The 72,089-nt window shown below is 45.7% G+C and overlaps 2 protein-coding genes across 2 annotated transcripts; one reads left to right on the top strand and one right to left on the bottom strand.

Moving 5' to 3' along the window:
- Positions 1 to 31,531: 31,531 nt before the first annotated feature.
- On the top strand, positions 31,532 to 35,095 carry LOC127307267 (uncharacterized). Its single transcript, XM_051337993.2, has 3 exons — positions 31,532 to 31,746; positions 31,934 to 32,767; positions 33,537 to 35,095. The coding sequence occupies exons 2-3, from the start codon at positions 32,042 to 32,044 to the stop codon at positions 34,950 to 34,952; spliced, it is 2,142 nt and encodes a 713-aa protein (XP_051193953.1). The 5' UTR covers positions 31,532 to 31,746; positions 31,934 to 32,041; the 3' UTR covers positions 34,953 to 35,095.
- A 374-nt stretch (positions 35,096 to 35,469) lies between these two features.
- On the bottom strand, positions 35,470 to 40,524 carry LOC127307266 (transcription factor GTE11). The gene is made up of 10 exons (XM_051337992.2): positions 40,156 to 40,524; positions 38,579 to 39,860; positions 38,359 to 38,496; positions 37,690 to 37,757; positions 37,254 to 37,335; positions 37,108 to 37,167; positions 36,895 to 37,007; positions 36,765 to 36,813; positions 36,560 to 36,681; positions 35,470 to 36,477 (listed from the first exon to the last, which is right to left on the bottom strand). The coding sequence occupies exons 2-10, from the start codon at positions 39,828 to 39,830 to the stop codon at positions 36,058 to 36,060; spliced, it is 2,304 nt and encodes a 767-aa protein (XP_051193952.1). The 5' UTR covers positions 39,831 to 39,860; positions 40,156 to 40,524; the 3' UTR covers positions 35,470 to 36,057.
- Between the last annotated feature and the right edge of the window lie 31,565 nt (positions 40,525 to 72,089).

A 72,089-nucleotide genomic window follows, 5' to 3' on the forward strand; every position in this document is an offset into this window, starting at 1 on the left:
CCGACCTCAAGAGCTACCTTCTATGAGTACCGGGGAAGGACCAAGTTCCACCCAAGTGGAGCCATCTACACCACAAGGCCAAGCTTCTTCCGTTGATCTTACAAGTGCAAGCCAACCTGTACAACAACCTCAAGTTCAACCTCAACAACTACAACAACAATCAAGTACAAGCTCACCTCAACAAGCTCAAGAACAACATCTACCGCAAGCTCATCTACCATAACAACCAACATCAAGTGACCAAGGCCAAGCTTCAAGTTCTTCTCCGAATGGCTCGGGGATGATCTTTATGGACAATCCCATTCCTAGTACCCCCGAGTCATCCGGCTCTCATGATGATGATGCACCTTTCAACAACAATGGAGGTCAAGGCGAGGACCTAAACCATGATGAAGGCCAAGAGGACCTACAAGAGTCTACTCCTTTAGCCGACAGTGGCCGTGAAGATCCTACTACTAGACACTTGCGCCTCAAGTCCCATTCTTTGTGTAATGTCATTGGTGATCTAAAGAGCAAAGTAACCACCCGGAGGCAATTAGCAAACTTTTGTGAGCACCACGCCTTTGTCTCTATGGTGGAACCACTCAAGGTTAATGATGCTCTTGAAGATCCCGATTGGGTGATTGCAATGCAAGAGGAACTCAACAACTTCAAGAGGAATGATGTGTGGACTCTCATGAAACGACCCGATCATTGCCGCAATGTTATCGGCACCAAATGGGTCTTCAAGAACAAGCAAGATGAACATGGCATCGTCATCCGCAACAAAGCTAGATTGGTGCCACAAGGCTATTCTCAAGTCGAAGGCGTGGACTTTGGTGAAACCTTTGCACCCGTTGCAAGGCTTGAGTCCATCCGTATCCTTTTGGCCTTTGCCTCTCATCATGGCTTCAAGTTGCAACAAATGGATGTTAAGAGTGCTTTTCTTAATGGTCCTTTACATGAGGAGGTATATGTGAAGCAACCCCCGGGGTTCGAGGACCCCCATTTCCCGGACCATGTCTTCAAGCTCAAAAAGGCCCTATATGGACTCAAACAAGCTCCTAGAGCTTGGTATGAGCATCTAAAGGAGTTGCTTGAAGACCGTGGTTTCGAAGTGGGGAAAATCGATCCCACTCTTTTTACTAAGAAAGTCAATGGGGAGCTTTTCGTATGCCAACTCTATGTAGATGACATCATATTTGGCTCGACTAACACAAAGTTCAATGATGAGTTTGCTAAGTTGATGACTAATAGGTTTGAGATGTCGATGATGGGTGAACTCAAGTACTTCCTTGGGTTCGAGATCAAGAAAATGCGACAAGGCACCTTCATCAATCAAGCAAAGTACCTTCAAGACATGCTCAAGCGATTCGACATGAAGGACGCCAAGGGGATTGGAACTCCGATGCATCTCAAGTGTCAACTCTCCCTTGACGAGACCGGCAAGGCGGTGGATCCCAAGCTCTACCGTTCGATGATAGGTTCGCTTCTTTCCCTTTGTGCCTCTCGCCCGGATATAATTTTGAGCGTTGGTATGTGTGCACGGTTTCAAGCAAGTCTGAAGGAAAGCCACATTGTGGCGGTCAAAAGGATTTTTCGATATTTAGTTGATACCCCACACTTCGGACTATGGTACCCAAGGGACACGGACTTTGCTTTGGTTAGCTTCACCGACTCCGATTGGGCGGGCGACAAGGTTGATAGGAAGTCTACATCCGGAGCTTGTCACTTTCTTGGAAGATCCTTGGTGTGTTGGTCCTCGAAGAAGCAAAATTGTGTCTCCGTATCCACCGCGGAAGCCTAGTATGTTGCCGCGGCAAGTAGTTGTGCTCAAATCTTGTGGATGAGGCAAACCTTGCGGGATTACGGACTCGAGTATAGCAAGGTGCCTCTTTTGTGTGACAATGAGAGCGCAATCAAGATCGCCTACAACCCGGTTCTTCATGGCAAGACGAAGCACATTGAGATAAGGAACCACTTCATCCGGGATCACATTGCTCGCGGAGATATTATTCTATCCTTCATTGGTACCAAGGAGAAATTGGCGGACATCTTCACGAAGCCCTTGGATGAGAAGCGTTTCATTGAGTTGAGGCATGAGCTAAATATCATTGATCCATCAAACTTTGCTTGACCGTCGTGCGCACATACCACTCCCAAACTATATATCTAGATAAAAGGCATGCATGAACATAGGGGGAGTGTGGTTTAAACTTATTGAGCTATCCCTCTCCCCATAATGCATAAAGAAATCCAAAGCATATGCTATTTGTCAATAAAGTGACTAATGAGCTTCATGTTGAGTTGTAGTCGTGAGTCCTAGATACATCTACGCGACCTCACACTACTATACTCTTACACGGTGGCTTCGACCACCAACCTCCTCCTTGAGGAGTTTTTCGGTTCTTTGTGTTTCTTTGTGACCTTCTTTTTGACCTTCTTCTTTGCTATCTTTTTCTCCATGTTTTTTTGGAGAGTCTCACCCAAGCTTTGTTTTCCTCTTGGTTTTTGCAAGCTTGGTTGTACGTTCTCTCTTACCATCCTTATAAGTTTCCTTACCCTCCTTTTTGCTGTTCCGATGCCAAAGGGGGAGAAGTTCCTATTCGGATGGGTTTTGTGCATGGGGACTTTCGTTGATTGTATCCTTTTGATCCTCGTTGTTTATCGTCTCTTGTGGCTACATCAACTCTATGGAGGCATCTTACGGTGAGTTTGGGTTTTCTCAAGGCAAAGGTATGATAACTTCACCCAAAACTCCTTGCATGATCTTGTGTTGACTCCATATTGCGCATATGCTATTTGAACATGTCAAGTATCCTTATTGCATATGTGCTTGGTTTGTAAAATCTAGGGGGAGTTATGCCTCTAGGACGTGTGTATTTGTATTCAAATACATATTCAAAATATGCACATGTTTAGGGGGAGCTCCGTCGAGTTTTTTGCAAATCTAAGTATCTCATCATAATATCATATGCTATTGCAAAGTCTTGTGTTGTCATCAAACACCAAAAAGGGGGAGATTGAAAGAGCAAAGTCTAAACCCCGGGTTTTGTGTGTTTGATGACAACACTCGAATAATCTCACCGTGTGCTTTGAGTATCTTTGTTAGATTTGCAAGTGCAGGGTGACCTCGCTGGACACGTCAAGATCGGAGGACTGAAGTGTAGCTTATAGGTTTTCTGGTTTTGTGTGTGTATCGCGAGGTGACATTGTTGGAGAGAAATAGAGGAGAAAAATAGTTTTTGTCAGGCCGGTACTACCGGTACCTGTAGCGGTAGTACCGCTACCCCTACTGGTACCGCCCCACGGTACCGCTCTGAGTTCTGCGCTGGAATTGACCCCCAGTACGAGTTACGGTACCTCTGCGGTACCTGGAGTGGTAGTACCGCTTGCAAGCGGTAGTACCGCCCATGGTACCGCTCAAGTACCGTAACTAGTTACGGCAGTACCGCTTCGGTACCGCTCTGGTACCGCTTTGAGTCCAGTAAGGTTTGGACCCTATTGCGGTACATCGAGCGGTAGTACCGCTCTGTGTCCACGTGGACCAGATCTGTGGGATTTCGAACTCAGAGCGGTAGTACCGCTTACCCAAAGCGGTAGTACCGCTTAGGCAAAAACTGGACATAACGGTTGGATTTCGGGGGGCCTATTTAAAGGGCCCTTCTTCCCCAACACGATTTTATCTCTCCTCTCTCTCTCTCTCCTGCATTGTTGCTGAGCTTAAACCTTGAGGATCTCCCCAACCATCCAACCAATCTTGCCCAAATTTTGAGGAGTGGTGGAGGAGACCCCGATCTATAGTTCTACCAAGAGAGATTTCACCAATACTTGCTATTCCTTAGTGGATCTTGGTGTTAGGGTTCCTATGGTGGGATCTTGGAGAAAGTGCACCTATGGAGGCTAGCTTGGTGTTGTGCTAGCCCCATAGGTTTTTGGGAGCCTCCTTGTGGTGTGGAGCTTGCCCCAACCTTGTGAAGGAATCACCGCCTCGACCGGTGCCATAGTGGAGAAGGGGGAGCCCCTTTGTGGAGCTCTCTCGAGGAAGAAGGTGAGGCCTTCCTTCGTGGTGTGGCCGCCTAGTCTCTTGTGTGAGGCTAGCACCTCCTCAACGCAGATGTACTCTCTTTTGTGAGAGGAACTGCGGGAAACAAACCTCGCCTCGTCTCCGCGCCATCCGGTTGTCCCGCTCCTTACTCTTACTATCTTATTTGTTCCTTTGCTTGTTGCACTTGTCTAGCATCATTGTAGGAACACCGACACCACTAAAGGATCCACCTTTACCTTCCGCACCGCTAAAATTGAAAAAGACTAAAAATTGACTTAGTGTCCATTCACCCCCCTCTTGTTCGCTACGATCCATTCATAGGTGATAGGTTCAGGTGATGATGAAGATTTGGTAGATTCAACATGATGATTTTAGAGCTAGAGTTGTTATCGCTCTCTTATCCTCTTTTGAAAATGGTCTGAATAGACGAGCTTCTGCTCCCTCTTGTTTACAAAGGAAAACTGGCTTTCCGCAAAATAACCTCCACATAAAGCCTCGCATACCCGCTTTGCTAACAGGTTGTACAAGTCTTGTTGAGTCCATGTACTCAGTCTTGCATGCTTTGTTTTCAGACGAAGTCCTTCCAACAGATGGTGGTTTCTACCTTGACGTCGATGAGTAGTTCGGGGTTCCCAGGCGGCAGCCTGAGACTTATGGGCTGGGACGTCTCCTTATGTTATGCCCTCCTAGGCCCTTTGCAGTATTGTTATCTACAATAACATAATTTTGCTTTCCGTTGTTTGTTGAATTGTGGTCCGTGACCACTACGTGTAATAAATTTGGATCTTAACTTTGTTAAGAGTTGTAATATATTTGCTTTCAGTCGTAGAGTCACTGTTGTGTTACCGATTCTCACCCTGTAGTCCCTAGAGATCTAGGTTAGGCTTATGATAGATCCGATGTCTGGGTTTGTCTAGCCCTGAACCCCGGGGTTCCCGACAGTAGCACTCGCAAGAGTTTGAACTTCGGGATAAATCATCATCTCCCGCGTGCCTCGGTTATCTCGATACCTGAGCTCTTTACTTATGCACTTTACATTGTGATAGCCATCGTGCTTGAAGTTATATATCTTGCTATCACATAGTTGTTTGTATTGCTTAGCATAAGTTGTTAGTGCACATAGGTGAACCATAGTATATAGGCTTTGGGCTTGACAAAGTAAACGCTAGTTTTATTCTGCATTTGTTAAGCCCATCTCGTAAAAGTTTTAAACCGCCTATTCACACCCCCCCCCCTCTAGGCCACATCCGTGTCCTTTCAATTGTGTTTAAGCAAACTAGTTCATCTTAATCCACAATAATCTACAGAACCATAGTTTGATTCGAGATATATTGTACATGAAAAAGATGTGCCTCGACGTTGTGATTCCATTCCCGTGATTGGTTAATAATTCCATCGAGTGTTTAAAGCACGGTTTTGTGTTTCTTTGGAGCTTACTTGGAAGAGTTCTGTCAAATTTGTGGGACACGGTCAACCGTTTGAAATTTTCTTGGAGGAGTTGTTTCACCACACCTTCTCACACAACTTTTGTGTTCAAAGTTTTTGGTTTTGACATTCGTAGGAGAGTAGATTTACAACTCCGTACAGTGTATCAGGGATGTGAAGATACATGTGACATCCTAGCCCAGAGCTCAATATGATTGATAGGATACTTGTACCAATATGTAACCAAAGAACTCTGAGGTTAAGCGTGCTTGGCCTGGAGCGATTTGAGGATGGGCGACCGACCAGGAGGTCATTCCCGGGTGCGCACAAGTGAGGACAAAGTGCGCAGAAAATACTAGTGTTATTGTGTGGGGCTAGTCTAGAGATCCTAGAGAGTTGCTCGGGGTAACATGCCTAGCCGGGATGGTCGGGGTTACATTTGGTATCAGAGCCGACCTCTGCGGTTACACATGGGCGTGTGCGGGTCGGGGGCTCGGGCATGGGGCGCATGGCTGGGTGTGGCCTGTCATGAAACACGGCATGGCACATGTGCCGGCACTGGACACATGGACGCGTGCCGAGATGGGTGTTCCTGGCTTGGGGTTTGATACGTCTCCGACGTATCGATAATTTCTTATGTTCCATGCCACATTATTGATGTTATCTACATGTTTTATGCACACTTTATGTCATATTCGTGCATTTTCTGGAACTAACCTATTAACAAGATGCCGAAGTGCCGATTCTTTGTTTCTGCTGTTTTTGGTTTCAGAAATCCTAGTAACGAAATATTCTCGGAATTGGACGAAATCAACGCCCAGGGTCCTATTTTGCCACGAAGCTTCCAGAAGTCCGAAGAGGAGACGAAGAGGGGCCACGAGGGGGCCACACCCTAGGGCGGCGCGGCCCCCTTGGCCGCGCGGCCACGTGGTGTGGGGCCCTCGTGCCGCCTCCTGACCTGCCCTTCCGCCTACTTAAAGCCTCCGTCGCGAAACCCCCAGTACCGAGAGCCACGATACGGAAAACCTTCCAGAGACGCCGCCGCCGCCGATCCCATCTCGGGGGATCCAGGAGATCGCCTCTGGCACCCTGCCGGAGAGGGGAATCATCTCCCGGAGGACTCTACGCCGCCATGGTCGCCTCCGGAGTGATGTGTGAGTAGTCTACCCCTGGACTATGGGTCCATAGCAGTAGCTAGATGGTTGTCTTCTCCCCATTGTGCTTCATTGTCGGATCTTGTGAGCTGCCTAACATGATCAAGATCATCTATCTGTAATTCTATATGTTGCGTTTGTTGGGATCCGATGAATAGAGAATACTTGTTATGTTGATTATCAAAGTTATGTCTATGTGTTGTTTATGATCTTGCATGCTCTCCGTTATTAGTAGATGCTCTGGCCAAGTTGATGCTAGTAACTCCAAGAGGGAGTATTTATGCTCGATAGTGGGTTCATGTCTCCGTGAATGGAGGGGTGACAAGAACCTCTAAGGTTATGGATGTGCTTTGTTGCCACTAGGGATAAAACATTGGTGCTATGTTCAAGGATGTAGTCACTAATTACATTACGCGCAATACTTAATGCAATTGTCTCTGTTGTTAGCAACTTAATACTGGAGGGGTTCGGATGATAACCTGAAGGTGGACTTTTTAGGCATAGATGCATGCTGGATGGCGGTCTATGTACTTTGTCGTAATGCCCAACTAAATCTCACTATACTCATCATAATATGTATGTGCATGGTCATGCCCTCTTTATTTGTCAATTGCCCAACTGTAATTTGTTCACCCAACATGCTGTTTATCTTATGGGAGAGACACCTCTAGTGAACTGTGGACCCCGGTCCAATTCTCTATCTTGAAATACAATCTCTTGCAATACTTGTTCTACTGTTTTCTGCAAACAATCATCTTCCACACGATACGGTTAATCCTTTGTTACAGCAAGCCGGTGAGATTGACAACCTCACTGTTTCGTTGGGGCAAAGTACTTTGGTTGTGTTGTGCAGGTTCCACGTTGGCGCCGGAATCCCTGGTGTTGCGCCGCACTACATCCCGCCGCCATCAACCTTCAACGTGCTTCTTGGCTCCACCTGGTTCGATAAACCTTGGTGTCTTTCGAGGGAAAACTTTGCTGCTGTGCGCATCATACCTTCCTCTTGGGGTTCCCAACGAACGTGTGAGTTACACGCCATCAAGCTCTTTTTACGGCGCCGTTGCCGGGAGATCAAGACACGCTGCAAGGGGAGTCTCCACTTCTCAATCTCTTTACTTTGTTTTTGTCTTGCTTAGTTTTATTTACTACTTTGTTTGCTGCACTAAATCAAAATACAAAAAAATTAGTTGCTAGTTTTACTTTATTTGCTATCTTGTTTGCTATATCAAAAACACAAAAAAATTAGTTACTTGCATTTACTTTATCTAGTTTGCTTTATTTTCTGTTGCTAAAATGGCCAACCCTGAAAATACTAAGTTGTGTGACTTCACAACCACAAATAATAATGATTTCTTATGCACACCTATTGCTCCACCTGCTACTACAGCAGAATTCTTTGAAATTAAACCTGCTTTCTTGAATCTTGTTATGCGAGAGCAATTTTCTGGTGTTAGTTGATGATGCTGCTGCCCATCTTAATAATTTTGTTGAACTATGTGAAATGCAAAAATATAAAGATGTAGATGGTGACATTATAAAATTAAAATTGTTCCCTTTCTCATTAAGAGGAAGAGCTAAAGATTGGTTGCTATCTCTGCCTAAGAATAGTATTGATTCATGGACTAAATGCAAGGATGCTTTTATTGGTAGATATTATCCCCCTGCTAAAATTATATCTTTGAGGAGTAGCATAATGAATTTTAAACAATTAGATACTGAACATGTTGCTCAAGCTTGGGAAAGAATGAAATCTCTGGTTAAAAATTGCCCAACCCATGGACTGACTACTTGGATGATCATCCAAACCTTCTATGCAGGACTAAATTTTTCTTCGCGGAATTTATTGGATTCAGCTGCTGGAGGTATCTTTATGTCCATCACTCTTGGTGAAGCAACAAAGCTTCTTGATAATATGATGATCAACTACTCTGAATGGCACACGGAAAGAGCTCCACAAGGTAAGAAGGTAAATTCTGTCGAAGAAACCTCTTCCTTGAGTGATAAGATTGATGCTATTATGTCTATGCTTGTGAATGATAGGACTAATATTGATCCTAATAATGTTCCGTTAGCTTCATTGGTTGCACAAGAAGAACATGTTGATGTAAACTTCATTAAAAATAATAATTTCAACAACAATGCTTACCAGAACAATTCTAGTAACAACTATAGGCCATATCCTTATAATAATGGCAACGGCTATGGTAATTCTTATGGGAATCCTTACAACAATAATAGGAGTTCACCCCCTGGACTTGAAGCCATGCTTAAAGAATTTATTAGTACACAAACTGCTTTTAACAAATCTGTTGAAGAAAAACTTGGGAAAATTGATATACTTGCTTCTAAAGTCGATAGTCTTGCCTCTGATGTTGATCTCTTGAAATCGAAAGTTATGCCTAATAGGGATATTGAAAATAAAATTGTTACTACAGCAAATGCCATCCAAGTTAGAATTAATGAGAATATAAGATTAATGGCTGAACTGCGTGCTAGGTGGGATAGAGAAGAAAATGAAAAACTAGCTAAAGAGAAGAATGTAGCTAAAGTTTGGACTATTACCACCACTTGTAATGCTAATGCTACACATGTTGCTGCACCTCCTACTAATAATAATAAAAGAATTGGTGTTAGCAATGTTTCCACTTCTAATGCAAAGCGCGAGAAACTGCACAAACTGCTAAAAGCTACTGAAACACTGTGATAAAACTGCTGAAATTTTTTCCAACATTGGGGATGATGATCCCATTGCTTTAGATTATAATGGTTTGAATTTTGATGATTGCCACATCTCTGAAGTTATAAAGTTCTTGCAAAAACTTGCTAAAAGTCCTAATGCTAGTGCTATAAATTTGGCTTTCACGCAACATATTACAAATGCTCTCATAAAAGCTAGAGAAGAGAAACTAGAGCGCGAAGCCTCTATTCCTAAAAAGCTAGAGGATGGTTGGGAGCCCATCATTAAGATGAAGGTTAAAGATTTTGATTGTAATGCTTTATGTGATCTTGGTGCAAGTATTTCCATTATGCCTAAGAAAATTTATAATATGCTTGACTTGCCACCGCTGAAAAATTGTTATTTGGATGTTAATCTTGCTGATCATTCTACAAAGAAACCTTTGGGGAAAGTTGATAATGTTCGCATTACCGTTAACAATAACCTTGTCCCCGTTGATTTTGTTGTCTTGGATATTGAATGCAATGCATCTTGTCCCATTATATTGGGAAGACCTTTTCTTCGAACTGTTGGTGCTATCATTGATATGAAGGAAGGTAATATAAAATATCAATTTCCTCTCAAGAAAGGTATGGAACACTTCCCTAGAAAGAGAAGGAAGTTACCTTTTGATTCTATTATGAGAACAAATTATGATGTTGACACTTCGTCTCTTGATAATACTTGATACACACTTTCTGCGCCTAGCTGAAAGGCATTAAAGAAAAGGGATTTCTATTTTCGTGCCCTCGGTTCCTTAGTTGTGCTCAGTTTTCCCCAGCCCCTTAGTTTTTCCTCACTTTTCCCCAAGTCCTTGTTTGAAACCCGCAGAAGGCAGCTCAGACGGCAGGATTCCCGTTAAGTTGACCGCTCCGTTCTGACGTGTGGGGCCGCGTCGTGTGGGCCCGCGTCGCGTGGGGCTGGTAGAAAGGGACCGCGTGGGACAGGACGAGATTGCGTTTGGTTGCACGTGAGCAGGAGCTGGGTTTTGTCTCTCTCGGCCATTGGCATTTCCCTTTTAAGAGTACCTTTTCTGCCTCCTTCTCTCTGCCTTTTTTCACATAATTAGTATCAAATCTAGAGAAGCTTGCATTTCTGTCTTTCTTCAATTATTATTTGTGCCTTTTGGCCCTGGTTGTTTTCCCAATATGGCAGCAAATCTAGTAGGGAGCCCAATCTAGTACTCCATCTGGTCCATATGTATGTAGTTAAATCTAGAAGCAAATCTACAGGGAATGTACGATAAATTCACAAGGTCATATAGTAGAATAGGGATAGATAATATAGATAATAAGCTGCATTCAGCAGCCAAACATAGTAGGGTTCGAGGTTCTTCACAGCAGTACATCACCATCATACTAACAACATAACAACGAGGGATCCCTAACTAACAACAAAGGGATCCCAACAACAAAATGGAGGAGGCAGCGGCACATCGTCCAGTACTCCGCCTACCCCATCTGCCTCTGCCTCCACTTGTTGCTCCCCTTGGGAGCCTTGGGCTTGAGCGGAGGCATGCGCCCGCCGGAGATCTCCACCCGCTGGATGCTGCGGAGGTGCATGCCGAGCGCCAAGTGCTTGGCGCGGAAGGAGTTGGGGTTCACCGACGCGCCGACCTTGGGGTTGGTGTGGCCGATGTTCTCGGCATGCGTGAGGACCCAGTTGAAGTCAGTGCCGCCGAGCCTCCTAGTGCAGAAGGGGCACCTGTAGACACCCTTGGCGACGTCGAGGTAGGAGACATACTGGCCGACCTGCAGCCTCCGCAGCACCTGGCGAGTCTTGACGTCATGGTGCTCGTCGTCGCTGCCGACGTCGCTGCCAGACAGCTGATCCATATCAAACGGGAATTTATTAGTGAATGAGTTGCAAACGTGCATGATAACAAAGTTAGGAAAAACAGAGGCAGCCTCAGTTAGAGTGGACACGATTATATGTCTACAGGGACGGTGTAAGCGAACCAAAGCTCATACACAACAGATTTGTACACAGAAATGGTTCGCTGAACCCTCCCTGTAAAAATCTGTGCCCACCGATTCATCATAGGCAAAGAAACAGATTCCAGATCTGAACTTGAACACATTCCAGATTATTTGCAAAATTAAACGGTTGATATCTTTTGATTCGTGCATAAAATAACTGATTGAGATCCTATGATTACTTGCATAAATTAACTGATTGAGATCCCATTATTACTTGCATAAATTAACCGAACGGCCGAAACCCAAATCTTGAACGAAATCAAGGAGGGATCAAAGCAAAATGGAATAAAATCGGCGCAAATATTAGCCCAATACTCATCCATCCACAGATCCATCTACACCAGCACAAATAGGGTTCAAAAAGGAATGGGGAACAAAAAAGGAAGCAAACCGTAGTTATTACCTCGTTCCATGGGTCCTCTATGGAGGTGTCTTAGCTGTTCGGTGGCGGGACGTACGGCTCCGGCTCGTAGGGGTGCCATCCCGGTGGGATCTGACCGCGACCGGCGGCAGCAGCCTCCGATGCACCGGCGGAGGTGGCGGCGACGTCCGTTGAGGGACGGCGGCGACGTCCGTTGAGGGGACGGCGTCGAAGAGGGAGGCGTCGCGCTTGGAGCCGACGGCGCCGTGGACGATGGGATTGGCATTCTCCTTGTCCATCTCGCCGGCAGAGGAGAGGGAGAGGGAGAGGGTTTTTTGCTTTGGAGAAGATGATGGGACGTGAGAGAGGCGGCGTTGCGTAGGCGAGTGAGAGTGACAGAGATAGTGGGAGGAGGCGTCTATAAAGGCTAGTGGTGGTTAATGCGACCCGCGTCCTACGCGTCCACCGCTGCACGTCTGCACGTCTTGGACTTCTGCAATGCGCCACGCGTCCACGATTGCACGTCTTCGACTTCTGCACCGCGACCGGCGTCTACGCGTCAAATATTGCACGTCTTTCATTTCTGCACCGCAACACGCGTCCTCGAGTCTAACCCTGAAAATTTAGATATACTCAGTTATAACCTCGAGCATTATACTAGCATTTTTTGTGTGCTCAGTTTTCCCCTTGAGTGCTAGTACCTGCTAGTGCAATATGCTCAGTTTTACCCTCAAGTAGCTGGTCAACAGACAGTCAACAAATGGGATTAACTAGTTAAATGAGTCATTTAATGTGCAAAAAATTCCGAAAAATAGTGGCACATACTCATGGAGTCTTTACCACAAATTTCCAGTTCTCAAAACATAGATAAGTCATAGATAAATCAAGTTTTACCACAAATTGCCACTTCTCAAAGGCCTTCTCAAATCACCTAGTAGCTATGAAGGTGCATGGTTTTCCACAATAAGCCCTTCCCAAAACAGCTTTCCCCAAAACATACTTTGTCTAAATGAGGCCACAATTCTCACACTCATGTATATTTGTATTGCAAATAGTTTGAGATAGGCCAAGATGGGTTTTATTCTACAAAACACGCATTTTCATTTTTTAAATCTCATATTTGAATCCCTTAGTCTGTTTATTACATAGGTGCCCTTGGTTTCTTGATACTACTCAGTTTTGCCCTCTCCCTCCACAAATTCTCTCACACGTGCAACATTGCCCTGATTGGTCTAGCCCATGTCACGCGGATCGTGCCCGCCGACCGTTGATCGTATGATCTAACGGGCAGGATGACCCTCCCTCTCTCTCATCGGCGGTTACCTTCCACTCTCTAAGTTTGCTAAATGGCGGTTTTCTGTATTTATTTTCACGCGCTAAAAATTATAAACTCTTTTAGGCATTACTTTTCACGCAAAAAATGATAAACCATCACCGATTTGTTGTAGCCATAAATTTTCACGCAAAAAATGATAAACCGTCACCGATTTGTTGTAGCCATTAATTTTCACGAAAATCCCAAATGATAAACCATCACCGATTTGTTGTAGCCATTACTTTTCACGCAAAAAATGATAGACCATCACCGATTTCTTGTAGCCATTACTATTCACGGTAAAAATGATAAACGAACCAATCTATCTATCTCTGTATTTGAAGTTTGGAAGGGTTCACCATCTAGTTATGTTAACTTTCGAGGTTTTGATCTGAAAACAAATGGGTATTATAAAGGGAAATAAAAGTTCAAAAAATGTAAAAACGAAACAATCTACCTATCTTTGTATAGAAGATCGTACGTATGATTTTTGAGGTCATTTAGAGAAGGTAGAAAAAAATCCCTTTTGAGAAGGTCGAAAAAACCTAACTTGTTACAAAAGCTGGTTTCAGTGAGACCTAACCAAATTTGGCATACATTATGCCATATCTATAACAACAAGGAATATCTAAAAGGGAAAGTTTCACAAAATTTGAAATTTATGGCGAAAATGATGCCATACATGATGCTGTTTTTCGAGGTTTTGACCTGAAAATCAATTGGATATTATAAAGGGAAATAAAAAGTTCAAAAAATATAAAAACGAAACAATCTATCTATCTATGTATAGAAGATCAGCTGTATGAAATTTGAGGTCATTTAGAGGAGGTAGAATAAATCACCTTGTTAGAAAAGCTGGTTTCAGAGAGACGAAACGGCATGCGTTTAAGCAAAGTGTTTTATTAGAACATCTCCAAATGAACCCAAAATTGCCATACATTATGCAAAACGATTAACAACAACGAACCATATCTAAAAAGTGTCAAAAAAGTATGCCCAACCGTATAGCTCTATCAAAAGAACCTCACCATGGCGCTAGTATAATTTTGGGCTTACTTACAAACTTTCGTTACCTAACCTTCAACACGAAACTTGTTTCAAATCACTTTTGGCGTACAAGAAACAAATCCCTCCTTGATTCGAGCACCACAGCCTCCAAACTTTGCCGATGCCGATATCGGCATGGTCAGAACGGCTATGCTCGACGCCACTGCTAGGTCACCGTCGGGATGCACCCTCAATCCCGTCCCCTCATTCGATCACTGACACACCAGAGATACCACCGAGGCCAATGCCGAACGTACATGCTGATGCCAATGCCGAACATGCATCCACGCCGATGTGGGCACGGCCACGCCGCCCCGCTATGTTGGACGCCACAGACCACCGCGAGGTCTTTCCCTTCGCCACCACACTCTTCTAGCACCCATCTATACACGCCAGAAAGGAGAGACACTAATTTTCTCTACATTGCTCGCGTTCGTGTCGGACACGGTCAGTCAAAGTTTTGAGGTAGTCGTCGATGTCGTTGACCATTTCTTCTCTTCTTTGCATGGTTAAACGCGTCTAGTTCATATCTATCTAATGCGTCTGGTCTCGCCTCATGCAGTTCTTTGTGGACGTCGATCTCATCTCGGCACTCCGCAGGCCACCTCCTCCGTGCCATCGCTGTAGAGCTCCGTTTAAAAATCTAATCCTACCCGTGTATTGCCCCTTGTATCAGCGCCATGGCCCCACTTGTCATTTGATATAGCGAAGCCCCACTCGTTCGCGTTTTGGTCAGGGATACAGCGATGCTTACGGTCAAACAAAGATGGATGGTCTAACGTGTCTTTGCAGGCTCTACGTGGCCCCACTAGTCAGAAGATAACGGTCAACCGTCGGGCAACCGGGCGTTACATCACGTGTGATGGTTTCAGACAAACGCTTGGGTAAAACTGAGGAAAAACTAAGGAGCTGGGGAAAACTGAGCACAACTAAGGAACCGAGGGCACGAAAATAGAAATCCCTAAAGAAAAGCGCTTATGGGAGACAACCCATGTTTTTACCTACAGTACTTTGTTTTTATTTTGTGTCTTGGAAGTTGTTTACTACTGTAGCAACCTCTCCTTATCTTAGTTTAGTGTTTTATTGTGCCAAGTAAAGTCTTTGATAGTAAAGTAAGTACTAGATTTGGATTACTGCGCAGTTCCAGATTTCTTTGCTGTCACGAATCTGGGTCTACCTCCCTGTAGGTAGCTCAGAAAATTAAGCCAATTTAAGTGCATGATCCTCAGATATGTACGCAACTTTCATTCAATTTGAGCATTTTCATTTGAGCAAGTATGGTGGCCTAATAAAATTCGTCAATACGAACTGTTCTGTTTTGACAGATTCTGCCTTTTATTTCGCATTGCCTCTTTTGCTATGTTGGATGAATTTATTTGATCCACTAATGTCCAGTAGCTTCATGCAATGTCCAGAAGTGTTAAGAATGATTGTGTCACCTCTGAATATGTTAATTTTTATTGTCGCTAACCCTCTAATGAGTTGTTCTAAGTTTGGTGTGGAGAAAGTTTTCAAGGATCAAGAGAGGAGTATGATGCAACATGATCAAGGAGAGTGAAAGCTCTAAGCTTGGGGATGCCCCGGTGGTTCACCCCTGCATATATCAAGAAGACTCAAGCGTCTAAGCTTGGGGATGCCCAAGGCATCCCCTTCTTCATCGACAACATTATCAGGTTCCTCCCCTGAAACTATATTTTTATTCCATCACATCTTATGTGCTTTGCTTGGAGCGTCGGTTTGTTTTTGTTTTTTGTTTTGTTTGAATAAAATGGATCCTAACATTCACTTTATGGGAGAGAGACACGCTCCGCTGTAGCATATGGACAAGTATGTCCTTAGTTTCTACTCATAGTATTCATGGCGAAGTTTCTTCTTCGTTAAATTGTTATATGGTTGGAATTGGAAAATGATACATGTAGTAATTGCTATAAATGTCTTGGGTAATGTGATACTTGGCAATTGTTGTGCTCATGTTTAGCTCTTGCATCATATACTTTGCACCCATTAATGAAGAAATACATAGAGCATGCTAAAATTTGGTTTGCATATTTGGTTTCTCTAAGGTCTAGATAATTTCTAGTATTGAGTTTGAACAACAAGGAAGACGGTGTAGAGTCTTATAATGTTTTCAATATGTCTTTTATGTGAGTTTTGCTGCACCGGTTCATCCTTGTGTTTGTTTCAAATAAGCCTTGCTAGCCTAAACCTTGTATCGAGAGGGAATACTTCTCATGCATCCAAAATACTTGAGCCAACCACTATGCCATTTGTGTCCACCATACCTACCTACTACATGGTATTTTCCGCCATTCCAAAGTAAATTGCTTGAGTGCTACCTTTAAAATTCCATCATTCACCTTTGCAATATATAGCTCATGGGACAAATAGCTTAAAAATATTGTGGTATTGAATATGTAATTATGCACTTTATCTCTTATTAAGTTGCTTGTTGTGCGATAACCATGTTCACTGGGGACGCCATCAACTACTCTTTGTTGAATTTCATGTGAGTTGCTATGCATGTTCGTCTTGTCTGAAGTAAGAGAGATCTACCACCTTATGGTTAAGCATGCATATTGTTAGAGAAGAACATTGGGCCGCTAACTAAAGCCATGATCCATGGTGGAAGTTTCAGTTTTGGACAAATATCCTCAATCTCATATGAGAAAGTTATTAATTGTTGTTACATGCTTATGCATAAAAGAGGAGTCCATTATCTGTTGTCTATGTTGTCCCGGTATGGATGTCTAAGTTGAGAATAATCAATAGCGAGAAATCCAATGCGAGCTTTCTCCTTAGACCTTTGTACAGGCGGCATAGAGGTACCCCTTTGTGACACTTGGTTAAAACATGTGCATTGTGATGATCCGGTAGTCCAAGCTAATTAGGACAAGGTGCGGGCACTATTAGTACACTATGCATGAGGCTTGCAACTTGTAAGATATAATTTACATGATACATATGCTTTATTACTACCGTTGACAAAATTGTTTCATGTTTTCAAAATCAAAGCTCTAGCACAAATATAGCAATCGATGCTTTTCCTCTATGGAGGACAATTCTTTTACTTTCAATGTTGAGTCAGTTCACCTATTTCTCTCCACCTCAAGAAGCAAACACTTGTGTGAACTGTGCATTGATTCCTACATATTTGCTTATTGCACTCATTATATTACTCTATGTTGACAATATCCATGAGATATACATGTTACAAGTTGAAAGCAACCGCTGAAACTTAATCTTCCTTTGTGTTGCTTCAATGCCTTTACTTTGAATTATTGCTTTATGAGTTAACTCTTATGCGAGACTTATTGATGCTTGTCTTGAAGTCCTATTCATGAAAAGTCTTTGCTATATGATTCACTTGTTTACTCATGTCATATACATTGTTTTGATCGCTGCATTCACTACATATGCTTTACAAATAGTATGATCAAGGTTATGATGGCATGTCACTCCAGAAATTATCTGTGTTATCGTTTTACCTGCTCGGGACGAGCAGAACTAAGCTTGGGGATGCTGATACGTCTCCGATGTATCGATAATTTCTTATGTTCCATGCCACATTATTGATGTTATCTACATGTTTTATGCACACTTTATGTCATATTCGTGCATTTTCTGGAACTAACCTATTAACAAGATGCCGAAGTGCCGATTCTTTGTTTCTGCTGTTTTTGGTTTCAGAAATCCTAGTAACGAAATATTCTCGGAATTGGACGAAATCAACGCCCAGGGTCCTATTTTGCCACGAAGCTTCCAGAAGTCCGAAGAGGAGATGAAGAGGGGCCACGAGGGGGCCACACCCTAGGGCGGCGCGGCCCCCCTTGGCCGCGCGGCCCTGTGGTGTGGGGCCCTCGTGCCGCCTCCTGACCTGCCCTTCCGCCTACTTAAAGCCTCCGTCGCGAAACCCCCAGTACCGAGAGCCACGATACGGAAAACCTTCCAGAGACCCCGCCGCCGCCGATCCCATCTCGGGGGATCCAGGAGATCGCCTCCGGCACCCTGCCGGAGAGGGGAATCATCTCCCGGAGGACTCTACGCCGCCATGGTCGCCTCCGGAGTGATGTGTGAGTAGTCTACCCCTGGACTATGGGTCCATAGCAGTAGCTAGATGGTTGTCTTCTCCCCATTGTGCTTCATTGTCGGATCTTGTGAGCTGCCTAACATGATCAAGATCATCTATCTGTAATTCTATATGTTGCGTTTGTTGGGATCCGATGAATAGAGAATACTTGTTATGTTGATTATCAAAGTTATGTCTATGTGTTGTTTATGATCTTGCATGCTCTCCGTTATTAGTAGATGCTCTGGCCAAGTTGATGCTAGTAACTCCAAGAGGGAGTATTTATGCTCGATAGTGGGTTCATGTCTCCGTGAATCTGGAGGGGTGACAAGAACCTCTAAGGTTATGGATGTGCTGTTGCCACTAGGGATAAAACATTGGTGCTATGTTCAAGGATGTAGTCACTAATTACATTACGCGCAATACTTAATGCAATTGTCTGTTGTTAGCAACTTAATACTGGAGGGGGTTCGGATGATAACCTGAAGGTGGACTTTTTAGGCATAGATGCATGCTGGATGGCGGTCTATGTACTTTGTCGTAATGCCCAACTAAATCTCACTATACTCATCATAATATGTATGTGCATGGTCATGCCCTCTTTATTTGTCAATTGCCCAACTGTAATTTGTTCACCCAACATGCTGTTTATCTTATGGGAGAGACACCTCTAGTGAACTATGGACCCCGGTCCAATTCTCTATACTGAAATACAATCTACTGCAATACTTGTTCTACTGTTTTCTGCAAACAATCATCTTCCACACGATACGGTTAATCCTTTGTTACAGCAAGCCGGTGAGATTGACAACCTCACTGTTTCGTTGGGGCAAAGTACTTTGGTTGTGTTGTGCAGGTTCCACGTTGGCGCCGGAATCCCTGGTGTTGCGCCGCACTACATCCCGCCGCCATCAACCTTCAACGTGCTTCTTGGCTCCTCCTGGTTCGATAAACCTTGGTTTCTTTCTGAGGGAAAACTTGCTGCTGTGCGCATCATACCTTCCTCTTGGGGTTCCCAACGAACGTGTGAGTTACACGCCATCAGGGTTGACCGACGAGGGTGTCGATCTTCTAAGGGGGATGAGTGTGACATCCTGGCCCAAGGCTCAATACGATTGATAGGTTACTCATATCAGTAAGTTGCAACTTCTTTTCCGGAAGCTCATCCCTAAAGAACTTTGAGGTTAAGTGTGCTTGGCCTGGAACGATTTGAGGATGGTTGACCAACCGGGAAGTCCTTCCCGGGTACTCACAAGTGAGGACAAAGTGGACAAAAAAGACTAGTGTTGGTATGTGGGGCCAGTCTAGAGATCATAGAGAGGTGTCAGGGTAACAGGCCCGGCCGAGGTGGTCGGGGTGTTACAATGCACTCATCTACCAATGTCAAAACTAAAAATTACAAACAAGAAAGTTGTGTAAAACACCGAGATGAACTTACTCCTCCAAGAAAATTTCAAACAGTCAACCATGTCGCACAAATTTGATAAAATTCAACCAAAAAAACTTCGAAGAGAACACGAAATAGACATTCAAAAACTCGATGAAACTTCAAATTGGTTGTGGGAATGGATTTGCAACATTGAGACACATCTTTTTCATGTAGAGTTCTTGTCGAATCGAAGCACCGTTATGTAAATCGAAGGAGGATTAAGAACTAGATTAGATGTTATGTACAAGGGCCTGTTTGGTTTCCAGCCACACTTTGCCAAGCCTAACTTGGGCAAGTATGACAGCCATAAAAGTGTGGCTAGAATTTTGGAAGCCACAAAGTGTGGCAAAAGTTGGCAAAAAATTCACTCTATGACAAGTGGATTATATGGATAGTGAAGTGTGGCAGCTCTAAAGTGTGGCAAGAATCAAACACATGTCAAATTACCAAACTTTAGCTTGGCAAAATGTGGCTGGGAACCAAACAAGCCCAAAGTGTTCACCCATAGAGCCACAAAGGTCCCTCTCACGCTCCCCATGCATGCCCGGAAATGAAGAAATCGAGAGTGCCTCATGGGCCAAGCTTTGAATATCAATGAGCTGCTTTATAAACCAAACCGTACTGTGTAGGGAAGAAATTTCTCGTGATCAAACAAGCACGTGTTTTTTTGGCTCACTAGATGCGAGAAACGACCTTATGAGCAACTAAACTCTCCTAAACATCACGCGCGGGCACGGCCCATGTATAGCTCATAGTTGCATATAGTGTGACATGTTCTGGCGTGGCATATGATACCCATGCATGTATCGACGTCGCTGAACATTAATGTGCGCATCGTCATCTGACTAGTTAGGAGAACATCAACACCGCTCTGGTTTTCATGAATGAGATCACATCGAGGCTAGGGCAATTCCATATCTATATATCAACATTGGTCGAACGAAGGGAGTAGCCTTGATTAACTAGTGTGCCCTTTAAGTGCAAGCAAACTCGCTTGGATAACACTGATCTAACTGCAAGCGTCCTGTAAAATCTGACAATGACAAGCTGTTCCATGTTCTGGACTTGTAAGTTGCAGCTGAACCAGCAAGTCCAGCCTGGTTGAGTTCTTAGCATAAAACACTATTTTTCCGCCTAATTTCAAAAAAGCCACCACTATATCGAGCGTAACAAAATGTGACCACTTTAGTGTAATTTATTTTTGTAATATGCACTAAGATGAAATTAAACACAAATTGAAAGCTTTTCTTAATTTTAGGTGACATGTATTTCTGTTTTTTCTTTCTTTCAAAAAGGCCAAAACTTACCATCATATGAAGGTATGCACCCTCAACCATTTTTGTCGTTGCCATGTCAGCCCAACGGGTGGGACCCAATGTCAGTTTTGGTGTCAATCCATGTTAATTTTGGTTTTAGTGCATGTTGCAAAAACAATTGCACTAGAGTGGTCACATTTTGTCTCGCGGTAAAGTGGTGGTTTTTCATAATTTAGGCGGAAAAGTGGTGGTTTTATGCTAAAGAAACTCAGCCTAGTAAGAGTATAATATGAAACTATATTTCATGACGATCCTAGTAAGAGTAAAATGGTATCACATTTTACTATAAAATTAATCAAACTTTAAAACATTTGATTTAATACAAGAGGTATAAGTAGACTTATTTGAGGACGGAGAGAGTATCTTAAAAGTGGAAGAAACGAATATACTTTGAACTTCAACACAGCTAGCTTGAAAATGATAGTCTTGCCTTGATTAAAATGTACTCCTCATGTGATTTGATTTCTCTTGAAAGGAGTAGGACAAGTATACAGGAAAACGAATCATGTACTAGCTTATTATGTATGCATAATGAAAGGATCATGCGCACACGCATATAGCATCTACGGGGTACTAGTATTATGTTGGAGTATGTGCTATTGCAAAGTTTTTAAAAAATTACAAGAAAAAACAAAATCGTGGGAGACATGCATTGAATATTACACACGCACGGTCCTTTAGAAAACACAAATTCTAAGATATTTGGTGTTGGACTGCTGGTACACTCCTCGAGTGAGATTCCGAGCATGCAATGCCAGAATGTTGAACTCGACGCCACTATCTTGGTTGTTCCATTTTTTATACTCCCTTAAAACAACTTTCATTCACCTCACCCAAAAGCATCTACTACGGAGTGTTAAACCTTGTAAATCAGAGTTTTTATACTGACATAGAGTAGAACTCTACTCACTATAATACGTTTTGTATATGCCACGCGTGGAGCTGTTCCACACCATATTAACATGTAGCCCGGCCCAGGGAGATGGTACGGTTCCAACCCTAGCAAATTAACATGGTATCAGAGCTGCCTCCTCCCACCTCATGAGGGCAGCCGCCGCATCCACAACCCACCCGCCGATGATCCCTGTCGCCGGTGAAGGACTTGAAGAAAAACAACACAACTAGAAAACCCTGCTCCGATCGCCTCCTGCCGTCGAGAGCTCTAGAAAAACTCGCTCCGATCGCCATCTGCTATCGTGAGACTCAAAACCCTAGATCAAAATCCAAAACCACACAAGTTAGCCCGGCCGCCTTCTGCCGCCGTGCTCGATCATGTCTTCCTCGACCTCTCGCTGCATCGGCGGCCGCCGCTGCAGCGAGTCTGCTTGCTGCTCTTGGCTCACCCCCGTCGGAGAAACTATCGCGGGACAACCACCTTTTCAAGAAGACACAGGGTGCTTCTGGCGTTCCATTGTGCGCATGCTATGGGGCACCTGGATGGCTCCGACCCTGCACCGCCCGAAACTGAGGAGATTGAAGATATAGACAAGAAGAAGATTCAAGTTCCGAGCCGGGCCTATGCTATCTGGTTTGCTCGGGATCAGGCACTGATGAGTTACCTGGTAAAATCCCTTGATCAAGACCTCTTGGCTCAGATGATCGGACTAGAGCATGCTCATCAAATCTAGTCGACAATTCAGAACCTCTTTGCATCACAGTCTCGAGCCCGTGTGAATTTTCTGCGCGGTGCAGTGATCAATACCAAGAAACAAGACATGTCAGCTCGCCAGTACATTGCCACGATGCAGGGGTTTGTTCAAGAACTTGCTGCCACCGGGAAAACTATGAACCAGGATGAGCTGAAGGGTTATATTCTTGGCGGTCTGGATGATGATCGCTATACACCTTTTGTCACATCGATTAATGCAAATCCTGCCACTACCTGTGTTGATATGTGCTCGAAGCTTCAGGTCTTTGATGATCGCCAGACCGCCCTGTCACAGTCTGGCGAGAGCGGCACTATTTTTCAGAGCAGTGCCAATGCAGTTGCGCGTGGTGGTGGCGGCGCTTTTCAGCGCCGAGATGAAATGCTCCTCCCCGGCGTGATGACTACCCTCGCCGTGATGATAGCGGTTACCGATCTGATGAACGTGATGGCTACAATAGGCGAGATGACAGGTATGGCGGTGGTGGTGGCTACCGTCGAGATGATAGAGATGGCTATAACAGGCGAGATGATAGGCACTATCGTGATCATCGTGATGATCGGGGGTACAATCGGCATGATGACAGAGATATGCAGCGCCGTGATGGAGGTGGACGTGGCCGTGGACGCACACCTACTCGCTTCGTTGATACCACCTGCCAGATTTGCACCAAGTATGGGCACCCTGCACGTGATTGTTGGTGGCGCTATTCTGATCGTGATGATGATGAGGAGGATCGCCCTCGCAATGAAAATGGTGCATATGGAGTGGACACCAACTGGTATATGGACACTAGTGCCACGAATCACATTACATGACAACTAAACAAGTTGCACACTCATGACAACTATAAGGGCCGTGATCAAGTTCACAATGCCAGTGGTACAGGTATGGCAATACAACATATTGGTCATTCAACATTACATACCCCTCATAGTTCCTTGCATCTGAATAATATTCTCCATGTTCCTTGTGCCACTAAAAATTTGTTATCACCTCAAAGAATTACCCTAGACAATAATGCTTTTGTTGAAATTCACCCATTTTTCTTTTTGATAAAGGATCATGCCACCAAGAAAATTCTCTTTAAGAGTCCCTGTCATGACGGCCTCTACCCTTTTGTGCCTATCTCCAATGTTGCCGAACCCCACAAGCATGCCTTCATCACCATCAAGCCATCTTCATCCACATGGCATCGTCGTCTAGGACATCCATCATCTTTTATTGTTCAACAAGTGCTTAGGAAAAATAATCTAGCATACACTCCTGAAATAAATCCATATGTGTGTGATCCTTGCCATCAAGCAAAGATTCATCAATTACCATATCTTGTTTCCACTAGTGTGTCTACTGTTCCTTTGGAACAAGTGTTTTCTGATGAATGGGGTCCTGCTCCAGCCTCTGTTGGGAAACATCAGTACTATCTAAGCTTTATTGATGATATAGTAAGTTTACATGGATCTATTTTCTAAAAAAGAGATCTGATGTGTATCAAGTTTTTCTTAACTTTCAGCAGCTTGTTGAACGAAAATTTAATAGAAAAATTGTCACTATGCAAACTTACTGGGTGGTGAATATGAAAAACTCCACGGTTTCTTTCAAAAAGTGGGCATTACTCATCATGTTTCTTGCCCACATGCTCACCAACAAAATGGTTCTGCTGAACGCAAGCACAAACATATTGTTGAGGTTGGTCTTGCTCTTCTAGCAAATGGTTCTATGCCCCTTAAGTTCTGGGATGAAGCTTTTCTTACTGTCACCTTCCTCATCAATTTACTACCTACTAAAGTCCTTGATCTCATGTCTCCAGCTGAAAAATTACTTGATGTCAAGCCAAACTATGATGCTCTTCGTGTTTTTGGTTGTGTCTGCTGGCCCAATCTTCGCCCATACAATAAACACAAGCTTTCTTTCCGGTCAAAACTGTGTGTTTTCTTGGATATAGTCCTCTCCATAAGGGTGTTAAGTGTCTTGATGTCTCCACTGGTCGTATTTATATATCTCGTGATGTAGTGTTTGATGAGAATATTTTTCCCTTCAAGTCTCTTCATCCAAATGCTGGTGCACAACTTAGAGCTGAAATTCTTTTACTATCTGACACTCTGTCATCATCACATGCAAATGAGGGAGTAAATGTTGATGATCATATGCATATTGTTCCTGTTACTGATGCTCTACAAGTTTCTGGTGCTAGTACAGCAAATGCAGATTCAAATTCTGAAGATTCTGGTGAAAATTTAGCTCAAAATGATGCACAAACAAGAAATCTGCATGCAAGACAAAATAGCACAGACTTCCAGGATAATTCCCCTGCCAGGCCATCCTTCTTGGATCCGCAGCCTAGATCCTCCTCGTCTGCCGCGCCTGGCCTTGGCCACTCCTCGCCTTCTGCTTGTGACGGTAAAGCACATGTCCGTTGGGAACCCCAAGAGGAAGGTATGATGAGTACAGCAGCGAGTTTTCCCTCAGTAAAAAACCAAGGTTATCGAACCAGTAGGATATGAAGACCACGTGAAGGTTGTTGGTGAAGGAGTGTAGTGCGGCGCAACACCAGAGATTCCGGTGCCAACGTGGAACCTGCACAACACAATCAAAATACTTTGCCCCAACTTAACAGTGAGGTTGTCAATCTCACCGGCTTGTTGTAAACAAAGTATTAAGCGTATGGTGTAGAAAATAATGTTTGCTTGCAGAAAACAAAAGAGAACAATGATTGCAGTAGGTTGTATTTCAGATGTAAAAGAATGGACCGGGGTCCACAGTTCACTAGTGGTGTCTCTCCAATAAGATAAATAACATGTTGGGTAAACAAATTATAGTTGGGCAATTGACAAATAGAGAGGGCATAACAATGCACATACATATCATGATGACTACTGTGAGATTTACTTAGGGCATTACGACAAAGAACATAGACCGCCATCCAACATGCATCTATAACTAAAAAGTCCACCTTCAGGTTAGCATCCGCATCCATTCCAGTATTAAGTTGCAAACAACAGACAATTGCATTAAGTACTGTGCGTAATGTAAACAATACAAATATCCTTAGACAAAGCATTGATGTTTTATCCCTAGTGGCAACAACACATCCACAACCTTAGAACTTTCTGTCACTGTCCCAGATTCAATGGAGGCATGAACCCACTATCTAGCATAAATACTCCCTCTTGGAGTTACAAGTATCAACTTGGCCAGAGCCTCTACTAGCAACGGTGAGCATGCAAGATCATAAACAACACATATATGATAGATCAATAATCAACTTGACATAGTATTCCATATTCATCGGATCCCAACAAACACAACATGTAGCATTACAATAAGATGATCTTGATCATGATAGGCAGCTCACAAGATCTAAACATGATGGCACAAGAGGAGAAGACAACCATCTAGCTACTGCTATGGACCCATAGTCCAAGGATGAACTACTCACGCATCAGTCCGGAGGCGGGCATGGTGATGTAGAGCCCTCCGGTGATTAATTCCTCTCTCCGGCAGGGTGCCGGAGGAGATCTTCTGAACCCCCCGAGTTAGGGTTGACGGCGGCGGCGTCTCTGGAACTGTTCTGGTATTTTGGCTCTCGGTCCTAGGGTTTTCCAAGACGAAGGAATAAATAGGCGAAGGGGTAGAGTCGGGGGAGCCAGGGGGCTCCCTCCCCACATCTCGGCGCGGTAGTGGGGCCCCCCGCGCCGCCCTATGGGGTGGGCCCCCTGCTGCCCTTCCTCGACTCCTCTTTGGTCTTCTGGAACCTCTCGTGGAAAATAGGGCCATGGGCTTTTGTTTCGTCCAATTCCGAGAATATTTGTAAACTAACTTTTCTGAAATCAAAATCAGCAGAAAACAGGAACTGGCACTGTGGCATCTTGTTAATAGGTTAGTCCCAGAAAAAGCATAAAAACATTATAAAGTTTGAATAAAACATGTAGGTATTGTCATCAAACTAGCATGGAACATAAGAAATTATAGATATGTTGGAGACGTATCACCTTCCACATCTCCGTCAGGTGCCGACAGCGTGGGGGACCGCCCACGTGCACCTGCGGCGGGAGCGGGAGAACGCGGCATCTCGTCGCCCGTGCGTGGAGCATCCACTTCGTCCTCTGCGCGCAATGATGGCCCTGCCGACAGCGTGGGGCCCATGGAATCTCCGCCAGCCTCTCCTGGATCGCCACCTATACAAGACAGCGGAGCAGAAAATGACAATGCACAAGATGACAATACAGAACACAATACTGATACTGATCCAGATGCTGATGACATTTCTCCTGCTGGTTCTGTTGCAAATACAGACTCTGATGGAGATCCCCCACCTGAACCACCGCGACCTCGTACTAGGCTTCAAAGAGGTATCCGTAAACCTCGTCAATATACTGATGGCACTATTCGATATGGCATGTTTTCTTCTACAGGTGAACCTGGTAATCTGGCAGAGAAACTTGGAGATGAAAAATGGCGACAGGCAATTAATGAAGAACACACAGCACTCATGTAAAACAAAACCTGGCACTTAGTACCTCCAAACTCCACTAAAAATCTCATTGATTGCAAGTGGGTTTATAGAGTCAAGAAACATGCAGATGGTACAAGGCTCGCTTGGTTGCAAAAGGGTTTAAACAGAGATATGGTCGTGATTATGAAGATACCTTCAGCCCTGTTGTTAAAGCAGCTACTGTTCGTCTCGTTCTTTCTGTTGCAGTGTCTAGGGGATGGAGCCTTAGGCAGCTAGATGTTAAGAACGTGTTTCTTCACGATGTTCTGGAGGAGGAAGTATATATGAAGCAACCACCTGGGTATGAAGATCCTAGCTTTCCGCATTATATTTGTATTCTCGCTTAGGCTCTAAACTACAAGAACTTGGATTCACATCATCAAAAGCATACACATCATTATTTATGTTCAGCAGGTCGGATATTACTATGTTTATCCTTGTCTATGTTGATGATATCATTGTTGCAAGTTCATCTGATGCGGCAACCACTGCTCTTTTACGGAAGATGAGTCATGATTTCGCACTTAAGGATCTTGGTGATTTGCACTTCTTCCTGGGAATTGAAGTTAAAAAGAGTTCAAATGGTATTGTCTTAACACAAGAGAAATATGCAATGGATTTGCTCAAGAAGGTTGGCATGTTACAACCACTTGTACTACACCTTTGTCAATAACAGAAAAGTTATCCTTGACAGATGGAGAATCACTTGGTGCAGAGGATAGTACAAATTACAGGAGCATAGTTGGAGCATTGCAGTATTTGACACTAACACGACCTGATTTGGCCTTTTCAGTGAACAAAGTATGTCAGTACATTCATGCTCCTACCACTGTGCATTGGACATCAGTAAAACACATATTAAGGTATATTCGAGGTACAGTGAAAGTTGGACTCACTTTTCAGAAATCTAGATCCTCTCTTCTTAGTGCCTTCTCAGATGCAGACTGGGCAGGATGCCTCGATGATAGACGATCTACTGGTGATTTTGCCATATTCTTTGGTCCAAATCTGATATCATGGAGTGCCAGTTAACAAGCTACAGTGTCAAGGTCAAGTACTGAAGCAGAATATAAAGTTGTGGCAAATACAACAGCTGAACTAATTTGGGTGGAAGCCCTGGCTCGTGAGTTAGGAGTCATGCTCTACCAAAGACCGATCCTCTGGTGTGATAATTTTGGTGCTACTTATTTATCTGCAAATCCAATATTTCATGCCAGACTTAATATATAGAGATTAAACTTCTTGACATCAAATTCATTTCAACCAAGGATCAAGTAGCTGATGGATTCACTAAAGCTTTAGGTGTGAAGGATCTAGATGAGTTTAAGCGTAATCTCAACCTCTCTAGAGGTTTAGATTAAGGGAGGGTGTTAAACCTTGTAAATCAGAGTTTTTATACTGATATAGAGTAGTACTCTACTTAGTATAATACGTTTTGTATATGCCACGTGTGGGGCTGTTCCACACCATATTAGCACGTAGCCCGGCCCAAGGAGAGGGTACGGTTCCAACCCTAGCAAATTAACACGGAGTATTAATTTACCAATCCAACATTATAAAACCGTGCGAAATAATGCGCTCCATCTATCAGTATAAGCTACACATCCCTCTCACATACACCACGCAAGAACACCTTTTAGACCATCATCAGTTCAGCACGCCATCTATCCATGGAATCAAAGCAACATCTCAATTCTCAAAGGCGCCTTCAAGAGATGAATAAGCCTGATGACTAGCTTTTAGTTTGTTTGTTTGTTTGAGAGTAGCTTATCACGTGTACCACGCGATAAGCCTGATGACCAGCTAGTATACCAAATGGCTTGACAACGGGAAGGTGCCGCCAATTCAGAACTGAACCGGTACAAGCTACGAGAGGAGAGGCAGCGGCCACAAAACCCATCTAGGGTTTCATTCTTCGATGACGACATCACTGGGTTGTGGCGGACCACGGCCTCTCGCCGGTGAGGATTTTACGTTATTTTTCAAAAAAAAATTAGTTTCTTTTTAAGGATGGTGAGACGGTTGTCTACATCTTGAAGTCGGAATAAGGTCATCTCCGTCTTATCCTCGCTCCGGTGGTGCGTCTAGCGTTGGTGGAGGGCGCGTGGAGTCGTGTACCCGATGGATCTCCTGGGATCCCGTCAGTTTTCGTGTTTGTTTGTGTGCTTTCATGTTAGTCTCTTTCATCTATGGTTGTCATCATTGACGATGGTTGCTACTCTGCTGCGTTGATCCTTTGAAACCTTAGCACGTCTACTTCACGTATGTCTACTACAAAAAGCTATACGATGCCAAGCTTTGCTCTACTCCGGTGAGGGAGAGGTGAGGATGGCGGCAAGCCTTCCGCTCGTGCTAGTGTATGTAGTCATCGCTAGGTGATCCGAGTACATATTTGTAAATTTTATTACTTTTTAAGCTATTTATACTACCGTTGCTTAGATCGGTGGATTTTTCGCAAAAAAGTAGCTTCAAGAGGAGAAGGAGATCTGAAGGTGCCTGCCTTCTGGGTTGCAGTATTACAGACATTGGTCTGAAGATCTCCATAGCTGAAAGCAAGCAAACCACCAAACAGAAGAGGACAAGTACCACCCTTTCGCATCATTACCTGCCTAAACCAAACCACCTCTCCAATCCCGTAATCCTTAGGGCATGAGCAATGGAGGCAGCTGTCCAACTAGGTTTGGATAAAACTTTTGACATATGCATGCCATGTTATGGTCTCATTAATATATCTTTCTCTCAAAAGCTGATTTGATTTTCTTTTTCTCTCTCACATTTTCACTCAGTTTTCACTTTATGGCTGAAGAGGCTGTCTCCTGATGAAGAGGCTACCTCCTCATCCGAACCTACTTTAGACCATCCGAACCTAACTAAAGTTGTGAGGCAGTACCTCTAGGGCAGTGCATTGGGCATGTCCTTAGGGCATCTCCAACCGGGCGACCCATCCCGCGCCCGCGCGTCCGGATGGGTCGAAACGGACAAAAACCCGGCCCAACGCGGGGACGCACCGCAAAAGCGGACGGCCGCGGCGTCCGGAACGACGCAAACCCGGCCCAAATTTGGGCTAGGTTTGCGTGGCCGCGGATGGCACGCGCCGTCCGCTCGCGTCCGCGCGCTGGTCGCCTCGTCTCCCTTGGGCCCACCCGTCGGTGACTAGGGGAGTCTATTAAATGGGGGTGGAGGGATCGGCCCTCCACTCCGGTCCCCACTCCACTCCCGCGACGAAACCGCCGCCATGGCCCCGAAGCGGGTTTCGCCGGAGCCAACGACGACGAGCGAGCGGCGGCCGGCGTCGTCCGCCGGCGCTGCGACCATCGTGCGGAAACCGAGGCGGCCTCCACATCGGAGAGGCCGCCGCGGCGGCGCGGCATTGCCGCAACCGCCGCCGCTGCTGCTCGAGCCCAAGCCCGAGTCCTCGGAGGAGGACCGGACCTCCGCGCCGCCCTCATCATCTCGGCGGCGGAGGAGGAGGCGAAATGGCCGCAACTCCATGCGGCCATTCGCACCTCCGAAATGGAGGAGGCGGCGCGGCGGGAGGTGGAGGACGCGGAGGGCCGGGAGCTGTACGCCGGGCCCTCGGGCGCGACGGGAGGAGGAGGAGGAGGCGGCGCGGCGGGAGGAGGCCGGGCGCCGCGCCGACGAGCAGCAGCCGCCGCCGGGAGAGAGGTGCCGCGGAGGAGGCGGCGCCCGGAGGCCGACGGCGCCGGCGGCAGAGAGGCGACGAGCGCCTCCGGGCGGCGCGGGTGGCTCGGACCCCCACTCGCCGTGGGAGGAGGCCACTGTGGTCTCCACTGGCCGGAGTCCCCGGCGCGGTCGAGCCACAACGGTGCCTCGCCGCCGGGGACCTCGGCAGACGTCGCCGACGACGCCCACAGGGGCTAGGCGGCGCACCGGCGGCCATCGCGCGCCAGGCCAAACCCTAGAGGGTTTTTTATTTTCTGTTTATATTTTAGTTTAAATTTAAAAGCCCATATAGGGGCTTCTTTTGTTAGTTTTATTTGCCCAAAATAGGGCTATGTACTAAATTTGCCCAAAATAGGGCATATGTTTAATCAAATATCGTTTAAATTTGCCATTTTCATTTTGTTTTCGTGTTTCTCCAATTTGCGATGCGTCCGCGCGTTGGGCGCAGCGCGCGACCCAAACGGACACGCGGACGCGGGGCGCTGTCCGCGTGTCCGGGCGGCGACCCAAACGGCCCAAAACGGACGGCCCAGCGCGTCCGTTTGGGTCGCCCGGTTGGAGATGCCCTTATGGTGCCTCAATCAACTTGCTCCTACTCTGCCCGTACATTCACTCACTCTCTTTCTCTCTGGAGCTGGACCAAGACATGCTATCTCTAGTGGGTCTCATTCCGGTGCAAAGGCTGCACTGGCAAGCCCGCCATTGATGGTCCTGTTCCACCTTTACTAACCAACCAAAAGATTCCTCTCCCTTCACCGGTGCGCTTGATCATTTTGTTTGATTGATCATGGGAAAGCCTCCATTTAATTATGCCTCTACAGTTTCCTTTCCCAAATAGGACCACATCAAGACTGTCACTGGCCACTGCCTCACTGTTTGTGCCTCCCCCACTCGGCCATATCCATAACTGCGTGCCACCTTTCCACTATGCTACAACTGAGACGCATAACCACTTGGGTGTCCTAAATGCTTAACACTAATCCAGTGGATCATCTCTCCCAGCTCACCTCGGCTGATAAGTGTTGCAGCCTCTGCTTGTGGATCTATCTTTGTTCCTGAACGGAGCTGGGCTGCTTCTTCCACAAGGTGTGATTTAGCTTCAGATTTGCCCATTCGTTCATTTGCATGAAGCTTCCCTTCCAGTTTACAGATGCTTGCATGATCCTACAGTTCCAATCCGATCACAGACAATAAAGAAACCATCTTTTCCGCTTTAATTTGGTCGGCTCACATGGTGCACATTCCTCATTCTTCTTCTTCTACTTCGCTGCAGGCAGCTCTTGGCATTGCCCCCGCCTCACCTCCCATGTGATGTGCGCCTAAGCTCAGCTCAGCCCACCTCACTCCGGACTGAGCACCCGGCACCGGCAGATCTCCCGACATGGCGCGGTCCTGCTACTTCCCGCTCCGGTGGGAGAGCACCGGCGACCAGTGGTGGTACGCCTCGCCCATCGACTGGGCGGCGGCCGACGGCCACTACGACATCGTGCGCCAGCTGCTGCACCTCGACCCCAACCTCCTCATCAAGCTCACCTCGCTCCGCCGGATCCGCCGCCTCGAGACGCTCTGGGACGACGACGCCCGCTTCGTCGACGCGCCGCGGCACCGGGCCTCCGTCGCGCGGAGCCTGCTGCTGGAGTGCGAGTGCAAGCACGGCGCCGAGAACACGCTGCTCCGGGCCGGCTACGGCGGGTGGCTGCTCTACACGGCGGCGTCCGCGGGGGACATGGGCTTCGTGCAGGAGCTGCTGGACAGGGACCCGCTGCTCGTCTTCGGCGAGGGCGAGTACGGCGTCACGGACATGTTCTACGCGGCGGCCAGGGGCAGGAACGCCGAGGTGTTCAGGATGCTGCTGGACCACGCCATGTCCCCGAGGTTCTCCACGAATTGCCGCGACGGGGATGGCGCGAATGGGGTTGGTGGCGCCGGCGGTCGCACCTCGGTGTTCCGGCTGGAGATGATGAGCAGAGCTGTCCACGCCGCCGCCAGAGGAGGGAGCGTAAGGATGCTCAAGGACCTCATCGATGGTCGCTCCGACGTGTCGGCCTACCTTGATATCCGTGGATCCACCGTGCTTCATGCTGCTGCTGGGAGAGGGCAGCTGGAGGTGAGGCGCCTGTTTCCTGCCCATTGCTTACATCTTCTTCTTCAGTAAATGGTTTTTGTTAATTCGTCTTCCTGCTGATACTACATATGTTTTTGTACTCGTTTAGATCTTGTTATTATCAGATTCAGAATTTTGGTACATCACAATTGATTTGATTCAGAACAGATACTTATATTCGCTTTTCGGTGGATATTAGAATTGTGAAGCTCATTACTGAAAACGAAATGTCCAGTGTCATTCTAGGATAATCATTGTGTTGTTCTATCTATTTATCTTTAACTGACACTATGATTTGATATAGCAATGATAGTACCACATCTAGAAGGCAAAGGTATTAATTACTGTTACAACCATGCGTGATCAACACTTAGCAGTGCATTAAGAAGCTAGATCGTCAGTATACACTTACTGACTTAGCCTTTTGAGTTCATTTCTTTGTTGGATCAGCTGGTTCAACTCGTGATCAGAAGTTTTTGGTAGAGGATGATACACAAAACTGAAAACATCAAAACTCCAATCATGAGACTCCTTTCCAATAATTTGACTCAAAAGCGAATCTGCTTCTGCTTCAGTCCCGACAGAAAAGAATTACCAGATTTTCTCTGTTCCTTGACGTTGCTATTCAGCCAACTTTCCTTCTGTTTCTTGATGTTACATGTAATCGTTATTTCTCCATATCCGTGAACTGTTAGGTGTGCAAGAGTCCAGTTTTTCCAAACAAAAAATAATCCCTTCTCTGTCTCATGCTGTAAACATATCTCTTATGCAGGTTGTCAAGTACCTCATGGCATCTTTCGACGTAATCAACTCAACTGACAATCAAGGGAACACTGCATTACATGTAGCAGCCTACCGAGGGCATCTGCCTGTTGTAAATGCACTGGTTGCTGCATCTCCATCAGCCTTGTCAGCTGTCAACAATGCAGGCGATACGTTCCTCCACTCAGCAATTGCAGGATTCAGAACCCCGGGATTCCGACGGCTCGACCGACAGCTTGAGCTCACGAGGCATCTGGTACGAGAAAGAGCTGCAGATGTCCAGAAGATCATCAACCTGAGAAACGAAGCAGGCCTTACCGCCCTTCACATGGCTGTGGTTGGCTGCGTCCATCCGGACCTCGTCGAGCTCCTGATGACCACGCCGTCGATCGACCTTAATGTCGAAGATGCTGACGGCATGACCCCGCTCGCGCTGCTGAAGGAGCAGCTACGGTCAACCACTTCGGAGAGGCTGATCAAGCAGATAGTCTCTGCAGGAGGGGTGCTGAGCTCGAGTGTGTTGAGGACCCGGTCCGCTGTTGTTTCGCAGATAAAGATGCGAGGAGGGATCGCGATCAGTCCGGGCACCATGTTCAAGATATCTGATGCCGAGATATTCTTGTACTCGGGGATCGGCGCGACGGAGTCTCGGAGAGCTAGCTCATGCTCCAGCGATGGCAAGTGTGATGCTGCACATGCAGAGACGAACGGTGAAGGTGGTGATGAGAACCATGGGTTGTCGGAGAAGAGGCTGAGCTCTGCGAGCCGAGCAAAGGACCGTCTCAAGATGCTGCTGCAGTGGCCTCGTCACAGGGGGAAGATGTCGAGGACGCCGAGGAAATCCGAGGGCAGCAGCCCGCTGGACACCATCAAGAAGCTGAACAAGCACGTCGCGAAGACCCCGACTCCGCTTAGGCAGGCATACACCACCAAGACGACGACGCTCAACAACAAGCGCACGCTCGCCATCAAGAGCTCCACCCCGACCTCAGCCACCAAGAAGAAGCTCAACTCGAAGCTCATCCACGGCATCATAGAGGCCATGCCGCATCTGGCATCATCGTCGACGTCCACCCGGTCCCCACCAAGCACCCTCCCTAGGTCCTCCATGTCCTCCGCCGCGCCACCATCAACCAAGCTGAAGGACATCTGCTTCGAAGAAGACGAGAGCTCGATGATGACACCGCCCTATGGTAAGCTCAAGGACGTCATCCTGGACAACAGCAACCGAACGGATGACCCGTCGTGCTCGAACTCGTCCTTCGCCGACGATGGAATCAGCGTGGGAGCCCGGAAGAACCACGGATGCGGGAACGGGAGGCTGATCAACATCTGCTTCGGCGCACAGGGGCTCAACGTGGAGGACTCGGTGAGTGGGCAGCAGACGAGCAAGATGTTCAAGCAGCAGGGCCTCGGGGTGTCCTGAGAGCACTGACCCGCGTAAGTCTTTGCGGTTCAACGATATATCCCTGTTGAACCCCAACCGTTTGGCTTTGGTTCGGTTTGTTACAGAGGCGATGTGTGTGGTTTGATTTGTTGAGATGAATGGATTGTATGCGTGTAATCCTACCAAGGCGTGCTCGATTTCTGCCTGTTCTGAGGGCTTGTTTTTGCTTTGTTACGCCCCGTGCTCGATTTGTTCAGATGAATGGGTTGTATGCGTGCTGCGAACCGCTGAGTTTGAGCAGAAGCTAGTTCGGCAAATTGAGAACGATCTAGTTCCAGCTAGTCAAGCCCAACGCTGGCTCATGCTAGTCAACCTGAGAATAGCACCATGGCCAGATGAGTTCACATTTCAGTGTCCAGTTACAGCATGAGTGTAATTTGTGGTTGTGGCCTCTCCACTACAAGTATCGCAGTTTACGTCGTCTCAAAGATGCTATACAAAACTCCCTTTGCAAGACAAAAAAAAACCAAGCAAAAGCAATGTAACAGCTAGCAAGGGCAAACAAACAATGCACCAACATTTGCATTTTTCCTGTTTCAACAATTTTATCAGGAGGGTTTACAAATGCTTTTTTCAGATGCCCAGTAAACAACTATGCACTTCCTCGACTACAAAATTTGAATTTACAACACGAAGAAGCAACCAAAGAGAAAAGCTATGCTGACTAGCCGCTAGGGGAATAAGCATAAAGGATCACAGTGCAGAAGGAGGTGAGTGTGACAGGAACCATTTGGTCCTCTTGTATTTCCAAGGCTCGACTTGAGCTTTATCTACACCCGACAAAAGTTTGCACTGACGTCTTGATTCTTCCGCGAGAAACAGTTCATCTGAGAAATGAACTCACATTTTGTTTTGCAGCTGTACAGGGTGGCCTCGATCTCGATTCTCCCTTCAAGGGCATGACCCTGCATCCTGCAAGCCCAAAGTTTTAACACCTCCAGCAGCATCGAGGGCCTTTGTGCGCCATTCCAGAAAAAATGTCTGCTCTGTGCACAGGTATCCAGCAATTGCCCATGCGCATCAGCTGAAATAGGCCATTGTTCTCTCCAACCAAAAGGTCAGCTACCTAACATGCCAACGGGCATTAGTTGATTTCTCCTTCCTCCCCATCATTGCTACTGGTAACATTTGGCTCTTCTTCCTCCCCATCCTTGCTACTGGTAACATTTGGCTCTTCTTGCTCCCCATCTTTGCAACTGGTAACATTTGGCTCTTCTTCCTCCCCATCTTTGCTACTGTTAACATTTGGCTCTTCTTCCTCCCCATCGTTGCTACTGGGAACACTTGGCTCCTCTTCCTCATCTTCTTCATCATCTACTTTCATAAACAGTCCAAGTTTTTCCAACATGCTGCCAGAACCAGGAAGAAAACTAGGCATGCCATCCTGGGAGTGCTCAGGACTTGTCTCATCAACGGAGCTCACAATATGCTCTGTAGTAGCTGTCCCAAGCATTTCTAGGTCCTTGGGATGGACGTTGTCATTAATTTCTACAGTTCTCTCCATCTGCATCATGTTTGAAGAAACGCTTAGCAAGAGAACATAAAAAGAGTTGTGTACTACCAGCAAATGCAGTTTATTCACTTACCTCCTGCAAGGCCTGACGAGCCTTCTCCCTCTCGAGGTCACGCTTACGCTTAGATTCGGCTTCAGCTTCAGCTCTGCGAGCTTCCATAGCTGCATTACCTTCAGCCAAAAGCCGTGCTTTTTCTGTGTCCACGGATAGAACAACACTTAGCAACGAAGGAGCTTGCCACTTGGTAGGAAACAAAAGAGGTGTATATGCTTTTTACCTTCCTTCTGCAGTTTCTCCAGCTCCTCCTGTGTATCTCCACCCTCACCCTGAGCTCATAAGGTATACAATGTCAGAAAGAAGTGCAGACAATAATTAAAAAAGAGAACTAGTTGTTCAATCTTACAAACCTGGCTAAGAACCCCATGAGCTTTCACAATTACATCAGCATAACGGCTCCTCAAAAGAGCTGCTCGTAAGAGCTTATCAGGGGAGACTTGGCTATCAGGCTTTGCATTCTCCCCTATATTTTTCATTGGTAAATGATCAGATGATCCAACCAGATTAATGCACAGAGACCACCTAGCGGTCTCATTTGAACCTGCTTAAAAAATCATGCTTACCCTCCGGTGCAGCCTTAGACTCGTTGTCCTGCTCACGAAGTTCAGCATCAGCAGCATTTTCTGTAATTTAACCAATGGTAAGTATAACCTATAAAAGTACAATGAAAGAAACTCCAAAGGTAAAGGAGCATGCAGAGAAAACTTACGGTTAGCATCAACAGGACTGATGACATCACTCTTTTCTTGCTCTGTGGGTTGCTCTGCGGGTTGTTCAGGTACCATAACATCCTACAAATTAGGAGACAGCCAATTATTGCAGTGAAACAGGATAGGTTGGGTAGTTGTCTTGTTTGGTCTTTGATCAAGGCAGATCATGTAATAAAGGAATTGCAGATATTGACACCACACTATCCTATCAGAAATAAAATGGATGAGAAGAGGCATGCTGGGAACAAAGGGGCTGGGGCTACGAAGGTGGTGTTATCAAACACCAAAAGAAAATGACAACGAAACAGGGATGAAAACAGATAGCCGAGGAGAGAAAGAATTGTTGGGTATTTATCCCTTTGATGAAAATCTTAGGTAGGTAAAATAGTCCTTGAACTGGCTTTAGGATCACCCAGTAAAAAACTGCCAAAGTACCTTTGCAAGCTTTGCTGGGCTACCAACTTTTTCCGATTCACTTTCGGAGTCACTGCCAGAGTCAGAATCTGCATTACGAACATAGCAAATACGGTCTGAGGACACCTTTAAAAACGATAAATATATCAAATACAGTAGTGGCAATGTAGGGTCTTATACATAACTTGGACTGACTGTCTAAGAAAAATGCACGTCCAAAATGTATGTATATTTCCCAATAATAATTTCTAGAAATCATTGACTTATGTATGATCCCCAGAAAAAGTAACACCGAATGCATAAGTGTGCAAGGTCACCCTTGCATCACATATCAAGTTCAATGAGTCTCAATCACGAGAAACTGCAGGTTTGTATCATGTTCTGCTGTGTGAGTGTGTGACACTGAAATCATGAGATCTCAACTACCCCAAAAAAATACACCGGTAAATCAACCAGAAGTTAACAAATTAAGTAAAAGAAAAAAGAACACAGAATTGCAGCGGATGTTAATTTCAGCTAATATTCTGAAGAAAAGCTGCCTTACGTAGCACATGAAACTCATTAATAGACATTCCCAAGTCTAGCCAAAGATGAGTGACGGAACACGAGCTAGGTGTAAGCACAAACTTGTATATGAAACAAATATGAGAAAAGAAATATACAAAATGTTAAGCTCTCATAGGTACACACCGCTGGACGAAGATCCAGAATCACTGCTGGAACTACTTGGGCTACCAAGTTTGCTAGCTTTGATTTGTGGATCCTTCTCTATCAGTATAGGGGATGTATTGCCACAAATGTCCACATCCTCCTCGATAGGCTCACCACCTGAATGCACAGAAAATCAATCTTCAAGTATAGCATCGATGGCGTCATAGTTAAATAGCATCAGATGTAGATGAGAAAATACCTTTGCAGGGATCTGTGGACGAGTGACTGAGGCCAGATACACCCACGGCCTCATTCTCCGAAGGCTCGGATTTTGTATGCTGCTTATCTCTCTCTTGCAAAAACTTGTCCACGCGCTTCTTCAGCTCTACTAGCACGTCATCACTGAGTGCATGGATATCGATCTCTACCTCCCCATCGCCAGCCTCATCAGGATTGTTAGGAATATCCTGCTGCAACAAATCAATGATGTGACCAGGCAACTGGTCTGGATCCTCAAACAAAGTAGCCAGGCAGTTTCCAAAGGATTCTTTCTCGGCGTCCGTCATCTTTGGCATAGCAGCCTCGGTTGGCCTGACACCCTCCACTGACAGGTCACTGCGGTCCACAGGAGGGGTCTTCCTCCTCTTAGAGTCAGCCCTGGCAACCTCAACATGTGGCTTAGCAGGGGCAGAAGCCAACTTCTTCTCTACCGTCTTCCATCTAGCCTCAAACATTTTGTTGAGCTGAATGGCCATATCGTGCACTGCATGCCCGCGGGGATTATACGTTATCGCATTGTTGAAGGTGAGCCGAACCTCCGCTGCGAAATCAGACGGGCTCGTGTAGGCACCAGAGTCCAGCTTGGCCTTGATCGTCCCGAGGTCCATGGGGTGCTTGATAATGTCGTTATAATCCGGAATGTTGAGCTTCTCCGCGTCGACTGGAACATTGAAAATATGGCTACACTTCTGAGTCATGAGCTTCTTGAGAATGGCCTCGCACTGCTTCATGACGGTAGCCTCGGGCAACGGCGTCGCCGCGGAGGAGGCTTCGGGGCGGGGCTTGGTGGGCAGGAAGCGGCCCTTGGCGCCACGGACCACATGGCTGCCCCGCTGCACCTTCTTGGGCCGAGGGGCGGCCGAGGACGAGAACGCGGGCGCCCTGCTGACGACGGGGACAATGGCCGAGAACTCGGGCTTCTTGAGGAGATCCCGGACCGAGTCGAGCTCCGACCGGAACCTCTTGCGGAGGTAGCGGCGCTCGGACGACGAGAGCTTGGACGGGACGAAGGTCTCGCGCTTGAGCACGAAGCCGCCGGCGTCGCTGTTGAGGCTGATGCACTTGCGCTTGGGCGCGGAGGAGTCCTCCGAGTCGACGCGCACCGGGCTGCCCGACTCGCCGACCGTCTCCGCGTACCCGCGGGGCGGCGCAGCGGCCCTGTAGGATATTTCGTCGTAGCTCCGCTTAATCTGCCGCTGCGGCCCGTAGTCCACGAGCACCGTCGGCGTCATGTTGCCCGGCGCCAGCGGGTCGCCGCAGATCTGCGCAATATTGGGAGGCAAGTTTAGTCACACCGCAAACTGGAACCTCCCGCCCGCGCAATGAGGGGAATGCAGAGAAGGGTAAATTTGCAGGTATTCGAATGCTGTACACCAAAACCCTAACAACATTAGACCTAGGCCTAGCGGGAGCCGGTGCTCAAAATCCGGGAGCGCGACGCTCGAATCCTCTAATTCGCGTGCAGAATCGGACGCCTACGGGTCCGAATTCGAAAACCCCCCAAAAAAAAAATCAGCGGCCGGGGAACCCGAAGCGGGGAGGAATGCAAACCAGGACCTGGACGCTGGATCTGAGGCGGCGCGAACCCTAGCTCGGGATCCGGGCCGAGGCGGGCGAGCCCCTCGCGTGCGCGCGGCGGATCTGCGCCGGGGAACGGCGGATCTGGAGGGCGCGGGCGGACGGCGGGCACGAGCGCGCGGTGGGCACCGCGGGTACGAGTCGCCTCCCCCTCTTCCTTATCCTCTTTTTTTTTTTTCTCCTCCTCGCTCGATGTTTCCTCTTTTCCTTTCGTCGCGCGAGCCGCTCGCTAGTCGTCTCGTCTCCCGCTGCTGCTGGCTTATCCCTTTTTCCTTGCTCGCTCGCGACCGAGCCCGAAGTGGAGCGGAACGACTCGACTCGACTCGGCTAGATTTGGTTGGATGCGACTTGACGCGCGGGGGGTTAGGGCGCGCCCGGGGTGGGTATTTATAGGTGGTGGAGGGTACGGGGGGCGGTGGGCGCCGCATCCTGGCCGTCGGTTCGCGGGCATCGGACGGCTGGGTGGGCGGATCTCGGCGCGGGCCCCGTCGGGACCGCCGTGACGTGGAGCGTGGCGCGCTTTGACTTTGTTCCAGAAGGTTTCTGCTCCGACGTGGATCGGGTTAGGCGTGAGGATGTGCGGTGGGGCCGGGAGGCTTATGGGCCCGCGTGTCATTGGGGGAGGGTAAGTGGAGATGCGGTTTGGGATTTGGTTTGGGGCAGTGCGGCCGTCTTTTGTCGAGCACGCGAGATCTGGGTACAGTTTGTGCGCGGAGGCGTTTGATGACTACTTGGAGGTGAAGGCTCGGTGACACGTGGAAGCTGCTGCGTGGCCGGGTCCCGCGACTCCTGGCCCGCTCCGTTTTTTTTTCCTGAGATGCCTCGGTGCTTTTTGGGTTGCGATTACGATGAAAGAAGCGAACCAGCAGAGTCCTCCTATCCCCCGCGTATCTGAAGGAGTCCAGGGAGAGAGGAAGAAGGCCCATGGAGGCCCGGTGGTGTTTTCCTAGTGCGATAGATTTTCATTTTGACATCGCTACGGCTACTTGTGGCCCGGTGGAAAGTGCACGGATTTTCTTTTTCTGTCACCGTCTCTCTGTCGGCAAATCCTATTCCCCGCTCATTAGCGGGGCAGATTAACGCGCGCCAACGTGGGGAGCGACGGGCCGCGGTCCATCTAGGTTGGTTTTCTTTCGGTTATGTTTTTTATTTTTCTTCGTATCTTTTTCATTTTTCTGTTTTTTCTTTTCCCATTTTGAATATATTTTTTAAATTCGAGCAAATTTTAAGTTTGAGCAACTTTTGAATTCAAGCAAATTTGAACTGAAACAAATTTAAATTTTTGTTCGGTTTTGAAATTTGCTTAGATTTATATTTTCGCCCGGAATTTTGCGAAGATTTGATTTTTGCTTTGTTCTTGGAATTTGCTTAGATTTCAAATTTTGCCTGGTTTCGAAATACGCTCAGGTTTAAATTTTGCTCGGTTTCGATATTTGTTTAAGTTCGAAAAAAGTATAAGCATACATATGCTTATACGGGGATTTGTTCCCTGGTCTCCACTAGCAGCAAAGGAGCTAACACCAGTCTCCACTAGCAGCAAAGGAGCTAACACCAGTACGGTTGTCTCATGTGTTGTATAGAAACGAAAGAAAACTTTATAGTACCTACTTTATTCGCCGAACGAAGTAATGGGCTGGCCCATCCGGCTTCCGCTTCAGGCGATGCGTTGTTCCGGCGCGCTAAGGAGAGGGAAATAGGGAAACCCCTCTCTATCCCTCCACTACTAGGAAAAGGCTTATAGCCGCACTCCTTACCGCCGGCAAGTTTGATTTGAAGATGCCGGCGGTAAGGCCTTCCAGGGTGGCCTAACCCTACCGCCGGCGAAGTCAAAAGGAAGATGCCAGGGGTACATGCGTTACCGCCGGCGAGTTCAATTTGAAGATGCCGGTGATATAATGGGCCGCGGGGCCACCGTTCGGCCTGGCCTTACTGCCGGCGATTTTGGCCCAATACCGCCGGGGGTAGCGGGCCTTTCCCTTGGCGATCCCGCACCGAAGGTGCCGGGGGTAACGGGTGCCACCCAGGCTGCACTTTTCGCCTGAGACCCAACTCACGAGTCGAGTCGCTCAACCCTACATCCCTCAGACCCAACTCCACACCCAGACGTGGCGACGGCGGCCACGCACCGAGCCCGCCTCACCGCCGGCACATCCCCTTCCCCACACCGCAGCAGGAGATGATGGTGGCCAAGTTCCTACCGCCGGGCCACCAAATCCCCTTCTCCCCGTCCTCAGGATCCCCTCCTTTCCCCCGGCTCCCTTTCGTCGCGTGCTCACCAGATCTGGTCGCAGAAGACGACCTTGGGCATCCCCAGGCTACGCTGGCCACCGCAGGTCCTCCTCCGCTAGCCCGGCGTCGACGATGACGACAAGGATGGCGGATCCAGGCCTCGCGCGTTCACTGAGGGCGGATCCAGATCGCACAACCGCGGCGCCCTATCGAGTTCGCCTGCCCGCGTCCGTCCGCGCGGAAGCCACGACCGGGATGTGGCCGGAAGACCAACCCTTCTCCGCCGGTGACCTCAGCGACCACCTCCCCGAGCTGCTGGTCGTCGGCGACATCCCCGAGCTGCAGCTGCCCACCACGACTTGATCTTGCTACGGCCGACAACCACAACAACCTGCAACAGCCCGGTGATGCCCCTCTCCTCCTCTATCTATTCTTGTTAAGAAAATCTAGTGCTTGATTCTTGTCGTTGTGCCCTTACCAAGTATATGAACTGCCATATTGTTTCAGAGATGGCTCCATGATATGTAAAAAATCACCTGTGATACCCCTTGGAAAAATGTGTGGATCAATCCAAGCTATAGTGGCATGCTCTGTTGGTCGATGCCTAGCTCTTTTAAATCGCATAACCTGGCAAGTTGGTGATCCTTAGGGTACCATTTGGCACTCTTCGGTTCAATCAAATGACCTAAAATTTATAAGCCACATGTTTGGAGTAAACCTTAATTTTAGCCTATTCTTACTTGCGTTGAATACCTATTTTAGCCTATGTTAGTTTAGATATGTGGAGTCTTACTTTAGTGGATTACTATGATTGCTCTTGGAAAGAGTAGGTTTCTTGTGGATTTACCACTCTGTACACATGCTTCGAATGGTTATTAATTCTTTTTTCATAAGTTGCATAATCAAATCGTCACTACTGTCCTTTATTCAAATGATTCAGTTTGTTCATTCTGTGCTGCATTTAAGTTGTAGTTTATGGAACCTGCAAAACCAAAACCTGTTATATTCATTTCTGTCTGAAAAACTTGCTTCTGGAAGGTTCTATTACTAACTACTACTTACTAATTTTGTGCATCAATGAAAACCTGATGAAAATATAATGAACCGTTATGCTTAACGAGTGTCCAATGCTGATGATTTTGAGGATCTCTACTGATCTGTACATGTTTATCGCATTTTTTAGTTGTTTGTAATGATGATTTATTCATGTCTTCGAATTCCTCTCATGATACCCTATGATTCTTTTTGCTTGCTCTCTTAGGCTGCATACTACCTCAACGTCATGGATTGCTGGTCCTTAGCCATACTACCTCGTCTACTTCCCCGATACTTGCCGTTTAGAAGCTTGTCAACATTGGTTTCCAAAGGTGATTTCTAGTCATTTGGCATAGGGAGAACTATTGTGCTCCTCCTGTATTAACTTAGTGTTGTATATTTGCATGATAATATATTGCAATGCGCACAAGTTACATGGTTGATGAATAATAATTTCTTTTCATGTGCTTCCTTGTCGGTAGTTGCCCTAGGATAAATAAGCATCGTCTCTCATTTACACAATGTTTCAGCTAGTTTTATTTTGTATCTAGCAGATTTACTTGATAACTCATGTACTTCACTAGTACTACTTGACATATTATTGTAGGAACACTAGGCAGATTTACCATGCTTACCTTCCATGAAGGCTACCACTAGGCAGATATACCATATGCTCTCTCCCTTGCACTTTTGATGGTAGTGAAACTGGTTAGGAGCTGAACAAGTAATCAACAGGGATTGCCTGTGGTAATGGCCTGCAGTAATTGTTTTTCTGTTGTGTGTATTTGCAGCTGCAAAGAGGTGTTATTATTAGACCTGATGCACAGAGAGGTTGTGCAGGAGAAGATGGCGGTGTCAAACATCCTCTCTTCTTAGTACATCCTCTCTTCTCTCTCTGTAGCATAAACTGTTGAAGTACTTGAGCTTGTGTTCTGAATTTGTTTGTGCTGGAGTGTTCGTGCTTCTGAATTTATTAGTACTGTCTCTAGACTAAGCAGCTTAATTATACCCCATATACTTTGTTAGTACTGTCTCTCAATATTTTTTTAACTTAAAACAAGCAACCTGAGGTACACATTGTATTCAGAGCTTGTTTGTTAACATTGATGTCTCTGATTATCACTAGATAGTCTTATGCTGCCGCTTCCAAACGCGGGAGGAGGAGCTGGCCGGCGGCATTTCAGCGAGTAGGCTGGCCGGCAGCCAGCAGAGGAGTGAGAAGCCTGGTGGGCAGCTAGCGGGCAGCTAGAAGCCTGTATCTATTTGTGTAATATTTGCTAGTTGGAGACTTTCTATATCTGTTGTGTTATTGATGCATGCACATTATGAACATTTGGATACTTTCTATATCTGTTGTGTTATTGATGTCTATTTTGCTGTCATTCTGGTATTTGCCTGTATATTCTGTGTATATGTTATGAATTCTGGTGTATATACTGTGAAATTCAAGATTTTTTTTTTTGGCTCCCGTTAATATTACCACTGGCGAAATGTACATGTATCCCTGGCGTTTTGCAAAGCGCCAGCACTACAACCTGATACCCCCGGCAAAATGGGAAGACGCCGGTGGTAAGACTTACCCCCGGCGAATTGGGTAAAACGCCGGCGGTAACGGCCCTTACCACCTGCAAATTGGAAGGCGCCGGTGATGAGGCATTACCACCGGCGAGGTGATCGCCGGCGAATGCAAAAACGCCGACGGTAAGCCATTTCAGGTCGCCGGTGGTAAGGCATTTCCTAGTAGTGCTCCTTCCTTTCTCTCTCTCGTAAACATGACTGACACAAACAAATATGTGCACATCTTTGTGATCCATGTACGAGAATCTTGCACAAATCACCCGGTTTGTGTACAAACGTCACCTCAAACTTTGTGTCCGAGGTCTACCCATGTTTTTTTCTTCAATCTATATTGTTATATTGGAGTTGATCGTAGGTCAACGCATTTGGTGAAGGAGATTCGAAGCCTCTGAACCGCTTGATCTACCTCCGATGGCAGCATAAATCGACATGATACTTGTCTTAGGTAATTACCCTTCGCTGCCACCGATAAGTGAAAAACGACGGTTCGCTCATAATAAACAGCCCCGACCTCCTCAGCACAGGGTCCCGCCACCCCTAACATCAGCCATCCCATCCAGGGATCCGCCTATGCACCTATCTAGTTTACTTTTAAGGGGGTTGTGTTCAATGATGGAAATAGGCTAGGGTTAATGTTTCACCTGCAGCTATGCATACATATATAAATGAAGCTCATGTGTGTAACAAATAAAATAGAGATAAGAAATTTGCGAGTAGCACATCCGTAAATACTCTTGCCCCTAAAGCCAGAGGGGACAAGAGCCTAATGGTCCAACCATTGTCCTTACAGCCGCAAGTAACAACGGTTTTTAAGTAAATACAGACCAAAGCCTTAAGCTAGATGAGTGTGCTATGATCCTGAATGAATCACTAAACATGTACCGTTACTTTCCCCTTTCTGTCACTGAGGTTTCGCGGTAGTACGCAATTCTCCACTCATCTCATCTCTTCTCTTGATCGACTCGAATGATATGGGTACCTGCAGATCATCAAGACGAGGCAAAGAGACAAGGATACAAGATTGTAAAACTCATATTTTTTGAGTCCTCGTTTTTTTTTTGAGGTAAAACAGTGGGAAAGGCTCCCACTGCAATTTTTTATTATATATAAAAAAGAACAAACTGTACAAGCATATATACAAAAAGGAGGAAGAAAGAGAAAGAATAAATCTAAAAAACTAAGAAGCTAAAAAAGAAAGAAAATTACAGCACAGAGTCTAGCCAAGAAACATAACAAGCTTTGTGTTTCTTTTTCATTCTATGGGCAAGGAGCTTTAGTTCTTCCATGTAAATAGCTTTCCATCCTTGAAAACTAGCATTCTGTCCTCGGAAGATTTTGTTGTTTCTTGTCATCCAGAGTGCCCAGGAAGCCAGAATAATAATTTCCATCGAGAAAGGAAGCTTTAAAGAAACTTTCAAATCCTGGAATGCTTCATTTACAGAGAGGTTTCTTTGTCGACTGGGGCATATAAAGTGCCAACATTCTTCTGCAAAGGGGCATGTCCAAAAGAGGTGCTGTAGTGTTTCCTCTCTGTTACATTCCAAAGTAGCACAATTATAAGATTGCAAGACCATTTTCTTCCTCCCAAGCAGATTTCTAGTATTGAGCCTATCATTGAGCAGGAGCCAGAAGAAAAACTTATGCTTTGCTTGACAAGAAGATTTCCATATCCAAGAGAAAAGGGGAACTGTTGGTTGAAAACCAATTAGGGCTTTGTATGCTTTCTGAGAGGAAAAAACAGAATTTCCCCAAATGTATGACCAGGTATCTTTTTCATCTGAGAGCACTTTTTCCATAGCATCTTGACAAATAACCTCCAAGTCATTAAATTCCTCAAAAGCTTCTTGAGACAGGGGAAGATTAAAGAGATCTTCAGTGTATTCAGTGAGAACAGCCTCATTTACCGAAATATTAGTTTTTTTTGCAAAGGTGATAAGGTGTGGAAATTTCTGTTGTAGACACTGATCATTCCACAAATCCCCCCAGATGCACATGAACGCTGCGAGATTCACCCGAACCCGCGGCCTATGAGGACTACTCACACATAATATCAAGATCAAATACAAAGATAGAAATCATTGTGCAAAATACTTAGATTGAAATCACAATATTCTTACAATGGTCGCCAATTCGAAAGAAGATCTCTATTACAATGGTGATGGTTATGGCTATGGAGGAGATGGGAGATGGAATGGATGAACTATGGTGATGGATCTCCTTCAGTGTGGTGTAGATGGATCTGGTTGATGGAGGCTCTGTTTGGCGACGAATGGTTCTCTTTTCAGCGTCGGTCCCTTCATGACTTTTATAGTTTTTGACCTCGGGAACGCAGCCGCAAGTGGTACGGGCGGACGGTACAGGCGGGCTTGCCTGTCCCTATGCCCGTTAAAGCTGCAGGAACCGCCTTTCGGAGTATAGTCAACTTTGCTATTATATGATTTTCTTCAGTAATTGCAGGTCCATTTGCCATTATGACCTGATTTCCTGCACAACATCCAAAAATAGAAGAGATTGCACATCTTTGCATTGATTAGGCATTAGTGGCAAGTTGAGAGGTAAAAAAACTTAGTCAATTTCTTAACTTAGCTAAGGGTTTAAACACGAGAAAATATGGCGTATTTCACAGCCATCAACTTCCTCAAACTTAAACTTGATCGTCCTCGAGTAAGAAACAAAGAACCATAAGAAACTTGATGTTTTAACAAAAACAACGAGAAAGCAAAGTCAGTTACAAGTGATAACCTTATGAGTCCAGCACTTCTTCCATTTGAAAGCTTACCATAGTTAGAGAAGTGCCAAGAATATAATACAAGCATTGGTAACTCATAATAAAGATTATAAGTATGAATAGCTAGTTGTGGAAACAATTACTCTAGCTTAAATAGTTAACTCTCAGTTTTCCAAGAAACACTGGAAGTTTATTATCATCAAATTAAGTATGAGCATTCATGTCTAAAGAGGTATAAGCAAGGAAATATCTTAATTACGCCCACATCAACCGATCAAGGCTATCAGAACACTTACTATCCATTCATTGCCTTTAAAGAATATAATCATCTAATAGTAGCGAGTCCATGCCAAGACTTGAGAAGCGATATCTTTCGGATTCCTTCGATAGTTTCCAACTAAAATTTATGAATGACATTGTAGGATTGTGACAACCATGGGGCCAGTGGTGCTACTATCCCAAGAGTGTGTGCAACAGTCATGTTGACACGCATAAAGCAATATCAGATACTAATGCATATGTTGACACGCGTAAAACAATATCTCATGTTTGTATACAACCTTACACCTTGGCATGCATCTCAGCTACCACTAGACTTCAATTCCATCAAACAACTCCTATCAAGAGTGCTATCAAGTCTATCACAACATCTATGGAGTTAAGTATCTTCAAAGTTAAACTCTTAAGACAATTGGTCATCATACAAAGTCATAATTTTAATACTTCTTCTTGTTGTACTTTTTTGGCAATATTATTTTCAAGGCAAGACTCGGTTAACTAAATGAACTAGAGTAAGAACTTTCACAATTAACTAATCATACAAATAAAACTCTACTCCAATTGTTTCAAATCACTCCCACTGGTAGACTATCTTAGCAAGTCTACGGACTAGCATAAACAATTCAAACTTCAAAAGTGGGATACATAAGACATACCTCTTGTAGGTGGCTTCATATTTATCTTCCTTATGATGTGTTCCTTCAAAACCCTTGGTAGATCTCTCTCATAGATATTATCAAGGAAAGAGGCATTAGAAAATTCAGTTCTTTCAAGAACAAGGATAAAAGGAAAATTCTTTTTCGTATTTTCATGAATTGGGATAGAAAGGGAAAAAGAAACGAGAATGGTGACAAAGTAAGGAACTAAAAAAACAAATGAAAAAGGAAAAAGGAAAACAAACTAAAACGAAAAGCAAAGCAAAGTGTTAGAACAAACCAACATGAGTGTTTCAAAGCTTTCTCAAAGAGGTGGAGTACAAATTCATTCAACACAAATAAAAATGCTAGAGGAACACATCCCCAGGCTTAGGCTCTTGTAAGCCCTCTTGGTAAGCTCATTGTGGTGGAGGATAATTCCTATCGTTCCATTGGCTGCTCCAATGAGTGAACTGGGAATTGAGTTAGGTGGTGTGGTCTCGAAGGTTGATGGCAAGGTTGCTCATGTTCTCAATGCTTCCTTCGAGCACGTACATGTCATAGTAGGTGGTGAAGTCATGGAGTGGCTGCTGCTCCTGTTCATGGGCCTGCTAAACTAATTACAAAAGCCAATTACACTTAAAAGTTGATATCAATGATATACCCAATTACATACACATTGTAGCATTGTGTCCAATTAATTTAAACAAATAAAATAATTAGGAAAATTACAAGGCAATTAATGTGCCCGAATAAAAAAATACATATAATTATGGAGGGCTTTTATTAGCATCATCAATAACACGGTGGTATTTGGCAATCGTCTTGATTGAATCTTGTGTACTCTTTTTCAACATATCAGCTAGAGATATTAGAGCAGCAACACCATGTCTTTCATACAGTACAGCCTTGAGATATTTATTATTTGATGAAAGGAATGATCTAGGTTGACCGCTATGGGAGGATGCATCAGAATAAAGGTCAGAATTTTTTGGGGGCCTCTCTTCTGATGAGGATTGCTTCATTACAACTGCATTATGATAGTTAAACGATGAACTATGCAAACATGTATTAAGCATTGTCGATATGAGAAAGTCACAAGTACTAATCACAGACTTATATTATATCGTTGCATAGGCTCACTACGAAAACTTTTTTGCCATCTATCAGCTACTAAGGACTGCTTCATTACAACTGCATTCTAGTAATATTGCAAACATAGTTACAACAGTGAACTATTCAAACATGTATTATGCAATGTACATATAAGATAGTAACAAGTTGCAGAAATAAGCACAAGATAATATATAGAACTTGTACTAAGCACAGACTTACATTATAATATTGCACAGGCTCGCTATAGATCCTTTTTTGGCACGTGTCTTCTAATGATGACTGCTTCATTACAACTGCATTCTGGTAATATTGCAAATATAGTTACAACAATGAACTATTCAAACATGTATTATGCAATGTAGAGATCAGATAACATCATGTAGCAGAAATAACCATAACATAAGATATGAAACATGTACTAAGCACAGACTTGCTCGTTGCAGGTCCTTCTCATGCGCGCACTAGTCGTGGTCAACATGCCTGTCATTTTAGGCTCAGCCATCAGGTGAAATGCTAAGCCTCCTGCTCCATTATCCTTAATATGTGTTTAGATATCACATTTAAGTAAGGTGTCAAGGTGGGATTCCGGTGGGATTTCACTTATAGAGTATTTTGCCTTTTCTAGTTCAAATTTTGTGTCAAATTATACACTAGAAAAAACAAAATGTACTACAAGTGGGATTTAGGTGGGATCCCACTTGACACCCTACATTTAAGACCAAGTCAGTTCGTTTTAAATAACAAAAAAATTGAGCTGCCAAATGAATAAGCTAATATTTACCAGATATCAGATTAAAACCAACTAGATGTTGCTTTGCATGAGATAAGAATTTCAGATATTCAAATTTAGAGTAGGGAATTAATATAACTATAATGCCAAGGTTTTCCACATAAAGTAAACTGGCATTAAGAATGACCAGATATCAGGTTCAAATCACCTTAGCAGTTGCTCCAAGACAAGCATATCAAATAGGCAGAAATATAGTAAAGCGTGAATGGCATACTATGGCAGGGTTCGAAGTGTTAATCTCTGGCAGAAGGAACAATGCATACAGGTTATAGATAATAACAGAAGTAAACTGCCAAAATTACCAACCAAGAACTCAGATTCCAACCTTCCCTAGCGTCACCACTGTTAATGTTGGATGTTCTAATAAGCGGTTCGCATGATCAATCTCTAGGAAAAATAACATTGACAAGTTAGTCTACGATAATACAAAGACCAGACATGCAAGCAACAATAACCATACAAGTTGTGTGACAAGAGCATTCATGGAAAAAAATAGTTATAAGCTAATGACGAGGTATAAGAGCAAGCAGATTGGAAATGCACATAGCATGATTATAAAAGCAGTGTGACAATAGCAGGCAGGAGAAAACAGCTAGCAGCTAGCGGTGAGCTAATGACGTGGTATAAGAACAACCAGATTGGAAATGCCTATAGCATGACTATAAAAGCAGTGCGACAATAGCAGCCAGTAAAAAAACAGCTATCAGCAAATGAATGGCTATACGGCTATCAATATGTGGATGCACACATGTGTCAGTAGAATGAACATGATGGTAGCGACCGGATAATGCTTTTGTACAATATTAAAACGAACTTCATGCGAAGCAACACATCAAGAAAGTTAATGGCATATGAGATCTGCAAATAACTATAAAAAAACAAGACTAAAGAAACACCGCGATCAAACGGGCCAGAGTACTTACCAAGCTGCGGCGGGGTGGACAGGGGCGGCAGCTTGCATTCCAGCGGCGGCGAACGCAGGAGACGATGAATCGACCTTGTTTCAGGAGAAGCGGGCGTTAGTGAAGCATACCTATTTGGCTGGCAAGGCCTTCGGTGAAGTTGATACAGCTGTCGCTGACAAGGTATCAACTTGTCAATGCCTACGTATTGTAGACTAGGGTTTGGTTGGAAGTAGAGGGCAAGTAGATCTCGAAGGTTTCAGCCGAAAAGTACTCGACGATTAAGAAACTAGGGTTATGTTGACAATGGATTCGATCCTCTCTTTGTCCCTCGACTCCCCCTTATATAGGAGGCGGAGCCGAGGGATTCATAATACACAAGTTACAGAGTCCGGGAGGGTTTCTAACCCGTCCCGTAAAATTACAAGTCTCTATATTTCCTAATACAACTCTAACTTTCCTTAATATTAACTGGGCTTCCGAACTTCATATACTTCGACTTGTGGGCCTTCAGTAAACCCCGGGTACCATCTTCGGCAGGCCCATTGGGGATGCCAATGTCAGTAGCTCCCGAGATTTTGCTTGAATCGAGGAATCAGGGAAAATCTCCAACTTTATAATCGTCAAGTAACTTTTTCAAGCCACCACATATATCTTTAGATAAATAATTATATATTATACAGGGATAATGGTAGTTGGGGCTAGTTCATCTGACGGATCAGGTACTAGTTAACTGCTCTAGTGGCAATCCGCAAAAACTTACTTCAAGATCACATCCCTGGACATGATCTCGGGATACTGGTGTTAACCCGACAGGTGCCGCTTAAGGTCTTACCATCTGTCGAGTCCCAGTCATATTTTATCGGGTACCTAACGCGTCCATTAGGATTTTTCTTCGTATCTGTTGATACGGAAAAAAGTAGCAAACCGACGTCAGAGACGGTGCCACGCCGCTCAGAACGGATCTGGGGTCTTACCTTCGCAAAGTTTTGCGGCATTCAGAGATTATTCGCGACTTTAAGCGCTCTGAGAATATATTGTCGAGTGCTTTTTCGGCTGTTGGAATAGCACATTTTATTGAGTCAACGGATGACTTATCTTGTCTTCCCGATGGGAGTATATGAAGAGTTATTTGTATAACTCGAAATATACTCATTATACTTTTTCAATTTCATCGGGCACGTGAACAGCGTTCCCGATGGGAGTAGCCCCCGAGGCTACAGCCAAGGACTTGTGCTTGGTTGTAGGCTCAACACTTTAACGCCTGATGTCGCTATATTGTCATATGTTCTTTGAATTTTTATTTTTATCGGGTGCGCGACCAGCGCTCCCGATGGGAGTAGCCCCCGAGGCTATGGACAAATGCTTGTATTTGATCATAGGCTCTCGCCATTTCTATTTTGTCATATCCGAAATTTCCTTTTTCAAAAGTAGCCCCCGAGCGTTTGATCAAAAACTTGTTTTTGACCAAAGGCTCTCGAAATTATTATCACTTGTATTCTTTGACCGGTCTTTGTTTTGTTGCTATCGAAAATTTCCTCTACCAAAGTGACATCAATGCTGACGTTAGCCACGACCTCTTTATTTAAGGGACATGAATTCTCCTCTGCCCCAGACTGGTGGACCCAAAATCCGCAGCAGTTTGACACGTTTGCGCAAGTGGGGGCACACGTTCTCCACTTTTTCTGGCACGCGCACTGTGGCGCCTATCCAGTTCCATCTTCATGAAAATACAATTTTACCCTCTTGTCCACGTGTAATCCATCAATTTCATTACCACTCCATCCAACGGTTCATCGACCCGCACGCTTCCTATGAAAGGTCGTCTTCCTCCTCTGGCCGCCGCTTCGCCGCGCTGCACCTCTGCTTTCTCTCCTCAAATCCCCCATTGCGCCCAACACTTCCTGAGCTCAACCACACTCTCGCTTGCGCCTACGCCTTTGTTGATGCCACCACGTAGACTTACCAGGCACAGTACTCCTGAATCCAAGATGGTGGCGCAATATCTGGGGACAGCAGAGTGGGAAAGATCCAAGATTTCCAATCAGGACACCAACCTGATGAAGAAACTTGGGTTGATGAAGAAGAAAGAAACACTGCGCTTCCCCAGCGAAGAGAGCTACCCGACGCCTCCTATAGGATATCGGGTTAGTTTTGTTGACCATCTTATCCGCGGCCTCTCTACCCCCATTCATGATTTCCTCCGCGGTTTGCTCTTTGTCTATGGGTTGCAGCTTCACCAGCTGACTCCCAATTCCATCCTCCATGTCTCTATTTTCATTACTCTCTGCGAATGCTTCCTTGGAGTTAGTCCTAATTGGGCTCTGTGGAAGCGTATCTTCTGTCTTCGCCGCAACGGCTCCCACAACGTCTCCTACAACATAGGCGGTGTTGTCATTTGCGTTCGCCCTGATGTCGAATACTTTGACGTCAAATTCCCCGACTCTGTTCAAGGGTGGCGCAAAAGATGGTTATACATCCACGAAGAAAGTTCTGACTCGGTGGAATATAACATTGCCCCCTTCGATGGACATGCCAAAATTCTTCGACGCCGCTCCTGGGACGCAGAGGCCACCGAAGAAGAGATAAAGACGACAGAGGCGCTGATGTCTCGTATCCACGAGCTCCAGAATACTCGCGGAAAGGAGTTATCTGGTATCCAAATTACAGCATACTTTCTTAGGATTAGGGTTCAGCCTCTTCAGGCTCGCAAGAACCCCCTCTGGAAATATAGTGGCGAGGAAGATGTCGACCGCCTCTCCAAAGATCTTTCAGTGAAGGATTTGGAGAAGCTTGTCCGAAGAATATCCTCATTGAGCAAGAAAGATGCCGTTCCATCCACCTGTCGCGTGGAGCCGTATAGCGACACCAACGCCCTCCCCAAGGTAAATTTCCATCCTTCCGAGTTTTTATTATTTGTCGGCTACTATTTTTGATGGCATCCTTTGTGTAATCTTGTTGTCGCCATATCTTGCCTTTGTAGGAACACCAAGTCCTATCTTCTCTTCCTCCCCTTCCTGAAGGCGGTGAAGTCAAAGAACGGACTGTCGTCACCGACGAACCCCAGGGCACTTCTCGCCCTGAGAGCGAAGTTGCAGGTTCTCATAAATCTGCGGCTTTCTCTGAAAAAGAAGTTGAATCTGAGGCTTCCGAGTCCACGCATTCTATCCCCTCAGTTGTTTCTCCAAGGAACAAGTGGAAGAGAGAGGATGCCGCAGACTCAGGCACCTCAAAGACTAACAAGTCCCCTCTCGAGGAAACTTTACCCGAAGAGGAGGACAAGCCTTTCAATCCTTACGACGATGCCCTTGTCAGCTCGTAAGTCTCTATCAACTTTCCCTTTGTACCCGGTAATTTTGCCTATCTTTGTTCCTTATATTTTTCCTTGATATGATAGTGGTGACGAGGAAGAAAATCCTCCTATTGACGTGACTGCTTGGATGAGCACGTCTCGTACTTTAGTTCTCTCCGAGACTCGTCCTGAAGTAGACGAAACCTCGCCTCCCCAACAGGATATAGGACACCCTAGTCCTGCTGTGAGCCCCCGTGTGTCATCGCCAAAAAGAGCAAGAACTGATCAAGGACAAGAGCCAAGTCTCATAACCGACAGCTTAGCGACTCCTCGTATGGATGATGTTAGTACCTTATATTTTTTTTATTGTCGCAATTTTTCAACCTCTCTTTTTTATGCCGTGCCATTTTTTAGCCTTTGATGAAGGAATTTGTGCGCCTTGGTACCCAATTTATCGGGTACCGTGACCTTACCAATGAGCTGAAAGGTATTCTTTACGTGCTGCAATTCATCGAGTAGATTTGCCTCTTCTATTTCGCTGTAACTTATTAGACCCTTTATTTTGCTAGAATCCCTTTCTAAGGCAAACAAGCGTGCTGATGACCTTGCCCGCGAGCTTGAAAAAAGTGAAAAAGCTCGCGAGAAGGCTGAATTAGATGCTGCTTATGTCGAGGGTCTTCGAAAGAGACTCCATGACGCAGAAACTGCCTTGAGTGAAAACCTGACTCAGCAGTCTGCTCGCGAAGAAGAAATTATCACACGCTTGGAGTCACAAAGCCGACGCTTTGTTAGTAAGTGCTCCACTACTTTGATTTCTTCAGGCGTAATTTTCTTTGCACATTTGTTGACAAGCCAAATTTTACTTCATCAGGAAGAACGCATCAAGATTATGATCTGGAAAATCCTGAAGGTGATCGCCTTCTCGACGCACTCTCCCTCCTTGAAATTCATGGAGACGAGGCGCGCCAAGGCCTTGCTGACGTTAAATCAGGGCTGTCGCGGCTTTTTCGCTACTTCTTCGCGAAGAAGGAAGAACCCGAGACGTTCACTGCACTAGCCCGGCATTTCATCCCTAAAGAAGATCTTGGGCTAAGTCTTCGGCAGGAAGGCTTGAAGATTGGCGTTGAAGGCACCATTGCTTTGGTTGCCGAAAGCCAACAAGTTGTCGATTGGACGAAGGTTGGTGATATCGGGAAGATGGAGACGAAGAAGTGGCAATCTATGATTAAAGCTGCTAAGCCAAACTCGAAGAAGATCCTCTCCTTCCTTGGGTGCAAACTAACTCCTTCCCCTAGCTCGACCAAGCCAGAGGTCAAGTAGACCGTCCTGCCTATCTTTTTTCTTCTTTTTCTCTTTTGACAACTGTCGCCATAGATGTAATTTGCGACAGCGTACTATTGGTTCACTAGGATCCCAACTTTTGCAAGAACCATGTAAATATACTGAAAATCAATGGAAGTCTTTTTTATGTGATGATTGATGTCGAAATTCTCTTTTCCCGTTGGTGTTTGACAACTATACTCCGACTCCTCCTTCTTCCGACGCTTTGCCTGCTTCCTCGTACTCGAAGAAAATACTAGCTGATGATGAATTCATTGAAGATTCTTCGAGTATGGGTCCAGCACATGAGTTGAAAGAACTTCGCCAACAGCTTCAGTCAATGAAGAAACAAGCGCTCTTGATAATGGAACAATCTCGAAAATCGTCGGAGAAGGAAAAGGTTGCGCTACAGCAGGCTCAAGAAGCTATAGCTTCAAAAGAAGCTGCAGTCATCGAAGCTACGCAAGCTACCTCCCGAGAAAACTTTATGCTTGAATTGATGACTGAAGCAAGCCTAGAAATGGCAGGTATACTCCCCAGGCTGAATCTTCGTCTTTTCTTTGTCTGTTTGCTAGGTCTAACTGGTGTACTGTCGCCAAATAGGTCCCTTTCTGGATGCTGATGCCGAAGATCAATGAGTCGACACAGGTGACATAGGCATACCCAATGGGCCTGCCGAAAGTGGTACCCGGGGTTTAATGAAGGCCCACGACCCGAAGAATAAGAAGATTCGGAAGCCCAAGATATTATTAAGGAAAGTTAGAGTTGTAATATAAGTCATCGTTTGTAATCTTGCGGGATGGGTTAGAAACCCTCCCGGACTCTGTAAACTTGTGTATCATGAATCCCTCGGCTCCGCCTCCTATATAAGGGGGAGTCGAGGGACAAAGAAAGGAATCGAATCTACTGTCAACACAACCCTAGTCTTTACATTGTCGAGCACTTTTCGGCTGAAACCTTCGAGATCTACTTGCCCTCTACATCCAACGAAACCCTAGTTTACAATCTGTAGGCATTGATAAGTTAATCCCTTGTCAATTGGCGCCGTCTGTGGGATCTAGAGGTTTCAAGGAGCTGATCTCGATGGCACGTCCAGAATCGTCGACTTCATCGGTAGCAAGCAATGCGATGGATCGAGGTAAACGGGAAAAAACTGATCTAGTCGATTTTATTCCTCACCCGCCCTCCCGTTTGGATGCATGTGCGTATCTGGAGGAGCCCATCGTCATGACGTTCGGAGAATTCCGATTTAGCGTCAACAAGGAAGGATCTTATCGTCTCGAAGTTTCGATCTCGTCGGAATTTTCAGTGATCGATTCTGACTTTTCATCGAGCGATGAAGAATTTTCGTCGCCACGCTTCATCAACACCAAGGCAGGCGGAAAGTTCGCCAAGATCTTCAGCGACACATCCTTCGGGTCGTCTGCGGACTCCTTTATAAGCAGCGACTCTGACAGCGTCGACAGCTTCAACTTCATCGACAAATCTCCTGCCATCGGAAAGGTCTTCACCAAACTCTACGATGGTGTCACCAATCCTGACAAAAATCAACACCCAAAATATCATCAAGTCTATGCAATCGAGGAGGCAAGCCGAGCAACACCAGAAACGTCAGAGGCTTTCGACGATTTGGGAAACCCATACGTCGATCCCGCTGATCTTAGAAGAGGCCTAGGCACTAAATATGTCGGGTCTTCGCCTCGCGAAAGAGTCCAACTCCCACAAGCAGCGTGGGATAGAGCCGCAAGAGCTATGGACGGTACAAAACCAATGACTACAACCGCTACTGTCGAAGAGTTACAGGCCTATCAATACAGACTTGCTCGTGTGAGTAGGGAACTGGAAAAACAAACAGCTTCCTTGAACAGGAGAAAGGAAGCAGCTTCCGCGTCAAGTAGGCGAAGAGCAGAACTAAGCCGACAATCAGGAACTTCGGGAGATAGTCACAGAGAGGCTCGAAGGAGAGCAAGATCTCGACTGCAAAATATACCCGAAGCAGAGAGGGATCATCTGATTCAAAATCTCGACATGTCTTTCATGACGATAGACACCAGGGGAAATATTATCCCTAAAACACCAGAAGCTGGGTACATGGCAACGCAAGCTTATATCCTCGCGTCCAGACCACCCCCTGGGGATCCAAGAGAAGCGTTATTCAACATGGCAATGGCAGGAGTTGGAGTCATGGGAACAGCATTCACAGCTACACCTCCCGAAGGAACCGCAAGGCAAAATAGTCCACGACCCACTGCAGCAGTGCAAGATCCACCGAGAACAAGTGGGGCAAGAGATACAACGGCTCAAGCAAGGGTAGACAGAGCGCGACAAGAAAGAAGAGAACATCGGCATTCACCAGAAGTTGCAGATGAAGATCTGTGCGGGCTCCCGTGCTTTACGAGACGAGGCCGAAAAACTCGAGTCCCGTCAGGGTTCAAGCTACCCGAAAACTTCAAGAAATTCGACGGATTACAGGATCCTGAAGATTGGCTCGTTGACTACCTCGAGATGGTGAAGTTGATAGGAGGAACCAGGGCAACAACTATGCAAAGCATCCAGGTACATCTGAGTGGAGCCGCACGATCTTGGATAAAGAAACTTCCCCCAGGTTCTATCGACAACTGGGATAGTTTCGAAGACATCTTCGTAAAAAAATTCCGGTCCACCTGCAAGAAACCAACATCATTGGAAGAGTTGAGGGCGTGTAGACAGAAACACGACGAATCTATGAGAAAATATATACAGAGGTGGAACATCATCAAAAACTCGGCAGAAGATATATCTGACGAGAGGGCAATAGATGCGTTCGTGGCAGGAATTCGGCGAGGAGATTTTGTCGAGGACCTAGGAAGAACTAACCCAAAAACAATATCAGCATTGATGGAAATAGCAAACAAGTGGGCAGATGGAGAAGATGCTATACATAACAAGCGACACAGGTCGCCAGAGGAGGACCGCAGTCGAAATTTTCAAAATAGAAGGCGATTTTCCCGCCAGTTCTACAACAATGATGCTCCTGGCCACGTATCGGCTGGGTTCCGAGGAAACCCTGGAGGAAGCAATCAAGGTAATTACCAAAGAGGTAACGGGCAACAAGGCGACAACAGAAGTGACTACCGTGATAATAGGCAAAATAGTGGACCAAGGTTTCAGAGACCATATGTGTCTCCCGAGGAAATGATGAACGGACCATGTCAGATGCATTTTTACCTTGATAATGATGGGAAGAGGCAGTCAGGACATCTGCAGAAGGATTGTCGGAATTTTCAAGCAATGTTGCGAGCCGCAGGGATGGCCAACGCTCAAGCGATGAATAGAAACCCCCAGGGACCAAGGAGCGAGATACATCTCCCACCTCCTCCCGCAATTACGGACGAAAATCGACACCAGCTCAGAATAGCGACAGCACCACAACCACCTCCATATGTCGACCCCAACTCTAATGGTGCAGTCTTGATGATTCAGAAAGCCAGGCCATCTAACAGGGCGCAGAAAGTAATTTCGCGGCAAGTATTCATGGCAGAAAAGATGCCTCCACCAACAATTGACTATCTAAATTGGTCGGGACAGGACATTGGCTTCACAATTGCGGATCACCCGCAGCAGGTTCCTCGACCAGGGCAATCCGCACTTATCTTACCCGCAGTAATTGCCGGTTTTGATGTGTCGAGAGTCTTTATAGATGGCGGCAGCAGCTTAAACCTTATGTACGCAGATACATTGAGGAAGATGAACATATCCCTGGCAAATCTAGCACCAACTGATACACGTTTCCACGGGATCACGCCAAAAAAACCAAGTTATCCGTTGGGCAAGATCAATCTCGACGTGCAGTTTGGGACCCGAGAAAACTACAGGATAGAGAAATTGGAGTTTGAAGTCGTGGATTTCCCGTCGCAATATCACGCTTTGTTGGGACGACCAGCATATGCCAGATTTATGGCGGTACCTCACTACACGTACTTATTGTGGAGGTTGCCTGGACCCAAAGGACCAATCACAGTCAAGGGAAGCTTTGCATTAGCTGATAAGTGCGACAGAGATTTTCATCAACTGTCGGAAACATTCGGGATGCAAGCAGAATATATGGCGCCAAGGCTCACTGATTATGATGTGCTGCCAGACACAGGGAGGCCACTCAGGGAACCAACCTTTAACACGACAAAGGATTCAAAAGAGGTGCAGATCCACCCGACGGATCCGAAGAAAACAACGTCCATCGCAACAAATATGGACCTCGCATAGGAAAGCGTGCTCATTGAGTTCCTCCGTGAGCACTGGAAAATCTTCACATGGTGTCCAGCTGACATGCCAGGAGTACCCAGGGAACTTGCCGAGCACCACCTAAACTTGGATCCTATTGCGAGACCAATCAAACAACCTTTGCGGCATTTTTCGGAACCAAACTGCAAAGCTATGCTGTCAGAAATTGATCGACTCAAAGATGCTGGTTTTATTAAAGAGATATCTACAGAAGCCACGTGGGTAGCTAACCCAGTGATGGTGCCGAAGAAAAACACGAAAGTCATTCGCATGTGTGTCGACTTTACGTGCCTCAATAAACATTGTTCAAAGGATCACTTTCCCCTCCCAAGGATCGATCAAATTATCGACTCCACGGCAGGATGCGAACGTCTTTCCTTCCTGGACGCATATTCTGGTTATAACCAGATCCGGTTAAAGGAAGACGACGAAGCCAAGACAGCATTCATCACACCGTACGGCGTGTTTTGTTACAGAACAATGCCTTTTGGTTTGAAAAACGCTGGAGCAACATATCAGCGGATGATGCAGAAATGCCTAGCAACACAGATTGGAAAAAACGTACAAGTTTACATCGACGATGTCGTCATAACTTCAAAAAAGGGGGAAACATTGATCGAGGATTTGAAAGAAACTTTTGCCAATCTCGACAAGTTTTGCCTCAAGCTGAATCCGATGAAATGTTCTTTCGGCGTTCCTGCGGGAGAACTTCTCGGGTTCCTAGTCTCAGCAAGAGGGATCGAAGAAAATCCCGAAAAAATCCAGGCTATCGTAACAATGAGGAAGCCAACAAAATTGAAAGAAATACAGCAACTAACTGGGCGAGTCGCAGCTTTAAGCAGATTTGTTGCCAGACTAGGAGAAAAGGCACTACCGTTCTACGCCTTAATCAAGCAAGGAGAAAAGTTCCAGTGGAACGAAGAGGCAGACAGGGCTTTCGAGGATCTTAAACGAACAATTTCGACACCACCAATCTTGGTGGCGCCAAAAGAGAAGGAACCTCTCCTGCTATACATTGCGGCTACACCCCAAGTGGTCAGCACAGCGCTAGTTGTCGAAAGAGAAGAAGAAGGAAAACTCCACGGAGTGCAAAGACCGGTATACTTCATCAGTGAAGTTTTATCGCCTTCAAAACAGCGGTACCCGCAATACCAGAAGCTCGCTTACGGAGTGTTTACAACCGCAAGAAAATTGCGGCACTATTTTTCAGCGCACCCGATAATAGTGGTTAACGAGGCTCCCCTATCCAATATACTAAACAATCCAGAAGCTACAGGCCGTGTCTCCCTTTGGGGAATAGAACTTTCCCCTCGGGACATCACGTATGAAAAAAGAAAGGCAATAAAGTCGCAAATTTTGCCAGATTTCATCGCAGAGTGGATGGAGTTGCAAAATACAGGACCTCCGGATTTATCGAGAACTTCGACCATGAACTTCGATGGATCCAAGAGATTAGAGGGAGCTGGAGAAGGCGTGATCCTCATATCGCCTGAAGGCGACAAATTAAAATACGTCCTACGGATGACGTTCCCAAACGCGTCCAACAACGAGGCAGAGTATGAAGCTCTTATACATGGGATGAAGATGGCGAAAGCTTGCGGTGCAACCCGACTGAAAATCTTTGGCGACTCACAATTGGTGGCACAGCAAGTCATGAATCAATGTGATGCAGTCAACGAGAGTATGATAGCATACAAGGAGATGTATAATGAGCTAGAAAAGCTGTTTGATGGATGCGAAGTAAATCATATCAGCAGATTGAGCAATGATGAAGCCGATGTTCTTGCAAATATCGGGTCGCAATGCCTGGCGATTCCTCCAGGTGTGTTTTGGGAAGAAATAAGCGAGAGATCCACCAAAGCCAATGAAATAAAAAAAGCAAGTGAAGGAGGCAAAACCCTCGGGTGCTGCAAAAGAATCACTGGAAGAAGAAGAAGAGGAATAGGAGCTAGTCATGATGGTGCAAATTCCATGGATGCAAGCGTACATATCGTACATCCTAAGGAAAACAATACCCGACGATCCAGTTGAAGCAAGGCGGATAATTAGACGTTCTAAAGCTTTTACTGTGGTCAAAGGGGAGTTGTATAAGCGAAGTATTTCGGGTGTGCTACAGAGGTGCGTTACACCCGAAGAAGGAAGAGTAATTCTGAAGGAAGTACACGAAGGAGTATACGGTCATCACGCAAGTAGCCGAGCTATTGCGGCCAAGGTTTTTCGAGCTGGATTTTACTGGTTAACGGCAATTGAGGATGCGAAGGAAATAGTGCGAACCTGTGATGCGTGCCAGAGATTTGCCGCAAAACCTCACTCTCCGGCAGCGGAGTTAATGCCAATACCCTTATCTTGGCCCTTTGCTCAATGGGGTCTCGACATGGTAGGAAAGTTACATAAAGCTTCGCCAGGAGGATACGAGTATATGCTCGTCGTCGTCGACAAATTCACCAAGTGGATAGAAGCGAAGCCGATAAATTCACCAGATGCAGCGTCAGCAATAAAATTCGTAAAAAGCATTGTTTTTCGGTTTGGGGTGCCTCATAGCATCGTCACGGACAATGGTAGTAACTTCACATCCAAGGAATTCAAGGCATATTGCGCAGAAGTAGGTATCAAATTGCATTTCGCGTCAGTTGCGCATCCTCAAACTAATGGTCAAGTCGAGAAAGCCAACGGTATCATCTGCAATGGCATCAAGAAGCGTATGTTAGGGCCACTGGAAAAAGCTCGACACACTTGGCCAGAAGAGTTGCCGAGCGTGTTATGGAGCATCCGAACAACGCCAAATACAGCGACACATGAGACTCCGTTTTTTCTGGTCCATGGGGCAGAGGCAGTACTGCCGATAGAAATAGAGCACGACTCCCTGAGAGTCACGGAATACAATGAAGAAACTTCTGGGAGAGCATTGGAAGACGGTGTCGACGCACTTGACGAAGCTCGAGACGAAGTACTATCAAGAGTCACTAAATATCAGCAAGACCTCAAAAATTACCACAGTCGACGTTTGCGACCAAGGTCCTTTCAAGTTGGAGACTTAGTTCTGCGACTCAATCAAGATCGTACTGAAAAACTCGAGTCGCCTTGGCTCGGTCCTTACATCGTCATAGAAGTCATCGAAGGAGGAGCATACAGGATCAAGGATAAGAAGACAGGGGTTCCCGAGAAAAATCCCTGGAACGTAGCGCAGCTAAGGCGTTTCTACGCCTAGTATCAAAATATAGCTCTCCTTGTAAAAATACAATGTACTGAAACGCCCGCAAGTTTTCAGACGCACTCTTTTCCTTTTTCGGGGCACCGAGTGGGGCCGGGAAAGGTTTTTAATGAGGCGGACTCGCGGTGCTGCAATATAATAAAGATAGTGGAATCATATATCTTTTTCGACTGGCTTGGGGGCTTGCACCCAGAAGACACAATATATATATCCGTGATATCGACGAGTACAACTTACAAAATATCTCGCCCTAGTGCAAAAGCACTTCGCAAAAATAAAAAAGCAGTCAAAAATTGATCGACAAAAAGCTCGGGGGCTAATGCCTGCAAATATAGTACTCAAAATAATTTATTTTGCCTTGGGACAACCTCGCATTATAAAAATCATCGCCAACAAAACGCCCGGGGGCTTGGCAAAGACAAAACAGTAACTTTACAAATATAGCTTATGTTTACAACGTATGGGATACAAATCCTTTGGGAAGCAAATCTTCAATTATTGCCCAGAATATTATCTATGGTCAATCGCTCATTATTTACAGCGCGAGTGCTATGTTCAGCATAACTACCCTTCACGAAGAACTCGGCGTCCAGTCGAAGAAGTTCATCCATCATATCCTCAGCAACAGGGGTGACAATGTCATCGTACTTGCCGAAGTTCCTTTTCCTCTTCGCCATCTTCGCCAGGCATTTCGGAACAATTTGACCCATGTCTAATTTCGGGCAGCAGATTTTTATCATGATCATGGCAAACCTTGCGCCAGCAGCTAATTGAGCTCGCACAAAGCCATGGATCCGAGGAGCATCTCGAAATTGTTCCATCAAAGCAGGAAGGGTCTCTGGCATCTTATTACGAGGAAAGATGGTCCCATAAACTAAGGACAAAGTCCTCGTACAAAAGTCGAGAAAGTCGCGGACCTGAAGCGCACGATCTTGAAATCGGACGATCTGGCGGGTACGTTCAGGTGTGCCCCAAAAGTTAGAACCATGCTCCTGTGCAAGTCTGAGAAGTACATTGGATCGAGCTTCAACACGCTCATCTTCGGTAGCATCGTTCACAAAAGAACCTATTTGGAAAGAGTCATCAGGAAAAGAGGAGACAAGAAAAAGGAAAAAGTGCGACTAAGTTCAGGAAGCACACCTGCCATATCCAAGCTAGCATCAGTCAGCAGTTGCAACATGAAATTTTCTCGAGTAGAAGCTGCTGCAGCCTCAGCAATCGCAGTTTCCTTTTCAGCTAAGGCATCTTGAGCTTGTTGCAGTGCAATTTGCTCCCTCTCGGAAGAATTTCGAGATTGTTCCATTAGTACAAGTGATTGCTTCTTCGTGGACTGGAGCTCTCGGCGAAGTTCCTCCAAATCTGGTGCCGAACCTTTACTCGACAACTTTTCAGTAATTTTGACAGCAACAGATGCTTTCTTCGAGTAAGAAGAGGCAGGTAAAACAGTGGAAGGACGAGGGGTTGTGGAATAGTTGTCAAAAATCAACTCAAAATAAAGATTTTTCGACATCAATCATCCAGCAAACATAGATTTCCATTAAACTTCGAAGTATGTACATTGCTATTACAGAAGAAAGGTCACTACTGGACTACAGAAGTAGTTGTGGCCAAAACTACCAGAGCGACAACATCAAAAGATAGAACTAAAAAATAGAAAGGACAGGGTGGTCTACTTGACCTCCGGCTTAGACGTGCTTGGAGCAGGCGCTGGTTCGACACCAAGGAAGGAACGGATTGGTCTTGCGGGAGGTTTGGCAGCTCTAATTAGAGATTGCCATTTCTTCGTCTCCATCTCCCCTATGTCGCCAACCTTGGCCCAGTCGATGTTTTGCTGACTATTAGCGATCAGCGCAATGGTGCCCTCAACGCCAATCTTCAGACCCTCTTGGCGAAGCTTCAGTCCAAGATCTTCCGGCCCATTGAAGGCTTTGGCAAGATCAACAAAAGTAATGGGGACCTCTTTCTTCGGGAAGAAGTAGGGGAAAAGCTTCGACAGACCTGCCTTAGCGTTTTCAATGTCGTCGCGTGCTTCATCCCCATGAATCTCAAGAAGGGTCAGCACATCAAGAAGCTCGTCGCCCTCAGGACCCTCAACTTCGTATTCCTGATGAGTTCTCCCTAAAAACAAGCAAAGAGCAGCTTATAAATAAAGAACGCGGGGAACATGTGAAGTAACCCGAGGAAATACACAAGGATTCTGGCACTTACTAACAAAACGTCGACTCTGCGACTCGAAGCGAGAGAGGATCTCTGCTTCTCGAGCTGATTGCTGAGATATATTCTCGCTCAGGGAGGTCTTTGCGTCATGAAGCCTCTTTCGAAGATCTTCAATGGCGGCAGCCTCTTTTTCAGCTTTCTTGCGGGCTCTTTCGCTCTGCTCTAACTTAGCAGCAAGAGCGTTAGCACGCTTATTGTCTTCCGCAAGTTGTCCTGACAAAATACGCGACAATTGAATGTTATGACAAAAATAGTGGAGCGAATGCAACAAAAAAGATGGATGAAGATAGTACCTTCCAGTTTCGTGCTATGATCACGATACCCGACAAATTGGGTACCAAGACGGATAAATTCCTTCATTAAAGGCTGAAAAGAGGACCAAAAGGAAAATAAGTCAATATAGCTAGTCTGGAGTCGACAGCATAGCGTAAGAAACAAAGCAGAGATAAAAACACTGAAAGGCTTGGCACGTGAGCAAAAAAGATAAGATTGAAACACTTACATCATCTAATGAAGGTGTCGAAGAGTCACCAGGGAACACGATGGTCTCCTTGGATGGCTCGACCCTTGCCCTCTTTGGCGAAGAGGCACGGGGGCTCGCAGGTAGAGTCAAATGCTCGACGTTTTGTTGAGGAGGCGAAGTTTCCTCCCCATCACGCTGAGTTTCGGACACAACTGAAGTACGCGGCGTACTCGTTCGAGCAGCCGCGTCAGTAGGTTGTTCCTCTTCCTCGTCATCACTACAATAAAAATGGCGGTAGTATAAGAAGCAAGATAGACAAGAAACGTCAAAACAACAAAGTAAAGAGTAAGAAGTAACTTACGAGCTGACGAGGGCATCAGTATATGGATTGAAAGCTGCCTTTTTATCTGAAGGCTCAGCTTCTTCGGCTTTGGATGTGCCGGAATCCTTGACTTCATCCCTTTTCCTCTTCATCCTTGGAGAAGCATGAGGAAGAGAGTGTGTCGAGGCAGTGGCTTCTGACTCAGCGGAAGCCGCGGATTTGTGAGAACCCGCAACTTCAGTGGCAGGGCGCGAGCTGCCTTGGTTATCATCGTTGACAACAGCACGGTCTTCAACTTCTCCACCCTCAGGAAGAGGAGGAAGGGAAGCAAGGACGGGGTGGTCCTGAGAAAAAGAAAGAATGTCGACAAAAAGGCATTAATAAGATAGTAGTCGACAAAAAATAAAAATTCGAGGAGGCGGTATAGCAATTAAAAAGAAGAATTACCTCGGGAAGGGGATTGGCGCTACTATATGGCGCGATACGGCAAGAAGATGGAACTGAATCCTTCTTGTTGAGCGATGAGATTTTGCGGATAAGCTTTTCAAAATCCTTCAAAGGAAGATCTTTCGAAAGCCTGTCAACATCTTTTTCGCCAGCGTACTTCCAGAAGGGGTTTTTGCGCGCCTGAAGAGGCTGCACTCTAGTCCTAAGGAAATAGGCGGTAATCTCAATGCCCGACAATTCCTTGCCGCGGGTGTTCTGTAGCTCATGGATGCGAGTCATCAGCGCTTCTGTCGCCAACTTCTCAGCATCGGTAGCTTCAGCATCCCAAGAACGGCGGTGAAGGATTTTGGCTTCTCCGTCAAAAGGGGCGATGTTTTCCTCCACTGGATTGGAGCTTTCTTCGTGGATATATAGCCATTTCTTCCGCCAACCTTGGACGGAGTCGGGAAATTTGACGTCGAAATATTCGACATTAGAACGAACACAGATAACAACGCTGCCAATATTGTAGGCGATGTTGTGGGAGCCATTACGGCGGATACAGAAGATGCGCTTCCACAGAGCCCAATTGGGTTGGACCCCGAGGAAGCACTCACACAGCGTGATAAAAATAGAGATGTGGAGAACGGAATTGGGCGTCAGATGATGTAACTGAAGCCCATAGACAAAAAGAAGACCACGAAGAAATTCATGGATTGGGGGAGAAAGTCCTCGGATGAGATGATCAACGAAACTAACCCGGTAGTCGATTGGAGGTTTTGGGTAGCTTTCCTCCTTGGGGAACTGGAGAGAGTCCTCCTTCTTGTTGAATCCCATTTTCCTCAGCAAGTTGATGTCTTGGGCAGAGATCTTGGATCTCTCCCACTCGGCGCTTCCCAGATCTGTTGACATCATCTTCGACTCTGGCGTGCTATGCCTAGTCAAACGGACGCGCGGCGGCATCAACGGACTTGGAGGCGAAGAGTGTGAGAGTGTTTGAGCGCTTGAAGCAACGGGAGCAATGGAGGAGTTGCAGAGGAGGAACAGAGATGCGGCGCGAGCGAAAGTGCTGAAGGAAGAAGACGATGGCTTTATGTAGTGGTGCGGCGAGTCGATGCAACCGTTGGATGGAAAAATTATGATGCAGATAGCCAACACGTGGACAAAGGGTAAAAACGGACTTTTACTGAGAAATGAAGAGACAGGCGGTACAGTATAAGTGCCAGAAAAAGCGGAGGACGTGTGTCCCCCACTTGCACGACGTGTCAATTGGATAGGAAAACGGGACCCACAAGGCAGAGAGAGAAGTGGTTCTCGCATGTTCCCGATTCAGTAATCATGGCTATCGTAAGCAATGATGTCACCCTGTTAAAAGAAAGTTTCGACAAAGATGTTTGACAAAAATTTCGACAGGAAAAGATCGTTGATTATTTCGGGAGCCTTTGAACAAATACAAGTTTTTGCCCAAATGCTCGGGGGCTACTTTGGAAAAAATGAAAAGTTCGAGAAAGACAAAATAGAAATGATATGAGCCTATGATCAAATATTAAATATTTGTTCATAGCCTCGGGGGCTACTCCCATCAAGAGCGCTGTTCGCGCACCCGAGAGATTTAAAAGTTTCGGGAGAAAAAGAAAATATAGCGGCATAAAATGTGGAGCCTACACCCAAGCACAAGTTCTTGGCTGTAGCCTCGGGGGCTACTCCCATCGGGAACGCTGTTCGCGTGCCCGATGAAATTATAAAAAAAAAAGATAGGAGAACAAGAGAGTATATTTTGAGTTAAAATAACTCTACATATACTTGAAGGATAACGTAGCATAGAAAACAAAAAATTTCCTACCGCGAACACGAAATCCAAGCCAAGATGCAATCTAGAAGACGGTAGCAACGAGGGGATTATCGAGTCTCACCCTTGAAGAGATTCCAAAGCCTACAAGATGAGGCTCTTGTTGCTGCGGTAGACGATCACTTGCCGCTTGCAAAAGCGCGTAGAAGATCTTGATCACGGCGCCACGAACGGGCAGCACCTCCGTACTCGGTCACACGTTCGGTTGTTGATGAAGACGACGTCCACCTCCCCGTTCCAGCGGGTAGCGGAAGTAGTAGCTCCTCTTGAATCCGACAGCACGACGGCGTGGTGTCGGTGGTGGTGGAGAAACCCGGTGGAGCTTCGCTAAGCGTGCGGGATGTGGTGGAGGAGAGAGGGCCGCTAGGGTTTGGGAGAGGGGGGCGCCGACCACTAAGGGGTGCGGCCACCTTGTGGTCTTTGGGTGGCTGGCCCCCTCCCCTTGGCCCCTCATTATATAGGTGGAAGCCCCAAGTGTTGGACTACAAGTCTCCGAATAAGACCCGAACCAAAAACCTTCCATGTGATAGGGAAACCTACCCAAGGTGGGAATCCCACTTGGGTGGGATTCCCCCCTTCCATGTGGGGGGGGGGTGGCCGGCCCCCATAGGGGAGTCCACTTGGGACTCCTCCCCCTTAGGGTTGGCCGGCCATGGGAGGTGGAGTCCCTCCGGGACTCTACCTTCCTTAGTGGTTTCTTCCGGACTTTTCTAGAACCTTCTAGAACCTTCCATAGAACCTTCCGGATCATTTTAAATCACATAAAATGACTTCCTATATATGAATCTTATTCTCCGGACCATTCCGGAACTCCTCGTGATGTCCGGGATCTCATCCGGGACTCCGAAAAAATATTCGAACTCCATTCCATATTCAAGTTCTACCATTTCAACATCCAACTTTAAGTGTGTCACCCTACGGTTCGCGAACTATGCGGACATGGTTGAGTACTCACTCCGACCAATAACCAATAGCGGGATCTGGAGATCCATAATGGCTCCCACATATTCAACGATGACTTAGTGATCGAATGAACCATTCACATACGATACCAATTCCCTTTGTCACGTGATATTTTACTTGTCCGAGGTTTGATCATCGGTATCACTCTATACCTTGTTCAACCTCGTCTCCTGACAAGTACTCTTTACTCGTACCGTGGTATGTGGTCTCTTATGAACTTATTCATATGCTTGCAAGACATTAGATGACATTCCACCGAGAGGGCCCAGAGTATATCTATCCGTCATCGGGATGGACAAATCCCACTGTTGATCCATATGCCTCAACTCATACTTTCCGGATACTTAATCCCACCTTTATAACCACCCATTTACGCAGTGGCGTTTGATGTAATCAAAGTACCTTTCCAGTATAAGTGATTTACATGATCTCATGGTCATAAGGACTAGGTAACTATGTATCGAAAGCTTATAGCAAATAACTTAATGACGTGATCTTATGCTACGCTTAATTGGGTGTGTCCATTACATCATTCATATAATGATATAACCTTGTCATTAATAACATCCAATGTTCATGATTATGAAACTAATCATCTATTAATCAACAAGCTAGTTAAGAGGCTTACTAGGGACTCATTTGTTTGTTTACATAACACACATGTATCAATGTTTTGGTTAATACAATTATAGCATGGTATATAAACATTTATCATAAACATAAAGATATATAATAACCACTTTTATTATTGCCTCTTGGGCATATCTCCAACAGTCTCCCACTTGCACTAGAGTCAATAATCTATATTACATTGAAAGGTACCTAACACCCATGGCATTCTGGTGTTGGTCATGCTTTGCCCTAGGGAGAGCTTTAGTCAACGGATCTGCTACATTCAGATCAGTGTGTACTTTGCAAATCTTTACTTCTCTATCTTCGATGTACTCGCGAATCGAATGATAACGCAGCTTGATATGCTTCAGCCTCTTGTGTGACCTTGGTTCTTGTGCATTGGCGATGGCACCCATGTTGTCACAGTAGATGACTAGTGGGTCCAATGCACTAGGAACCACACCGAGCTCTATAATGAACCTCTTCATCCATACCGCTTCTGATGAAGCCTCTGAAGCCGCTATGTACTCCGATTCTGTTGAGGATTTCGCCACCGTGCACTGCTTCGAGCTTGCCCGGCTTCGCAGCACCATTCAATATAAACACGTACCCGCATCGTGACTTAGAGTCATCGGGATCGTTGTTCCAACTTGCATCGGTGTAACTTGTTACAACGAGCTATTGGTCACCTCCATAACAAAGAAACATATCCTTAGTTCTTTTCAAGTACTTCAGGATATTCTTGACCGCTGTCCAGTGTTCCATTCCTGGATCACTTTGATATCTGCTAGTCAAACTAACAGTATGTGCTATATCCGGTCTTGTACATAGCATGGCATACATGATAGAGCCTACTGCCGAGGCATAGGGGATTTGACTCATCCTTTCTCTTTCTTCTGCCATAGCCGGACCTTGAGTCTTACTCAAGACCTTGCCTGGTAACATAGGTAAGAATCCTTTCTTACTTTCGTCCATTCTAAACTTCTTTAGAATCTTGTCCAGATATGTACTCTGTGATAGCCCTATTAGACGTCTTGATCTATCTCTATAAATCTTGATGCCTAATATATACGATGCTTCACCAAGGTCTTTCATTGAAAAACTATTATTCAAATAACCCTTTACACTGCTTAATAGTTCTATATCATTCCCAATCAATAATATGTCATCTACATATAATATCAGGAATGCTACAGAGCTCCCACTCACTTTCTTGTAAATACAGGCCTCTCCATGACACTGTATAAACCCGAAGTCTTTGATCACCTTATCAAAGCGTCGGTTCCAGCTTCTCGATGCTTGCTTCAGTCCATAGATTGAACGCTGAAGTTTGCATACTTTGTCAGCATTTTTAGGATCGACAAAACCTTTGGGTTGTACCATATACAACTCTTCCTCATTGTCTCCATTAAGGAACGCTGTTTTGACATCCATCTGCCAAATCTCATAATCGAAAAATGCAGCTATTGCTAACAAAATCGATCTGCGAGGTTCAGTAGCTATCTCATTTGAAGTTTCATGATCATTATCATTAGCTTCCTCTGTTGCCGGTGCAGGCGGTACAGGAACATCTTCCGGTACTGCGCTACTCTGATCAATGAGCAGAGATTCTTCAATCTCATCGAGTTCTACTTTTCTTCCAGTCACTTCTTTAGTGAGAAATTCTTTCTCAAGAAAGGTTCCGTT

This window comes from Lolium perenne, chromosome 6 (genome assembly GCF_019359855.2).
Source record: "Lolium perenne isolate Kyuss_39 chromosome 6, Kyuss_2.0, whole genome shotgun sequence".
In the NCBI taxonomy this organism is placed as follows: Eukaryota; Viridiplantae; Streptophyta; class Magnoliopsida; order Poales; family Poaceae; genus Lolium; species Lolium perenne.

What these genes read in the sequence shown, in the direction of transcription:
- LOC127307267 (XM_051337993.2), top strand. Translation starts at nt 32,042, where the DNA reads ATGGCGCGGTCCTGCTACTTCCCGCTCCGGTGGGAGAGCACCGGCGAC. An exon ending in CTGGGAGAGGGCAGCTGGAG is followed by an intron (nt 32,768 to 33,536) that starts GTGAGGCGCCTG and finishes TCTCTTATGCAG; the next exon opens with GTTGTCAAGTACCTCATGGC.
- LOC127307266 (XM_051337992.2), bottom strand. Translation starts at nt 39,830, where the DNA reads ATGACGCCGACGGTGCTCGTGGACTACGGGCCGCAGCGGCAGATTAAG. An exon ending in GCCCAGCAAAGCTTGCAAAG is followed by an intron (nt 37,336 to 37,689) that starts GTACTTTGGCAG and finishes CCTAATTTGTAG; the next exon opens with GATGTTATGGTACCTGAACA. An exon ending in GGAGAAACTGCAGAAGGAAG is followed by an intron (nt 36,682 to 36,764) that starts GTAAAAAGCATA and finishes CCGTGGACACAG; the next exon opens with AAAAAGCACGGCTTTTGGCT.